Source organism: Eurosta solidaginis, chromosome 1 (assembly GCF_040869045.1).
Source record: "Eurosta solidaginis isolate ZX-2024a chromosome 1, ASM4086904v1, whole genome shotgun sequence".
Classification (NCBI taxonomy): domain Eukaryota; kingdom Metazoa; phylum Arthropoda; class Insecta; order Diptera; family Tephritidae; genus Eurosta; species Eurosta solidaginis.
The window spans coordinates 154,312,191-154,373,138 of NC_090319.1; the positions used below are offsets into that span (position 1 = coordinate 154,312,191).

The following is a 60,948-nucleotide window of genomic DNA, read 5'->3' on the forward strand; positions in this document are numbered from 1 at the left end:
TTTGGCAGGGAGCTAAAACGTTAGCACTAGCTGTTAATTTTATTGCTCCTTTAGCTTATAGGTAGGTACCCTCAGCCCCTATTCACCTGGCCATACAGAAAAACATTGGAACAGTTTGTTCAAAGTTGGCCACGTAACCCTGGCTGCAGCTACAGCAGCATAAAAGCTCTAGAGCTGAGAAGCCGTGGCTTCACAGAGGCACAGAAGTATGTTTCTATCTGCTGTGATGAAATGTCCCTGGAAGTGCATGTCCAATTTGAAAGGAATGGGGATTTAGTTATGGGACTGGAGGACTATGGCGATGAAAATCGCACATCCAGGGTAGCTACAAGCGTTTTAGCTGTCCTTGTCCAAGGCATCGGTGGGGAGGCTTGGACCCATCCTTTGGCATACTTTTTTGTGCGCAAAACGTGCCCAGGATCTGTTTTAAAACAATATGTGTTTGAAGTTATAACTCAGCTTCAGAGTATTGGACTTCATCCCTGCCAAATAGTAACCGACCAAGGGCCGAATTTTGTAGGGTTTTCAAATATGGTGTGTGTCTCTCGGGAAAGTCCCTTCTTCGAGGTTAACGGTCATAGAATATTTTATTTCTTTGATTCCCCACATCTCATCAAAACTACTAGAAACTCTTTGGAAAATAACAAAAATAGAGTATTTTTTCAAGACCGCCCTGTAGATTGGATGGATATTGTACATCTTTATAAACAAGGGTCTCAGTATGATATTTCATGTATACATAAATTAACCGAAAAACATGTAAGACCGAAAGTGTTCGATAAAATGAGCGTACATTTAGCTACAAAGGTCTTTAGTAATTCTGTGGCAAGTGCAATTTTCGCTATCTACAGCTTCGGGGTTTTTAAATCGTTCCAAATCTCCATCCTTTTTTAACACTGCCGAGTTCGTCCTTTTTTTCGATAAACTTTTTAATATATTTAATAGCAGCTACTTTGGAAAAGTCGGAAATTTTAAAGAGCCATTTCAAAGTACTGCGGACCAATTGAATTTTCTTGACGAGGCAGAGCAGTTCTTAAGCCCAATTAAAGTTTACGAGAAAGAATGTGATATTACCAACACTTATATCTTTTTAAAAGGTTGGCTCTTAAATATAAGTAGTTTGCGTCATTTGTGGCTGTTTAGGCAGGATGCCTAACTTTTCCGCATCTGATTGCGACCCCCCCAATGCAACTCTGCAAATCGATACTCGAATTAATTTATAACCACCCACACCATCACCCTCATGCATGTGCATGCATGTACATGCGCGTGTATGTGTGCTTTTTGTCAGCACTCATGCATATGCATGTCGGGGTTGATGTGTGGGTGCCTTTCCCCTCCAAAACGGAGGATTTTGCGGGTCAACGGTTGTAGCTTGCTATACAACCGGCCTCTTTGATCTCAACAGCCAACCAGCTAACATCTGCCGCCAGCGATCTCCACTGTGTTCCAGCATATTCAGGTAATATTGTAACAAGTTTATTTTACCTCTACCCAATAAAGTGCATTTTTATAACGAGGAAACTCCTCCCGTGTTCTTCTTCATTTCCTTTTGAGTGCATCATCCATTGAGCGAGATCGACCCTTGTGCGCCTACCCACTGCCGGTTTACGACGCATTCAGGCCGAACATTTGGTCCTTCTCACCAGGAATTAGAACAGAGCGCCTATATACAGTCCACATCCACACAAAATCTTCTATATACACTTTGATGGTAAAATTCTTTTAAGAAGCTGAAATACACGTTTGGTGGTACACTTTGGTGGTAAAATTCTTTTGGTGACATTAAAATCATAGCTGATCGCACACACTTAAAAATTCCTCATAAAAAATTTATCCGGGAAAAAAGTATTATTTTCACATCAGCGTCAATCACTGAGCAATCGACAGCGAGCGGAAGCCACTGCAAGACATCAAGCCATCTTACCACATAAGCACCACTATACAAATCGCCATAAAAAGCCAGAGTAAGTGCAATATTTCTTGCCACATTTTTTTGGTTGGTTAAAAACAATAAATAAAAAGTGCGAAAAATCATTTAAAGTGCCATACGTGATTGCAGTTAACCGCGAAAAGTGTGAAAAAACTGTGTAGTGCCAAAAAAGAAAATAAGTGCAAACGCGTTGCATTAACGTCGGTTAAGATTCCTTGTGACTATCTGGTCTGTCCCCCCACCAGCGGTAAGGCTCTCCAGACACAGCACAGGGAAGAGGTGCACATAACCTCACTACACACAAAAATTTCACGCCATTTGACTGCGGCAAAATTTAATTTCTTTTGCGTCACTAATTTCCTTAATCAATCTTGTTACACAGTTTTTTGTTCTTTGTTGCATAAGATCTATTTCACGATTTCACACTTTTCGTCGAGTTTTATATCAACGCGCGCACTTAATAAAATTAAAGATTGAGTTGGCGAGTGGCCCCCTTTGCCTCACACAGCACACATTGGTGTTACTCCCCCTGCTCTCTGTCTGACAGCACAAATAATCTGCAAATTTATTTACACACACCGATACATACATACTTATATATACGTGCGGGTGGCAATAGGTTACACCATTACCTATCTTCACTTTTGAGAAAATATCAGACAAGTCGGCCAAATCTGAAATAAATAAATAAAAAGCGACTTTTCAAAGCATTGTTTCTTTTTTGTTCAAAGAATTAGTTGGGTTTTAGTTGTAAAATGGAAACATATATCCGATCAGCTGAGTTAATCTCAGAGTTTGAACAGCAGTACAGCCTTATTCCAGAGGAAAGTCATAATAAGCACACTCTTGCGATACAGCAAGAAGAGTTGCGCTCCTTATGGAAGAAGGTTAAGTCTGTGTTTGACTCACTGATGGGATCAGAAGATGTCGACGCAAATGATGTGTTGGCCATCCGGAAAAAACAGATCTCTACCTACGCAATATATATGCGATGCTTATCCACAATATCTGCTGAGGCAGAGAAATTTAAAAAAGTAGAAAATAGTGCTATCTCGGAGCAAGCACCCCCAGCCGCACCTCGCGGGCATAAGATCCGCCTCCCTCCTTGCGACACGGAGATTTTCAAAGGTGACTATTTATCATGGCCAACCTTTCGCGATCTGTTTACGGCCATATACATAAATAATTCTGACCTACAGGGGGTGGAAAAACTGTTCCATCTGAACAACAAGACACAGGGCGAGGCCAAGGATATTGTAAAAAAATGCCCTCTGACAAATGATGGATTCGATATGGCCTGGAAAAACCTGTGCGAAAGGTATGAAAACAAGCGTATATTAGTCAACACGCAATTGCAAATTCTTTTTAATTTAAAGAAGGTAGAGAGTGAGTGTGGGAGCGCGTTAAAGAAACTACATAGCGATATAAACAATTGTCTATCGTCCCTCAAGTGTCACAAAATCGACACATCCAATTGGGATGCAATACTAACATATTTGTGTTCGACAAAGTTACCGGAAAGTACCCTGGCTCTATGGGAACAAAGCATAGACCACAAAATGGACATATCTAAATGGGAAGATATGGACAAATTTCTATCAAATAGGTTTCAGACACTGGAAACAGTGTCTAGCTTCACTGGCACTAACGCCCAAAAGGGACAAAAGCCATCAAATACTCGGCATACAACCGAAACCCCCATAAAAAGACTTGGTGCCTTCCAAACGAAGGTATCAAAACCTACCTCAAAATCAACTTCAAGGGTTTTTTGTAAAATGTGCAAAGCTGAACACAGGTTACGGAATTGTCCCCGATTCTGTGATCTGACCCCAGTGGAGAGAATCAACTTCATCAAATCCACGGGGGGATGCCTGAACTGCTTATCCCCAGGACACACAGTGACGAGGTGCACCAGTTCGTACAACTGTGCCAAATGCCACTCTCGTCACCACACGCTCCTGCATGCGGATACAGTTCAGCAACCTACGAGGCGCAATCCATTCAAAGACGCGGATAATATCCCGTCGACTTCAGCACAAGCACAAAGAAGACAGGAATCGGGGCAACCAAATTCTTCTGCGAACCAGAATGTAAAATCCTGTCATGCTAATTCCAGCACAGGCGTGCTATTAGGAACTGCTCGCGTACACATTCATCATAATGGTACCGACTTCTCCGCGCGGGCATTAATTGATTCAGGGTCTGAATGCTCTTTCATGACAGAAAGACTAAAACGCAGAATCAATTTGCCGGCAAGGAAAATGCATGCCCAAGTTTCAGGCATCACCAACGCAGTATCTGCTCAAGTTAAAGAGGCATCCACCATCGAGCTACGTTCACCAGTGGACCCATGCTTTAGCTTGACTACTCCTGTTCTAATTTTAGCCAAACTAACTGGTAATCTGCCATCCTGCCATGTCGAAACAATGGCGATGCAGGCGTTCCCAGGCTTAGTTTTGGCAGACAAGAGGTTCTACGTCAATGAAGATGTAGACCTCATACTTGGTGGCGATATATATCCCCAAATTATACTAAGCGGTCTAAAAAAGAATGTACTTAATACACTTCTGGCCCAAGAGACAGTGTTCGGTTGGATACTAACCGGTCGTATTGAAGCACCGAATCCAACAAAGAACATTGTGTCGTTTTACAACGAAGTCGCGCTGGACAACCAACTAAAAGCTTTCTGGGAGTTAGAAAATTTGCCAAAAGGCAAAAGCATTAATGCAGATGACGCATATTGCGAACAGCTGTATAAAGAAACAACAAGAAGAAACGAAGATGGGAGGTATATAGTATCCCTCCCATTCAAGCAAGGCTACTCAGAAGAGCTGAGTTTAGGAGGATCCCTTAAGCGCGCATTCTCACAATACTACCGAAACGAGTCCCGGTTAATAAAAAATCCGGACTTAGGGAAAGAATATATTAGGGTACTCTCAGAATACGAGACTCTTGGACATATGAAAAAAATCAGCAGTGTCGTCGCAGCAGATGAAACAAATAATTACTTTCTGCCACACCACGCCGTTGTCAAAGCAGAAAGTATAACGACGAAAGTCCGAGTCGTTTTCAATGCCTCAAGCCCGACGGCCAATGGCAGCAGTCTAAACGACATTCTCCTACCTGGTCCAATACTACAAGCAGATCTCCCAATTCTTATTCTGCGTTGGAGACTCTATCGATATGTCTTCAATAGCGATATAGAGAAAATGTATAGGCAAATTTGGATGGATGCCAACCATACCAAATTTCAGAGGATTGTTTTCCGAAAAGACATTAGTGAACCAATAGGCCTCTACGAGTTAAAGACTGTGACGTTCGGAGTTAACTGCGCTCCATACCTGGCCATCAGAACGCTTCTACAGCTGGCGGACGATGTGGGACATTCCCATCCAACAGCATCGAGCATCCTGCGAGAATGCATGTATGTAGACGACGTATTAGCGGGAGGACACACCATCGCATCGGCCATTAAGGCAAGAGATGAAATACGACAGGCACTACAGTCAGCTGGTTTTCCACTTCGGAAATGGACATCAAACTCGGAGGCAGTTCTAAAAGACATCCCGAAAACTGATCGACTAAGCGAAGACTTTCTGGCGTTCGAAGACACCAGCACCGTGAAGGCATTGGGCATAAGATGGAATGCGCACTCCGATCTCTTTTATTTTAAAGCAGGACCACTGGAGGATCCAGAAAAACTAACTAAGCGAGAAATTTTGTCAGCCATCGCCAAGCTGTTCGACCCATTAGGGTGGCTCGCCCCAATGGTCATAGTGGCGAAAATATTAATGCAGAATATTTGGTTAGAAGGCACCGGATGGGATGAGCCTGTCTCACCAAATACATTAGAACGGTGGAAAACCTTCACCCAACACTATGGCGAAATAGATAACATACGGATACCGCGGTGGGTAAATTTTTCACCGGAAGGCGAAATAGAAATCCACGGTTTCTGTGACGCTTCCGAGAAAGCATATGCTGCAGCGATATATATGCGCGTAAAAAGAGACGATCAGGTTTTCATACACTTACTCTTAGCAAAAACCAGAGTAGCTCCAGTGAAAACCATCTCGCTACCACGTTTAGAACTCTGCGGCGCCGTGCTTCTCGCAGAAATGATGGAATCAATATTCCGAAATATTCATTTGGGACCAGTAAAAGTTCGCCTCTGGACGGATTCAACCATCGTACTCGCATGGATACGCAAGCCGCCCTGTACTTGGTCAACCTTCGTCGCACATCGAATCACCAAGATCCTCGATATGATCGGTAATAAGGACTGGCTTCACGTTGACTCGGAATCTAACCCAGCGGACTTAGGGAGCAGAGGACTACAAGCGTCAGATTTAGTCAACAATTCGTTGTGGTGGCAGGGACCTTCTTGGCTGCAAGAAGACAATTCCCACTGGCCAGCACAAGACACCGAATACAACACGTCAATGGAGGAAAAGCGGATAAAGGTTCATGCAGCGTCAGTAAACAACAACCCTAACATCCTTGATAGGTTCTCCGACCTTTCAAGGGCGCTGCGGGTTATATCTTACATTTTTCGATTTGCCCGCCGAACACATCCCAAAACTAGAGTTTCCTTCAATAGGCAGTCTCATACAATCGCACCTGATGAAATCGAAACTACGTCACAACGATTGATAGCTATATGCCAAAGGAAATATTATCAAGCAGAGTATGCCAACTTGAAGTCAGGGAAACCAATTCATGGGAAGAGTGAAATTTTACCCTTAAACCCATTTATCGATTCTGATGGTATAATCAGAACTGGTGGTAGGATTAACGCATCCAAAGATATGCCCTACAACGAACGACACCCAATTATCCTGCCGTACACTTGTCGGCTATCCAGACTCCTAGTTGAGTTTATACACAAGATCTCCCTCCATGGAGAAAACCAGCTGATGCTACGCTTTATTCGCACTCAGTACTGGATACCGCGTGTTAAAACCATGATTAGGTCTGTCATCCACAAATGTAAAGTGTGTACTATTTACAAGAAGCGGGCACAAACTCAACTCATGGGCATCCTTCCCAAGGAGCGCACCACTTTTGCCAGGGCCTTCACAAATACAGGGGTAGATTTCGCCGGACCTTTTGACATAAAGTCCTACCGAGGGAGAGGGTGTCGGACCTCAAAGGGATATGTATGTTTGTTCGTCTGCTTTTCAACGAAAGCTATTCATCTTGAAGCGACAAACGACCTTAGTACCGGGTCCTTCTTGGCTGCCTTTTCCAGATTTGTATCCAGACGAGGATGCCCAAAAAACGTCTACTCCGACAACGGTACAAACTTTGTCGGAGCTTCACGATCCTTGAGATCGGAGTTCAAGACATTTCTTCGGGAAGCGAGGGACGATACCATGAATAAATATAGCTACCAAACTCTCGCATGGCATTTCATACCCCCAGGTGCTCCTCACATGGGAGGCTTGTGGGAGGCAGGGGTAAAAAGTTTTAAAACCCACTATAAAAAAATCGCGTCCGACCATAAATATACCTTCGAGGAGTTTACGACCCTGTTATGCCGAATAGAGGCATGTCTTAACTCTAGACCACTGAGTCCCTCATCAAATGAATCTTCCGACCTGGAGCCGCTTACTCCAGGCCATTTTCTTGTGGGTGGGCATCTGTTAGCTCCACCCGAACTCGACTGTGACGAGAATCCTGCCTCAATAGTCAACAGATGGCAAAAAATGAAGGCCTTGCATCATACTTTCTGCCAAAGATGGAAATCGGAATATCTCACCGAGATCCAGAAACGATATAAGTGGAAACATCCACAATCCAATTTAAAATCCGGAGACCTGGTCGTTATCAAGGAGGATAACCTCCAACCTAACGAGTGGAGAATGGGGAGGATCGTCAACATACACCCAGGCTCTGACAACCGTGTGCGTGTTGTTGACGTCCAGACAACCAAGGGACAAATAACTAGACCAATTTCGAAATTGGTACTCCTTCCGTCCCACGACCAGGAGGAGGAAATGTAAGGGGCAAAATTCCGCCACACAAAACCCCAGAAAACCACAACACTATTTCCCCCGACTACCTACAATTAGAGGCCCACGGTTAGTGATAGCATCGAAAGCATCTTAAGGAACCCACGTCTTCGTGTCTCTCTATCCCTAAGCTTGTGTTTCTCCCGAGCCATATATTATCATCAACCCCCCGGTCTCGTGAGGGTGCAAGTCTACCGGAGGGGAAACCTAAGGCGTACTACGCGATGGCAATGGGGAAAGGGAGCTCGGGACATAAAGACGCGTTCAACCACGCGCCGTGATGCCCCGCTATCCCTAAGCTTGCGTCGCTCCCGAGGCCCTAATTATAATCAACCACCCCGGTCTCGTGATGGTGCGAGTCTACCGGAGGGCGATCCTACATCTTATTTTTATCTTTTTTTCTACCCCCGGTCTCGTCGTGTCGAGTCTGCCGGAGGGAATCCTACACCTGACTACTGTTGGGCAATGGGGAAAGGGAGCGAGATGCACGAGGACGCGGGAGAGCTTACCAAGAGCTCGCAAACAAAAAACATTTTTTTTTTCTGAGTTTTTTTTCAACAAGACTAACCGGGGGCCCCCTGAGCAGAAAACATCCCATTCACTCGTTCTCCCAGAACGAGGACACCAGAAAAAACCTACCGCAGAAGGGCGAACCGATCTGCCACAGAATCTAAGGGCGTTCGGCCCATTATCTATATTTTTTAAAGGAAAGATTCCACAGGTCAACCCAAATTCACTCGCTCCCCGAGCGAGGACACCAGAACCCTAACGCAGAACACGGTCTGCCACAGAATTGCAAATTCACGAAGACTTTTGAGTTAGATATAGGTACGCGATACGTCGCTCTCACCAAAAAGGGTAGTACACGATCTTAAGAATCAGTAAAACGAGGTCAGCAACCCCTGCTGCGATTCCCAATAGGCCTTATACTATTACATAGCCTTGGCTGGCTCTTGAAGAGAAGAGTAACCTGAGTAGACATAAGTCATTTTGCATCAAAATAACATCTTACAAATTCCATAACCCATACTAGCTTTCCATCAAATCATTAATCTTACTTTTCTCTTCGAGACTCCGAGGAAACTGCATTTACATTAAACAAAAGTGAGAGAGACGATGTAATGACCCTTGAGAGCGTAGAAATAAAAGATGGTTACTAAAACTGAGGGTATGCAAAGACTGTTGGTCCTATAATCAAAGAAGTAAGAATGGGGTACTCAACCTTTTAATGTTATTAGCGAGCACGGAAATCTAAGTTACGTTTCCTTTCCTTTTTTATGAAATTCTCAAATTTTTAAGGTTAAGGCACCAATAGCCGATGTCAGTAGATATGGCTAAGAAAAAAAATGGTTACGCCTAAGGCAGTATGACTACTGAACTTAAATTAACATATATCTTAACACCACTAGCTACTCTAGTTGCAAATATCTTCCCAGGTTAAACCCAAAGCGATCGCACTATAACTCCCCAGTAGAAGACATAAACATATCAAGCGTGTATTTAATAAAAGGTTTCCACATACCAATTTGTTTTCTACCACAGATTTTTTGTGCTGCTGCAATCGTCAGTAATCTCTCCTTATCGACAAATCGTTGTTGTTCATCCTTTAAAAGACGCATTATGATCTTTGAAGTGACTGATCTAAAATTTTCGTTGAACATCTAACAATTATTAAGTAAAAATGTTAGAAATAAATATTGGCTTGCTTTTGTTTAAAACAACCTACCGCTCCCTTCATTGCACTAAATGAGCATTTCGCTATCAATTCCAAACAACGTACAGTATTTCTGAAATCCTTTAAATCATCCAAAGTATTTGCAATGAAGATATCCAACCATCATCATGAGCCAAACAAAACAATTTAGTATTAATATAAAATTATACAAATATGTCGGCCATCGATGAATTTGAAACAAAAATTGCTGAAATACATCTCCAGTGGCAGCTGCAAAAGAGCAAAACAAGAGCGGCGAGGGAACGTATTGACAAAATGTCTTCCGAAGTGGTTGACTCTAATCCCTACAGTCGCCTTATGGCACTGCAATGTATGGGTATTGTAAAGGAATATGAACGCATACGCGAAAAAAAACCATCGCTATTGTTGGAGTTGGTGGCGTCGGAAGTGTTACGGCTGATATGTTAACGAGATGTGGAGTTGGGAAACTTATATTATTTGACTATGATAAAGTTGAGTTGGCAAATATGAATCGACTCTTTTTCACACCCGATCAAGCAGGTTTTATCCAAGGTGGAAGCAGCGGCGCGTACATTGAGCTCCATAAACCCTGATGTTAATATCGTAACTCACAACTACAACATAACTACTGTGGAATCATTTGATAAATTCTTAAATACTATAGCCCATGGTGGTATACAATCAAATACGCCGGTCGATCTGGTTTTAAGTTGTGTAGACAATTTTGAAGCACGCATGGCCCATGGTGGTATACAATCAAATACGCCGGTCGATCTGGTTTTAAGTTGTGTAGACAATTTTGAAGCACGCATGGCCATTAATACGGCATGCAATGAGCTCAACTTGAATTGGTTGGATTCCAGTGTATCTGAGAATGCCGTTTCAGGGCATATACAATTTATACGTCCTGGCGAAACTGCTTGCTTCGGTTGTGCACCACCACTTGTTGTAGCAGAACATATTAATGAGCGTACATTGAAACGTGAAGGGGTATGTGACGCTTCTTTACCCACTACAATGGGTATAACAGCTGGGATGTTAGTCAAAAATACTCTTAAATATCTACTAAATTTTGGTGAAGTATCAGACTATTTGGGTTATAATGCAATGAATGGTTTCTTCCCTCGTATGAGTTTAAGACCAAATCCACAATGTGATGATCGACCTTGTCAGGACCGACAGAAAGAATATCAGGCGCGTCCTAAAGCAGTGATTAAAGAGGACGTTGGAGCAGACGATCTGCCCATACATGAAACAAATGAATGGGGTATCGAGCTTGTGGATGACTCGCCTGATGTAGAAGATTCGATTGCTACGGTGTCTGTTGGGGGTAATGTTGCAGATGGCCTGCGTTTAGCTTATGAAGCTCCTGTAAAGACTAGATCCGCAGATGCTGGAGCTGTTTCTGGAAATACGGAGGTAGATTTAGATGAATTATTTGCCCAAATGAAGGCGTTGTAGGGTTAAGTGTTAGTATTCTAAAAGAGATGATACCTAGCATTAATATTAAGTAAACATGCCGGTCGGTATGACCATTACAATATTCATGACATGGTACGCATTCGTGACCCTCCTTTGGATTACCAACATACAGCGGTCTACACTTTTCGCATTGATCACCTTTTGTATTATTATGACATTCTAAGCAGACATCCAAACGATCTGGACCTTCACAATTCGAGTGACCATTAATAAACATTGTATGCTACAATTAGCGCCAACATAACCAAAATCACATGTGCAATTATCAGGCTTAATACATTTGCCTCGTACGCAACCCTGACTACAAACTGGCGAACAGGTGCCATTCTCATCACGATATCCCACACCCCATTGACATGTATAGCCAACTTCTGTATCGATACAGCGTTCCGATATGGGATTACAATTGTGATGACCACTCTCGCATTCACTCTCTGCAGGACACTTAACATAATGCCATGAGACAACATCAGCTGGTGTTAATTGTGTGTCATTACGGCATGAAGTATAAATGAGATCGCAGGTAGAACACGAAGGATCTTCTTGTTTATTCTCCAGAGAGCCTTCCGTGCAAACACCATCACCATTATAACCATCACGCGCACCCCAACCACAATGCGCATGCTCCAAACAGGAAGAACAATGATCGTACCCATTACATGGTTCTGGACAATGTGTAGTCTCATTCGTTTCTAATACGAGGCCACAAACACCACCAGCGCAGAGGTTGTGATTGTGGTGAAATGCAGCTATTCAACATAGTGGACCATTTACAATCTTTAGGATTCTCATCATCGTTCGTCGACAAACAAGTGCTGCAGCTCTTATAAATCTGACATGGCATTGGGCATGGCCCAATTATACGATATTGATTTTGTTCAACCAATTCTTTGTTATGCATTCGATAGTACCCAATTCACGTTGTGCCCATTCACAGTTCTCATTCATTACACAAACTTCACAGTGCAGTATATGACATTGAGGCTGCGGGCAGAGATTCAGCAAACCAACGCTAATTTCTTTACTACACCAAGTGCTATGACGTTCACAATCCACACCTGCCGGCACGCAACGTCCTTTAATGCCCCATTCGTCACACCACTGACAAATAGGTGTAGTCTCGATGTGCGTCGGCCATGAGGCAAGACAAGCGCACCAAGTACTAAAAGTGGAACAATTACGACGCGCCATCCATACATCATCACATGCAGCGCCGTTATTATAAATCAATGTACCATTATGATATTCACATACGCCAGCATCACCTTCGCTGTAGCAATACGATGCTGAACTGTATGTGCCTGTGACTGTGCAAAAGCTACAACCCTTATGATGCCGGCACAAATATTTGCTAGCGCCCCACACTTGACAAATATCATCGGGTAAATAAATGCGTGTGACATGGGATTGTGCGGCGCTACCATTTCAACCGCCTATTATATAAATTACGTTGCTCTCGTGACCGATCGAAATTGCTTCAGCGTACGTGGAATGCGGCAGCCTACCAACAACATGTACATCCTCTGTTAGACGTATTCATTGATTTCAATCATATATATAAGCTACAAGTACATCGCTAGCTTCATAAGGTTGCGTTCGTCCACCATAGACAATCATATATTTCTCGGGTGTGGCGGCCGAATGAAAATAACGTGCGCGTGGCCGCATTGCATCAGGACGCATGAGTTCTTTGAATGTCGGCAGTTCTGTCCAAGTCATTTTTTGTAAATTAAGCGCATACAGTTTATTCTGTGGCTCTACTGCCGAGTAACACCAAACACATAGAGTATATGCGCATCTGCTTGATACACCGTGCTATGACCATAGAGCACTGGCATGCGCATACCCAATGCAAGCAGCTGCTCCCAACCCGTTACCAGACGTGGAATATTCTTGCATACAATCGCTTCACAGTACATAGTACCTGCCATCACCAATACCTGAAACGAGAAAAGACAAAAGTAAAGAAGTTAGAAAATGTACAAAACACTAAAAAACGGAACGATACCGGCATACTTACCCATCCACTGTTCTGGACCTCCACCACCAGTCACCTGAAAAAGAAAAGAAAATGTATTAAAAATCTGAAATAACATAAAATATAGTTATTGAAATAAAATTATTGCAAAATATTTTACCACTTACCTTCTTGTCCAGCAATGCGTAAAATTCCACATGAATTGAAGCAAAAACGGTAAAATAAATCTTTCGATTCATTTTTGTTTTTGCTTCATTCTCTATACTGGAATGTTCAACCAACGTATGTACATATGTATGTATGTATTTCTACTTGGCTCGGCATATCATATTAGTGCTGCATTAAGTGACGCACACTGGTACCGAAAACCCGCAAAAGAAACAAAATCGGGATCGGCTTTTTTTGACCTGGGCAGTCCCAAAACATGCTTACGCACAAAAATACAGGCAAACACCTCCTTAAAAAATTAATTGCTCTCATTTACAAACAAAAAAAAAAAAAAAAATTTTTTTTCTCTTTGATTTTTTGATTTTTTTTGCCGTCGGCACTGCCTGCCTTTTGGCGGGGGGCAGGACTTGTTGTTTTTCAGCAACAAACATCACAAACAGTCATTATAAGGGCTCGGTACAAAACAATCCGAGTCCCGAAATAAAACAATCCCGACACGACAAAATCCCGAAATGGGAAAAGTTTACTGTTTCTACCGGCCTAGTGTGCTACTGCCCCAGTGACCTAGTTTTTTTTTTCAAGGGCAAGCAAATACATATATGTATATATATATACTCGCACACCACAAATTCACCATACCAGCTGTCAGCTAACCAAGAAATACACGACAGAGTTGCATGGTACATTTAGCATAATGGTACGTGCAGATAGAACGCGTCGTGAAGAACGCATCGCCAATCCGGATGCAAGCACCGGCAGTTGGTACACTTTCAAGTTTAATTACGATTTTCGCTATTCATCATGTGCTGTCGCACAAAATTAAATTCATACCTTCGTGAGCCTCTCCGCTTCGATTTAAACTCGGTTTATTCCCCTATTTTAACGTACGTTTGTTAATAAAATAACACGCGTATCACGAAAACAGGTAATTTTGCGCGGGTGGCTTGGAATCACGTCCGCTCCAATCTCCCACACACCGCAATCTTGCTGGTTATGTTGAAATATATAAGCTGCTCGAAATCACAGCACTAACTACTTTGCAAAAACGCTCTCGTCACTCCACGTTATTTGACTAGTCATTTTACGGTGACAGGTTATATTCGTAGTCACATTTGCATGGGCGTGGGTAGGTGTGACCAGGTGTTTTGTAGGGTAATAATATAATACACAACTGACGAAATACATGCGCTGCAGTGAAAAAGCGCATCACCCAACCAACCTCACGGCCACTCGCCCTGGCACATCCATAAAATGCCACAGTCGCCCTGAGAGCGACACGATACTTTAGACGCTGGAACGGAGACCTCGGCCTCTTCGTCCAGTCCCGAAAAACCTAAACCAAAATAATGCGAGTCTGGAACGGAGACTTCGGCCTCTTCGTCCAACCAACAAAAAAACCGCAAATCTGGAATGGAGACCTCGGCCTCTCCATCCGGAACGACAAAAACCACAGAATAACAAAAAATGGTGCCAATCTGGAACGGAGACCTCGGCCTCTTCGTCCAGCCTTACTGGCCATCGACTATACACCTATTACATTCTGAATTTCTATATTTAAGAATTATGTATAATTCAATGGCAAGAAATATTCACTTACATCTGTTCATCACCATTAACTTTTATCATCCTAGCTTAGGTGGCATGCTAAGCAAGTCGGAAAGGATTCCCGGCCATTTTGCGTCGCAGACGAACTCCTCATTTAGATTAAGTTTAGTGTGTAAGTCTTATAATAATTTTTCTCGTTTCAGCGGAGGTCATTGGCGAAAAACGATGTTGCGTATCGCAAGGGGGGCCGGCATGTTTAGGCAGGATGCCTAACTTTTCCGCATCTGATTGCGACCCCCCCAATGCAACTCTGCAAATCGATACTCGAATTAATTTATAACCACCCACACCATCACCCTCATGCATGTGCATGCATGTACATGCGCGTGTATGTGTGCTTTTTGTCAGCACTCATGCATATGCATGTCGGGGTTGATGTGTGGGTGCCTTTCCCCTCCAAAACGGAGGATTTTGCGGGTCAACGGTTGTAGCTTGCTATACAACCGGCCTCTTTGATCTCAACAGCCAACCAGCTAACATCTGCCGCCAGCGATCTCCACTGTGTTCCAGCATATTCAGGTAATATTGTAACAAGTTTATTTTACCTCTACCCAATAAAGTGCATTTTTATAACGAGGAAACTCCTCCCGTGTTCTTCTTCATTTCCTTTTGAGTGCATCATCCATTGAGCGAGATCGACCCTTGTGCGCCTACCCACTGCCGGTTTACGACGCATTCAGGCCGAACAGTGGCAATTCTTGTCAAATAATGGCTTTGCATTTTTACTCACACGTAAACTATTTTGGTCATATTCGTAGAGGTGGGTCATTTGATACGAGGATAACTCCACAGAGATTCTCGTATCTCTTTAGGAAGGCTGGGGCATAAGTTATATTAAATGCGTCGACAAGGGGAACTACGAACTCTTGCCTGAGGATAAATGGAAGAATTTTCTAACAGCACCCTAATAGCAGCCTGCAACGACGCCTTAGTTAGAGATACATTTTGGCAGCTTTTTCAAGTCTTACCTGGGCCTAGACCACGCTCATTTCAAGATGTCCAAATCGATATATCGGTTGATATTGATGAAAGTAGTTTCCTCCATAGAAGCGCTTTTGTGTATTTTTCGGGATATATGTATTTTAAATATTCCAAGCATCATGTCTGTATAAAACCATTGCCAAGATTTGAAAATGAAATGACTGAAAGCGATTTCTTTTTTACCAAGGATAAGCAATTTACCAATTGCCAACTTGTGTGCCCTCCAACCGAATTTGTAGAATTTATGTTGTAATTAAAGAAAATCTACACAGATTTTTCACAAACGTCAAGCTGTGTAGTTGATTTTTTACCTGTGCTCTTGTGTTTTCAATTAATATAGTGTTTAATATTACTAAATATAGTTTTATTGTTCACATAGTTGGTGAAGTGCTATAATTTGTGTATGCTGAATCATGAAATGAAATTTAAACTCAATTGCATTTACTTAAAGTTTTAATATTAAAAATTAAAATTTTCATCAATTTTGCATATACACATATGTACATATTTATTTGCAGTTGAATTTCCGAGTATTTTTCCATTGTGTTGTTGCTGTTGATATGCTTCAGTTTTTAATAGTGTATTTTGTTTTTGTTTTTGATTTTTTGCGTGCACATTCTTTCCTCAGTGTCACAGCTATTTGCGCGGTTTGTTCAGTGTTATTACAGTGCATCTTAAACTGCTTAGTAAAAAGTGAATCACATCCCTTCGTGGCATGCTGGTTTTGCGATGAGCTTGCCCATATGAAGTGCGCCGGTTTATCAGCACGAGTGGTTGATGAACTTAACGATAGCGATAAGGGAGTACGTTGGGCTTGTTTGAAATGTAGGCCTACCGAAATTGGTCTTTTCAAGGTCTTCGAACAGGCCCAAGATGGATTTTCTGAAATAGGCAGAGAGATTTCTGCTTTATCCGAGAAGTTTAAGCATTATGAAAGCTTATTTAAGTCTTTCGAACATTCAAATGTAAACATTCCGTATAATAATCGTAGGTCTATCGATGTTTCCCTTCCAGCTCCGACTGTGGATGCTGATACCAAAGTTCCTTCACCTCCAGATCTTCCACTCCAACTATTGAGTTGATAAATCTGTCCCCTGCGAATCCCTTAGCAGTTCAACCATCGACATCGAAGGCTCATTCAGCTGTATCTACCGTACCCTCCACAAAAAGGAACCAGGTTCCCCAAAACCCCTCTGCGGAATGTGAACCGCCGGCTAGTAGATTGATTACTGTCCCGATTAAAAAGTCAATTTTCGTGTCCAGATTCGAAAGAGACACTACAGAAGAGGACCTGAAGTCGTACATCATAAGTCAACTTAAATTTGAAAATGTGACTATTCGTAAATTTAATTTTAATTATCCTAGAGACATTTCGTCATTTAGGATTGACGTGTCAGCGCAACATTTTGAAACAGTTTTGAATAATTAATTTTGGCCACCCGGAGCCTTTGTGCATAGATGCAACGTTAATATTCGTAATCTTGCTACCGTTCCTTATAACAATAATGCTGCAAAAAACTAAATATTAAATCTGTCTTTAATATATTTTATCAAAATGTAAGAGGCCTAAACACGAAACTAACTGAACTATACTTGAGATCATTTAACTGTAATTACAATATCATCGCTTTTACTGAAACTTGGTTAAAGCCTCATATTTTTAATTCCGAGATTCTTTGCAATGATTACCAAAAATATAGAAATGACCGGTTGAACAGAGTTGGAGGTGGAGTTTTGCTCGCGGTACATTCTTCTATACCTTCCGCTGAGTTAAATTTACCTGTTATTGAAGCTACGGAATTTAAGTGCATTAGAACCCAGCTGGGAATTTGTTGTACCTATATTGCCATTTGCTATATCCCAGCATCGTCAGATCCCTCGGTGTACATGAACCATATTTCGTTACTGAAAGATATCAGTTCAATGTTGAGGCCTATTGACTCGATAATTGTCTTGGGTGACTTTAATCTTCCGTACGTATCATTGACGACATCCGACCATGGTATTGTACCGGTTTCTTCAAAATTGTCCAGCATCAACTTTTTAGCTGAAATAACTGAACTTTGCCTAAGACAGATAAATATAGTTCCAAATATGTCCGGGAGGGTACTTGATCTGGTATATGTTGATGATACATCAAAATCCATTCTTAGGAGGGGTGAACCTCTTACTGTACCTGAGGACCCTTACCCTTCGCTGGAAATCGTTTACGAATTGGAAGAAAGTTCTTGGAGTTGCACTACCACAGAAAACGACTCTAGTTTTAAATTCGAATTCGCGAAGGCTAATTTTAATAAACTCAACCAAATTTTATCTACAATAGTTTGGCCCAAATACGGTGCATATATTGACAGAAACGTTTCTGACTTCATTGCCATCATTCACGCTATTCTGGAAAGACATGTACCTAAGCGTAAACATGTTTCCACTGAACTAGTCCAAATATGGTACACCAAAGAACTGAAATCTTTAAAAAACAAAAAATCGCGTTCCTTCAAGGTGTACAAGAAGACGGGTTAACACTCCGACTACTTGAAGTACTCTATATTGCGTCATAAATATTTTGAATTAAATAAAAAGTGTTACAATACCTATCTCTGTGCGATAAAAAAGAAAATAACTTGCAATCCGAAAACTTTCTATGATTTCGTGAACTTTAAACGTATGGTTAAAGGCTTTCCTTCTGGTATGAAATACCGTGATGATTTCTCTAGCGACGATCAAGATATTGCTAACTTATTTGCACAATTTTTTAAATCTAACTATTCCGCTGAATTAATTTCTTTGTCTAGTGAATACCCGTATCAACTTAACTCACTTAACGCAATTAATATTCCATCAATATCTCCAGAAGAGGTTCTTACATATTTAACTTCTTTGAAGGAATCTTATAAATATGGTCCTGACTTTATTCGCACATGTTTTCTCAGAAAATGCGCGGAACACATTTATCAGCCCCTAACTGACTTATTCAATATGTCCCGAAAACATGGAGTTTTTCCTGCTGCTTGGAAGGAATATTTTCTTATACCCCTTCATAAAAACGGCAGTAGGTCATGTGTAGAAAATTATCGAGGAATTGCAAAATTGTCTGCCATCCCAAAGGTATTTGAAGCCATTGTTACCAATCAGCTAACATTTTCCATTTCTGCATTGATTGTAGACTCTCAACATGGATTTTGTAAAGGCAAATCTACCATTACCAACCTACTTCAATTCACAACTCATGTTTCTAATGGATTTAGAAAAAATCTTCACACCGATGTTATTTACACTGATTTCAGTAAAGCATTTGACAAAGTTTCCCATTAATTGCTTATCCACAAACTGAATCGACTTGGCTTCCAACCTGGTTTCACTCAGTGGATATCTTCGTACATCTGCGGTAGAACTCAACAAGTAATTTTTAAAAATACTCTTTCAGATGTCATTAATGTTCCCTCTGGCGTCCCACATGGCAGTCATCTCGGTCCAATTCTGTTCTTGCTATTTATTAATGATATCTGCACCATAATAAAATATTCCAAAATTTTAATGTATGCTGGGGATGTAAAACTTTTTAGAGCCTATGCGTCTATTGAAGAACGTCCCTTGCTTCAAGCGGATTTGAACTCCTTAGTTGCTTGGTGCAACGCGAATTCAATGCCGCTGAACATCAATAAATTTAAGTTCATGTGCCTCTCTCGGACATCTTTGCCAGCAGCCTCTTACGTAATTGATAATTTTTGTGTTGTATCAGTAAATTATTTTGTTGACTTGGGGGTCACGATGGATGCTAAACTTAGTTTCAACCTTCATATTATGACTACTGCCAATAAAGCTACAGGTGTTCTATTATTCGTGAAGAGATGGTCTAAAGAATTTAGTGACCCTTATGTAACCAAAGCCCTTTTTACCGCATTAGTTAGACCGATACTAGAATACGGATCAGTAGTCTGGAATCCACGATATCAAGTTCATGCAGATAGGCTTGAGTCAATACAGAAACAATTTTAACTTTTTTCTTTAAGGAATTTTCATTGGGACTCTGCATATAATCTTCCACCTTATAGTAGTCGGTTAAAGCTTACATGGATTCTGTAAAGGCAAATCTACCATTACCAACCTACTTCAATTCACAACTCATGTTTCTAATGGATTTAGAAAAAATCTTCACACCGATGTTATTTACACTGATTTCAGTAAAGCATTTGACAAAGTTTCCCATTCATTGCTTATCCACAAGCTGAATCGACTTGGCTTCCAACCTGGTCTCACTCAGTGGATATCTTCGTACCTCTGCGGTAGAACTCAACAAGTCATTTTTAAAAATACTCTTTTAGATGTCATTAATGTTCCCTCTGGCGTCCCACGTGGCAGTCATCTCGGTCCAATTCTGTTCTTGCTATTTATTAATGATATCTGTACCATAATAAAATATTCCAAAATTTTAAAGTATGCTGGGGATGTAAAACTTTTTACGTCCTATGCGTCTATTGAAGAACGTCCCTTGCTTCAAGCGGATTTGAACTGCTTAGTTGCTTGGTGCAACGCGAATTCAATGCCGCTGAACATCAATAAATTTAAGTTCATGTGCCTCTCTCGGACATCTTTGCCAGCAGCCTCTTACGTAATTGATAATTTTTGTGTTGTATCAGTAAATTATTTTGTTGACTTGGGGGTCACGATGGATGCTAAACTTAGTTTCAACCTTCATATTATGACTACTGTCAATAGAGGTGTTCTATCATTCGTTAAGAGATGGTCTAAAGAATTTAGTGACCCTTATGTAACCAAAGCCCTTTTTACCGCATTAGTTAGACCGATGCTAGAATACGGATCAGTAGTCTGGAATCCACGATATCAAGTTCATGCAGATAGGCTTGAGTCAATACAGAAACAATTTTAACTTTTTTCTTTAAGGAATTTTCATTGGGACTCTGCATATAATCTTCCACCTTATAGTAGTCGGTTAAAGCTTACATGGATTCTGTAAAGGCAAATCTACCATTACCAACCTACTTCAATTCACAACTCATGTTTCTAATGGATTTAGAAAAAATCTTCACACCGATGTTATTTACACTGATTTCAGTAAAGCATTTGACAAAGTTTCCCATTCATTGCTTATCCACAAGCTGAATCGACTTGGCTTCCAACCTGGTCTCACTCAGTGGATATCTTCGTACCTCTGCGGTAGGACTCAACAAGTAATTTTTAAAAATACTCTTTTAGATGTCATTAATGTTCCCTCTGGCGTCCCACGTGGCAGTCATCTCGGTCCAATTCTGTTCTTGCTATTTATTAATGATATCTGTACCATAATAAAATATTCCAAAATTTTAAAGTATGCTGAGGATGTAAAACTTTTTACGTCCTATGCGTCTATTGAAGAACGTCCCTTGCTTCAAGCGGATTTGAACTGCTTAGTTGCTTGGTGCAACGCGAATTCAATGCCGCTGAACATCAATAAATTTAAGTTCATGTGCCTCTCTCGGACATCTTTGCCAGCAGCCTCTTACGTAATTGATAATTTTTGTGTTGTATCAGTAAATTATTTTGTTGACTTGGGGGTCACGATGGATGCTAAACTTAGTTTCAACCTTCATATTATGACTACTGCCAATAGAGGTGTTCTATCATTCGTTAAGAGATGGTCTAAAGAATTTAGTGACCCTTATGTAACCAAAGCCCTTTTTACCGCATTAGTTAGACCGATACTAGAATACGGATCAGTAGTCTGGAATACGCGATATCAAGTTCATGCAGATAGGCTTTAGTCAATACAGAAACAATTTTAACTTTTTTCTTTAAGGAATTTTCATTGGGACTCTGCATATAATCTTCCACCTTATAGTAGTCGGTTAAAGCTTATCAATTTTCCAACTCTCGGTAGTCGTAGAGAAATGCTAGGCGTATTATTTATGGCTAAACTACTGAATGGACTAATTTCTAGCCCCTTTCTTTTGAACGAAGTAAACTTCAATGTCCCATCACGAGCGTCAAGACATTAAAAACCTCTTCTTTTGAGGCAGTTCAGAACTAATTTCGAATTAAATGAACTTTTCCGGTGTTTGTGTAATGATTTTAACCCTCATTCGAATTCATTTGATATAACGGATTCACTTTTTACTATAAGGAAATCTGTCCTATCCTATCTTAACTCGTAACCAAATAAAAATAAAAATCTGTATATGCTATATCGTTAACTTATTTAACAATTTACTATATGTATAATTTTCAACTGTTATGTATATAATACTCAGCTGATGATTTTTATTCTGTAGCTGAGCAGTTTTAAATCTCGACGCTTAACAAACCTCCGCCTATCAACAACTCGGCAAAAACAAAACAAATCCGTGTGTTCCGTATGAACCCACCTTCATAGGAAGTAATGTGCTTATTGACATTGATCTGGCAATGATGAGTCTATAGGGATTGATCTGGCAACGATGTGCGGTGAACGCTGGATACATACAATAGGGGGACTCATGAAAGCATATAAACTCATAAGGTGTAAAATTATATCCATTTACACACGCTGTTATATGAACGCACCTAGAAATGCTCTTGATAAACTTGATTGTTTATCAGCTGTATTATTGCCAAACAAACATTTTTTGATTGTTATACAAATTAAAAAATACCAAGATTAAGTTAAAAATCAAAACTAAAACGCCTTTACTTGTTGATGTTGGAGATTTTTGATGAAAATGCCGTCTGTAATGTCTGCAAGGTTGCATTCCTTTGAGTTTACCGCGTTTACACAATGAAATGTGCGCGTAAATTTATACAAATTGTGTAAATGATTTTTCATACAAAATTTGACAGCTCGTGCGTAAACTAGATAAATTTATACGTTTACACACTTTATAAGGCATTTATACGGTTACATGAGTCCCCCTAATGATTGCTAGTCGTGCGAGAAGTGTTGCACTGTGCTAGTCGTGCTATTGGTGCTAAAAAATAGTTAATTGGAGCTAGTCGTGATAAGTGGAATTATGACCAAAATAAAGTTGGTTTTTGCTCAATGTTTTCCAACTAAAATAAAGTGTGTTTATTTTGGGCTTGGGAATTATTGGGACTTATATATTGGGCCTTGTAGAGACGGATAGGAGTTGGCGCAGTCGTTTCTCGTCTTTTATACTTCGCAAAAGTGCTGTGCAAGACAAAGAGCTATGAATACATACATATGTATGTACATATAAACTAGTTGAGTTAGTTTATCATGAGCGGAAAGGAGCTAGAAACACATGTGTTGAACTAGAAGAAAATGGAGCTTTGAGAGAGCTAGAGTGCAATAGAATATGCGAAGTTCGTGAAATCGAACCAGTCAGAGCTTGAAAAATATACGGGTGCAAATTGTGTTCTTGCGAATGGTGCAAAAGATGAAAAAGGTAAGAGCTATGTGTTTCAATAATAATGGAACAATCTAGAGAGCTTGCGTGCATGCTACTAAAAGAGCATTTCTTATTACCGGTAAGCGCTTGTATACAGTCTACATAAATAGAGCACAGAAAAACTGAGCGATTGCAATTAAAGACAAAAACTTGTCATTGGATGTGCTAGTGACTTAAAGATCAACGAAGTGCACAGATATTTGTTCACTGTGCTAGTAGCTTGGTAAAGACGTGCATGTGCGAGCATGTTAAGATATGGTTGTTCTGCTGAAACGTGCCAATGTGCCTGTGCCAATTTGTTTATATTGGCCAAAGTCGAGCTAGAGTGTGCTTAAAATTTCTGCTTTTTCAAATTTGTGTGCTAATGGCAAATAATTACCAAATTGTTTTCAGGTTCATAAAGGTGAAATCACAAAATGGCGAAATTTGAGATGTTGTCAGCATGTGTTTGGGCAATTTAGCGAGCAGCGCTTTATGTGGAGAGCGAGGAGTTTGACTCGATTACCTATCATCGTGCTAGTGCGCGTTTACAAGCGTTGGACGGCAGGTGGAAACAGTGCATTGCCATGCATGATGAGCTAGTAATTAATATGAAAGAGGGCGAAGATACTAAAGAATACGATGAAGAGCTAGTAAAGGCCGAGCAAGGTTATTTTGCAGCCAATGCTGCCCTGAAGGAAAAAGTAAATGAGCTAGGTCCAGCACCAGTGCGAGTAAATACACCAGCCAACATTCAAGTAGATCTTCAATATCCACAACGGCAAATGGACTTGAACGAAGTGGAAAGGTTTCCATGACCGGTTCATAGCTGCCATGCATGAGAATGAGCTAGTAGCGCCAGCTTTCAAGTTCACTTATTTACCAAAATCACTAGTGGGCAAGGCAGCGCGTACTTTGAGCGAGTGGCAATTATCAGATGAAAATTATCACGGAGCATGGGAGCGCTTGAAGCAGCTGTACCATACCTGCCGCGAATATTTACATCAATTATATTGATTGCCTTTCTTGGAGCGTGCATCGTCTGATGGGCTGCAGCGTACGGCGAAGGTCACCGATGAGACATTGCGTCAGCTGCGGGGCAGGGGTTACCTGTTGAAAGTTGGGTCATGATCGTTGTTCATAATTTACATGAGCGTTTAGATGAAGACATTAGTAAGGCATGGGAGCTTCAGCGACAATCAGAAACGCCAACTGTAACTGAGATGCTCTCATTTCTAGACAAGCAAGCTGCAGCATCATCACATCAAATAGACAATAGGCGTGCGCGAGAGGCGAGTGTGGCATCGACTGCACGTAGTAGCCAACCCAAGAGGGGTCAGCAGGGAGCTAGTCATGGAGCGAGTCACAACAGAGTTAGTATTGGGCATCAGAGCAACGAGCGCGAGAAAAAAACATACCTATGCAAAGGGGATCATGGGCTCCATAAATGCCCAGATTTCTTGAGCTTGAATTTGAAATCACGCAGTCATACATAGAGCTACATAAATTATGCCCAAATTGCTTAAAGCAGGGGCATGCCGTGCAGGATTGCTACTCCGGACCGTGTCATCGTTGTCCAGGCAAAATGCTCCATAACAGCGTTTTGTGTCCAACCAGGGATGTCAACAAGCATCTATTGGTATTGCAAGATAAAGGTGAATCTCAGCGAGCTGGTACTCAATCAAAGGCGGCAACCAAGCGCAAAGCGGATAGAGGTAACTCGACATTCTGACAACCAGGTAAGCGGAGCAAGACGCAGTCGAATGTAGAAGAGCTTTCAGAGCTATATGAGCCTAATAAGAAAAATAAACAGGTAGATGTGCCTACCTCATCGTATAGCTGTGCGTTTAATTTGACGGATAGTCAAGATGAGCTAGGGCAAGATTTCAGAAATCAGTCCTCAGGGTATGATATAGGAGCTAGACAAAGCAGATCGCTTTTACCCACCGCGCTTGTTAGGTTGGAGATTGGTGGGATCAAAATTGGGCCTTTTTATGCGTTGTTAGATTCGGGAGCGCAACCGAATCTCATCGCACATAAAATTTTCAAAGCATACCAATTGCCTGCAGCTAATGGCTACGGTCATATGGTAGAGATAGAAGGGCAACCATTTGTGGTCAAGCGGAAGATAAGTGCTAAGGTCATACCATGGTATCAATCCAATCGAATCAATATGTCGAAGCGGAATTTTGGATACTGCCACGATATGGTGGGCTAGAGCTTGTAGTGCCATCTAGCCAGTCCAGCTTGGTTAGATTAAATAATCCAGTGAATGTGCCGTTTGCTAATCCACATTATTGGGAATCCAACGAGATTCAGATCATGCTAGGAGTGCAAGTGTTTGCGAAATATTTAATTGGCTTGGTAGCCAGGCACCCTGACCATATTGCCATGATAGAAACTATCTTTGGGATAGTAGTGCTTGGCGCATATATCGATCAAATGGATTATGGAACCGGGGCAGATACACCCAACATTGGTTCTGTCAGTTATGAAGAGCTAGACAAGAATGTGGAAAGATTGTGGGAAATGGATCCCATCAGTGATTCACCGCTCCGAACAAAGGAGCAAGAGCTAGTTGAGCAAATATTTGTAGATACGAATTTTCGAGATGACACTGGGCGATTTGTAGTTACGATTCCAATGAAAGAGGCCAGGAGATTGGGCAGCTCTCGTGAAACTGCATTAAAACAGTTCTTCTATTTGGAGAAAAAATTAGCTAGAAATCCTCAAATTGCAAACAAATACATAGATTTTATGCGAGAGTACGCGAGGCTTTGGCATATGGAAGAAGCTCTGAGCGATCCAATGCCTGGTGAGCTAGTCTATTATATTCCACACCACTGTGTGCTCAAGAAATTTCGTATGGTATTCAATGCAAGCTGTAAAACAGTCACAGGAGTATCTTTGAATGAGGTGCAAATGCTTGGAGAAAAGTTACAAAGAGATTTAGCTGATATCATAATGCGATTTAGGCGACATAGGATTGGCATAAGCTGTGACGTGAAAATGATGTTTAGACAAGTGCGAATAGTAGAGAGCCAGTATGACCTACAGCGAATATTTTGGCGCGAGAGTTCCAAGGAAAAGTTGCGCCAGTACTGTTTGACAGTCGTTACATATGGGATGACTGCATCGGCCCACTTGGCGGTGCGTTGCTTAATCCAAGCAGCCACAGATGAGCTTAAGCATTTCCCATCAGCAGCTAGAGCGATTATCAATGATTTGTATATGGATGATGGTATCACTGGAGTAAGCAATGCCGATGAGGCGATCAAATTAGGTAGGGAAATGAAATTCGTGCTAGGTAGTGCAGGCATGGAATTGTGCAAGTGGCATTCCAATAGTAAGCGGTTTGCAAGTGTTTTCCAATCAGAAGAATCAAATACAGTGTTGATGGCTGACAACACTGATACATCCGTGCTAGACCTGAAATGGCAAATTGATAGTGACAACCTCAAATTTAGAGTAAAGGCGCCGGAGATACCTGTGCTAATTAGCAAGCGTATTGTTTTAAGTTGTGTTGCGCAACTTTATGACCCAAACGGTTACATAACACCGGTTACAAAGTAATATTGCAAGATCTGTGGAGATTGAAAATGGGCTGGGATGAAGAGGTGCCTAAGTATATTAAACTCAGATTTTGCGAATTCTGGGAAGATATTTCAGAGCTATAAAAATTCGAATTGACTCGATTTATCGGTGCTAGTGCTGATGCGACCGTCCAGTTGCACGGGTTCGCAGATGCATCTGAGAAGGGCTTCGGGGCAGCGATTTACGGCCGAGTAGTATCGAGCAAGGGCGAGATAAGATCTGAGTTGCAAGTGTCTAAGGCTAGACTCGCGCCACTGAAAACCATCTCAATTCTTAAACTTGAGCTTGCTGCTGCGGAGCTGTCGACATGGTTATACCTAAGCGTTATACGGAGCATGGAATGTGAGTCAGTCGATTATGTCTTATAGTCTGATTCCATGATAGTCCTGCATAAGATACGGAAGCTACCATGTGAAATGAAGGTCTACGTAGAGAATTGGGTGGCTTCTATCCAAGCAAACACAGATATCAGTAAGCGGCGACATGTGAGAACGAGCGATAATCCAGCAGACCTTCTAACTATGGGTATCAGTGCTAGCAAGATTGTGGGCAATCAACTATGGTTGCACGGACCGATATGGCTTGGGCTGCCGAGCGAGGAGTGGCCAAGAAGTGCCTCTGTGCCAGGAAGTATACCAGAAGATACATTGCATGAGCTGAAAGTGCATGTCGCATTCGAAGCAAGACCAATATGGAGTGCTAGGAGCAACACTAATGGGGAAGAAATACCACTGGTGCAGCATGCTAGTTCTTTGGAGTTATGTCACAAGTGCTAAGGTTTGTGCGTCTGTTGAGAGCTAGTGTTAATCAGAGGATCCGGAAATCAAGCCGGGGAGCTCCTCAGGTGGACGTTCCGACCATTGAGGAACGCTCTAGAGCTTTAGATCTAATAATTAAAGAAAGGCAGGGGCTAGTTTACATGAAGGAGATCCGTGCTTTGTCCAAGGAAATGCCGGTGCTTGATGAGAGCAAGATCAAATCATTGAAAACAGTGCTAGATAAAAATGGGCTTTTACGTGCAGGTGGCAGAATCGGAAGGGCAGAATATGATTATGAAATGAAGCGTCCAGCCATCATTCCCCCGGGTTCTAGATTGAGCCAGTTAGTCACGAGTAAAGCGCATCAAGCCACCAAACATGGAGGAATCCAGGTTAGGATGCAATATATCCGACAACGTTTTTGGATACCGCGACTGCGAAGTGAGCTTAGGAAATTTATCCATCAGTGCGTCATCTGTGCTAGATATGCCAAAAGATTAAGCGAGCAGCTAATGGCTGAATAGCAGCCACCGTGGTGTGATGGTAGCGTGCTCCGCCTACCACACCATATGCCCTGGGTTCACACCCTGGGCAAAGCAACATCAAAATTTTAGAAATAAGGTTTTTCAATTAGAAGAAAATTTGTCTAAGCGGGGTCACCCCTCGGCAGTGTTTGGCAAGCGCTCCGTATGTATTTCTGCCATGAAAAGCTCTCAGTGAAAACTCATCTGCCTTGCAGATGCCGTTCGGAGTCGGCATAAAATATGCAGGTCCCGTCCGGCCAATTTGTAGGGAAAATCAAGAGGAGCACGAAGCAAATTGGAAGAGAAGCTCGACCTTAGATCTCTTCGGAGGTTATCGCGCCTTACATTTATTTTTTTTTTTATTTAATGGCTGATTTGCCGGCTGATCGAGTGCAAGTCGGGAGACCATTCCTACACTCTGTAGTGGATTATGCAGGTCCCTCTGAGATCAGACAACTGGATAAGGATGAGCGTTGTGTAGTGAAGAGGAAGAGTTGGGTCGCTATATTTGTGTGCCTTAAAACAAGAGCTGTGCACATCGATATGATCACTGACCTAACTGTTAAATCCTGTATAGCTTGCTATGAAAGATTTCCCGTCAGGCTATTAATCCGTTGGGTTTATTATTATTATTATTATAATTTTGATTCAGTTTGTCACAGGGTTGGGTTTTCTCAAATTATGTTTGAGAAAATAATAGACGTAGAGCCGTTCGAATGTTGTGAGAATTGCAACACCAGTATTTTTTAATGTATTTTTATAAGAATTAGAACTTATATTCTACTTAATAGCTTCAATAAAAAATCGGCCCATGAACAACTTAAAAATATAAGTTTTTTGCGTGTGCAAAACAAACCGCCGATTTTAGATACTAGTGCTCATCCGCAAAGTTCGAATCAACCTTAAGGATAAGGTTTTTATCGATTTGTGTATCTAAAAATGAGTTTCCAAATAGTAAGGTTGTACGCTCATTCCCTTGTTCAACGTTTTATGTATCCCTCTATTTTACTGGGGAGGGATCTTTTTTTACAGTAAATTTGTATAAGGTAATTTTCTTTGCAGTTGTCTGGTGTTACATATTATTATAATTACGTTTAGCTAAGCGTGGGGCAGTTGAGGGCGAGCAGTTTAATATGAGTTATAAGGGAGTAATTTGATGCGCTTTTAGGCGTATGAGTCGTGGCATAGTGGATGACGTACCCGACTCACACGTTTGGGGTTGCGGGTTCAAAAGCCCACTGCAAGCAAGCATTTTTTAAATTTATTATCTTTTTTTTATTTTATAAATTATTATTTTAATGGACTGTATGTTATTTTACTTAGAGAGAGGTCCCAATGTACCTATTACACCTTGTATTTATTCATTGGGGGCGAGCACTGGGGGCTCCAAGGTATTGGCTGCGGGATGAGCCACCTTGTTTTGCTTTGAAAAACCCCTATTACACCTTATATTTATTCATTGGGGGCGAGCACTGGGGGCTCCAAGGTATTGGCTGCGGGATGAACCACCTTGTTTTGCTTTGAAAAACCCCGCTTTGGGATAAAAAATTTAAACTATGTCTTTAGAATATTTCACTAACAAGTTGAGAATTACAAGCACACTCAATGGCTAATGAAACAAACGAAAAAAAAATTATAGTTTGTCTATTTACTACAGAATTCATATTTTTCTGGTCTGTCACAGTACGTAGTTGTAAATATATATATATATATATATATATATATATATATCAGATCATAGATCGAGCGATGTATGTAAAAAATTTTAATACGTACGTGCATTGTGCAATCTTTTATTTTTCTTAAAACTGTTGCTTAGTAATTTTATTGTTAAGTCGATATATTGCTCAGTAGACTTTTAGAAAGCAGATACTTATGTATGGGTGAAAATAGGCCTCCTGGGGAACCGTACACCCTAAAAAAGTCGGTAGCGCGCCTGAATTGCTGCCTCTTGGGTGGTGTGGAAAAGCAATACGAGAAAATTATTGGACAATTCACGTGGTTATCAAATATAAATGTCTTTAGTATACTTTGTTTTGGTTAACTGGGTTAGGTATGTGACCACATAAACTGCCCTACAAGACGGAGGTAAATAGTTCACCCACACATTCAAAGCTTTTTTCGCTCTCCACTAACACATCGACGTTTCATGCTGTCATCGAAATGACAGTTCATTAATTATTCCGGAAAACATTGAAACGAAGAAAAAATATAATTATTAAGATGTTAATAAAACCATGATAGAATTACTATTATTATTATTACATGTGAATAAAATTCTTACAAGCTCTTACTTAACCTGGTGTGTAAAAAGTAAAAATACTTGTGCTTTTAGTTGTGACATATGACGGAAATTAAAAATTTTGTTGCAGAGAACACCTTTTTGCGTTGGCGGCCTTCGCCCAAAATAATATTAAGTTAATTTTAGTTATGACATGTGACGGAAATTAAAAATTTGGTTGCAGAGAACACCTTTTTGCGTTGGCGGCCTTCGCCCAAAATAATATTAAGGGTAACGTTTTACAAGATGGTGCACCACCTAATTTAAAAATTATCAAAATTATGTTTTGACAGAAACAAAAATTTATATTTTCGGATATTTCGGATTCTAAAAACGGAGCTTGAGGCGCGTCTTTTGATTCCACGTTTGATAATTTTTGATAAAAATTAGGAGGTGCACCGTCTTTTAAATCGTTACCATATTAAGTTGTATAGAATCGACGGGATGGCCTAGAAGGTTTCATGTCATACTAAATCGCTCCCGAGATGGTCGGGCTAGTACCTTAATGGTTCCCGGAACGTACCCGATATGCATCCAGCAAAGGACCAACAAAGTCGATAACGGGGAGTATCCTTATCGCTACAACAAAAACAACAATATTTACTTTCTGCTTTTCATTCATACGTACCTATGTGCATTTTTAAATATTAAAAAAAAATTATATTATTCTAATAGATAGCATCTCCGCCGGGGTGCGATTCAGCTCAGAATATGCCAAAACCAGAGGAAACCTACAATTAAATGAAGATTCACCTGTCATTTGCCAAGGATTTGCCGCTAAACAAGGTACTTTACACAACCAACATGCTTTGGAATACGGTACCAAACTGGTTGGATATATTTCCCTAAAAAAGGGTGGAACTACGCATCTTGGTTTGCCAGTATTTGCTTGGGTAATTTATATTGATTTGTATTGATTAAAAATTGCAATAGTAGATAATGTAATGTTAATTAAAATTGAATAGGTAGCCGTAGCAAAAAAGGAAACTGATCCGAATGCAACTGTTATTTATGTGGCCCCACCGGGAGCTGCTGCTGCTATCCTAGAAGCATTAGAAGCAGAAATTTCTTTGATTGTTTGCATCACCAAAGGTGTGCCATAACATGATATGGTTCGCGTTAAGCACGCTCTCTTAAGGCAAAAATTCGCGTCTAGTCAGGTCCGATTGTCCAGGAATCATCGCACCAGAAAGGGTAAGTAAATTGTCTACCATAATAAATGTATAAACAACATGTATGAATTTGTTAGTGATAATTTGTAAGGCTTTTGTTGATAATCAACTGAAGACTGCAAATACGAGAGAGTTCGAAGTGCATGTAAAGACCACGACAATATAAAATTGATACACCTTAAAGTCGTTTAAACAATATATTTATTGTTTTTGTCTTTATTAAAATAAAAAAGCAAAACAATTGTTTCGACACATACGTAGTGTCTTCATCAGTTGCTACAATCAACTAACCAAAACAAAATAAAAGAAATGGTTATAGCTCCAGCATTATATTGCAAATAATTAAAAAGCACCATAACAAAAAGGATCGAAGGGAGAGTAGTTCATCCTTTGACATACTGGGCGTGGATGATAAGAAGACTTGGTGTAGCATGACTTATGATCCAAACAGCTTTAATGACTTACAAAAACTTTATAGGCAAGTAAATGTAATGTTGGCTCGAAAAACAACAACAAAGTTAAAATCACTATTGAAAACAACGAAGGAAAGATGTGAAAATTTGGACAAGTCGGGCTTATATTCAATAACGTGCTCGCAGAAAAACGACGATGGGAATATATGCGGCGCAAAGTACATTGGTCAGTCGTCCCGCACTGTATGAATTCGGTTAAATGAGCATTTAAAATATGTAAAGAATATTGACCCGAGAAGTGGAATCGCTGAACATGCTTTATCGAATAGGCAATGAATAAGCGAAGACGATTGCCAATTAATAAAAGCAGAAAAAATAATAGCAGATTAAATATATTAGAATCTTTACATATATATGTAAACAAAAGTGACAAGGTAAATCGTGATACAGACCCTCTGTATTCGAGTCTGTTCGCAGCTCTTCAGTAATGTTTGATGGTTCCGTTTATTGTTATACATACAGAAATATATAATTACTTTGTTTTTTGTCCTTGTAACTTCCTTTAACTTATTACATTGTATTAGCTTTTTCTAAATTCGTTTGTTTGATCTAGTTAGGCTTACTTTGTTTATTTTTATTTTGTTCTGGTTAGTTGATTGTAGCAACTGATTAAGACACTACGTATGTGTCGAAACAATTGTTTTGCTTTTTTATTTTAATAAAGACAAAAACAATAAATATATTGTTTAAACGACTTTACGGTGTACCAATTTTATATTGTCGTGTGTGTGAGTCGTTTACCGCTCTAAACTAACTATTTAATTATGTAAATACCAATTGATTTTTTTAATTAGCGTTTGGAGAGCAAAATACATATGTATGTATGCATAGCACTGCATAGAAGGGGAGGAATTAATTAATTATTATCAGTAGAATTACAAGATTTTTGTCATTTTCCCTGCGTCGCCGTTGCCATTACATTGCGATAAGAGAGGACATCAACACCTTATTACACACAGCTAGTTAAAATTTTAGTAAATTTGGCTCTTTTCATTACTGACTCAATACGTGGAAAGTTATATATATAGCATTCCATGGAGAGTGGTAAATTTTAGCAGACTTTCGCATTGCGGTCATTATTAATATTCAATCCCTAGAAGGTTCAATGTAGTCAAATCAATAGCTCCCGAGATGGTCGGGTTAGTACCTCAATGTTGCTTGTTACCGGAGCGTAGATAGATAGATAATTTATTGAGGATTGCACAGTGACTTGCACATCTCTTTCACAGCACCTCATCCTAGCCGACTTCTTTGATGAACCCTAGCAGAGCTCTTGGATTGATGGATTAAATGTGGGAATGCACTGGCCATGGTGAGCCCATAAACTTAGCCCTACGTTTTGAGATTGCGAAGTATTCTAGGAGGATATGGTCCGCCGTCTGCTGATCGATCACAAAATCGACATGTGTTATTAGATAGTATGCCCAGTTTCTGCATACGGCTATTCAGTCTATAATGCCCTGTAAGAATAGCTCTTGGGATTCTTAGGTTATCTTTCGAGAGGTCTATTATTGCCCTGTAGCGGCTTGTGCTATAACCTCCTAACAGTAATTTAGATTGTCTCAAACCTGGCGTATTGCTCCAGTGTTCTTCTCTCTTTTCCCTCCCTTCTACTAATAAATGCCCCTGTGAGCCAACTGGCAGGAACGACTCGGGATCGATGGGTCATTCAGTTCCTGCTTCTCTTTCCGGGTTGTCCGCCTGCTGTTGTTGTTGCAGCAGTACTTCGCCCCATCCAATAGGTGCGACCGATCACAAATTGTCATCAATGTCCTCTAACGGGAGTCCAAGGCAACATAAAGTTTCAACAGGGGTGGACCATAATGAGAGGAGTGTTAGAGGCGTTGGTTCCACAATACAGTTAAAGAGATGGTTGGTGTCATGTGGGGACACATTACAAGCAGGACAATGTTTTGTATGTCGGGGTTGTTTCTGGATAGGTAAGAGTTTAACCTGTTACGGTATCCAGATAGAAGTTGAGCTAGAGTGACTACTCGCGTTTCCCTAGGTATAACGCGTTCCTCCTCTGCTAGTTTTGTTCTTTGAGTACAGGAATCACCGGCATAGAGGTCCGACGCCTGTTTGTGGAGTTCACTGAAGACATGCTTGTATTTTTTAGCTTCATACGGCTGTGTTCTCAGGTGCCGTATTTCCTCATAATATAATGAGGGCGTGAACAACAAGAGCCACAAAAGATTTATAAAAGTTACGAGGACGCTGGATTTTGGGATCTAGCCCAGAGCCACATGTCCAATGCAACCATCCCTTGCACGTGAAACACTAACAAGAGTATTTATTTTTTTAATTCAATTTATTTATTATTACGGCTATTTAGACCTACAATTTAAACTACTAAGTACAATTCATTGTTATAATCACTATTTAAGGAAGGTTGGAAAGGACGCGTTTCCAATCCTCCAGTGCTCCCAGCTTAAGGCAACAAAATTTGGAACTTATATTTTTCAATTATATTTGCTGTCGGAATGTATTAGTCTCCGATCAACACAGCTAAACATGTCTTTGGATGTTGGAAATTGAAAATAATCCCCCTGCTCCAACTTTTGTTTGGCCTTATTTACGTTATTTTTGTTACACATTATATAATTTTGTTGTTATATTAATATGTCTAGAGTTTAAAGAAATGTCGGTTGAAGAGTTAACTCGGATAGTTAACCGATTTCAAAATAAAATTGCTGGAAAAAACCTTCTTTCTGAAGGAGTTATTAAAGATTCTGTACTCTATATAGGACATTTCTATGCCGAAGTTGTAAATAAATCCCTCAGAGCTGGAATAGTGCCTGAATCAAAGAGGATAAATATAATAAGAGCCGTCACTCGTTATTTTTTAGGCATTTACTCGATGTAAACTGTGAGGTAGTCGCTACTTTTTTTTGGGCGAGATGTTTATAAATGTCTTCTATACATTTTCATGGGGTATATGTGTTTATTTTTCCGACTGTATTTAATTAATTATTTAATTCTCTTTCCAAAAAACACGTTTGCATAAAGTGACAACACCGCATGGATAAATGGAAGGCAATTCAAAAATGTCCCTCATAAAACAAAAGTAGCGACTACCTCACGGTTTACATCGAGTAAATGCCTGAAAAATTCCGAGTGACGGCTCTTATTATATTTATCCTCTTTGCCTGAATCATGGAAAATATCAACAATGATACCTATTCGGAAGGTAAAAAATTCAGTTCTAGCGGAAGATCTGAGACCGATTAACACATTACCAAATTTAGAAAAAAAATTTAGAGTTTACCGTAAAAAGGCAACTTGTTAGCTACCTTGAAAATAATAAAATACTTATGTAAGAACAATCTGGTTTCAGATAAAGGCACTCCTGTGAAACTGCGTTAAATTTTGTCATATCGAACTGGAAAGAAGAACTAATTTCAAAGAAAAGTACAGTCGCAGTGTTCATTGATTTAAAAGAGCTTTTGAAACAACAAGGGATATTGAGCTGAACTGGTTTAAGAGTTTTTTTAACAAACCGGAAACAAAGAACGGCTATAGAATCGGTGGTGTCGGTATTGGCCCCAGTCCTATTTAACATTTATATTAATGATATATCCTTAGCATTGAAATACAGCAAAATTGTGTTGTTTGCGGATGATGCTCTACTAGAATTAAGTGAATCGGACTTAACGTTAGCTAAGAGTAAAATGCAAGAAAATCTTAGTTCACTATGCTTTGCAGTAATAAACTAAAACTAAATATTAACAAAAAAAGTTTTGTGCTCATATCCAGAACGTTTAATAAAGATTCGCCGAAAATTTATCTAGAAAATATGAATACAAAAATAGAGGAAGTTCAAATATTTAAATATTTAGGGGTACAGATTGACAAAAAGTTAAAGTTTAATGATCACATTGAATATATAGTTGCTAAAATTGCCAAGAAAATAGGGTTCTGGAAGAGATCATGTAAATATATAAGTAAAAAATATAAATATAAATTCTACAGATCCATAATTGAGCTGCACTTTATATACTGTCCAACAATATTTTTTATTGCTAGCGATGTACAAGGAGATAAGCTACAGGTTATGCAAAATAAAGCTATGAGATTTAACCTTAAGCTGTTATACGAAACTCCAATAAAAACTATGATCGAAACACTTAATTGGCTCAGTATAAGACAGCTCATATTTTATCACAGTATGAAATTTTTGTTTAGTATGTAGATTGGATGTTGCCTAAGTACTTGAGTGATAAACTTATTTATGTTAATGAAACCCACTCATACTTAGTCAGAGAAAACAACAATTTCAGACTTCCTCTCTACAAAACAGAACTGGACAAGCAAAATATATTTTATAAAGGCTTAAAAAGTTTTAACGAACTTCCTAATCATATAAAAAATAGTAATGATTTAAAAACATTCAATGAAAAATTGCTAGAGCACTGTAAAACTCTCACGCTAAGGTAAACAAGTTTTAATTGTCCTTATTTTTTGATTTTTCATGTACGGACACATGATGTAGAATGCACAACCAGCTAAGCTTGAAATTAAGAAAATTTATGAGGCACAACGTGCTTTCAGCGTAACTCGGGACAGGATTGGAAACACGTTCTCTCCAACTTTCCAACAGACATTACTCATCACTTTGAGATACCAATAATAAAATAAAATAAGGCCAAACAAAAGTTGGAACGGGGGGGATTAGAAACACTTCCTTTTCAACCTCCCATTACATGTTGAGCTGTGCTTATCGGAATCTTCCCTGCAAAAATTGTTGGATTACGTGTTCCATTTTCTTCATGTTGGAGTACTCTAACAATACTCCTTTGTAATCCGTTTGCGGACCATCATCAGCCGATCATTGCTCATTTTTTAACGACCGTGATCACAACACGATGACGATCGAACAGAGTTGCCAAAAGTAAAATATTGCATAGAAATAACTGATAACAAAATTTTACTATGGCAACTCTAATAAAATGCAACCGCGCCCTGGTTTTATGTATATATACTATAGTATAGAGAAATATTAGTTTCTTTATTCACGCAAATGCTAAATAACATAAGAATATTCGTAGTGAAAAATATAAAAGTTGCTTTGCCCCTCCTCATTTACTTTCATTTTAAATTAAATTCACTCCGATAATTATTTCCGACACAATTCCTCTTTAGTACTTTGGCATATGATCCTCTGTGGATGCTCCATGCAGTACTACAGTGCAAGTACTTTGGAAAGTACCTTCACGTATGTACTCTATGGCATACTCACAAACAAAGCGAGAGTGGGATCACCTACTCCTCTCCTAGGACATCGCAATGTTAATTGGAGCACATTTTTTGTATGAATACAGTTTAGTTTTGGAACACTCCTATACTCCCAAAGGAGTATTCCTTACATTATTTATGGGTACTCGCGTTTTTGAAGGGTTCTTGCATTCTCACATAAATGAAAATACCCAGCAAAAACTGTACCCGTAAATTGGTTAGTAAAATGACTAAAATCTGTGTCGATGGAAAACGTAAATCGTTCAGTAGCATATGTACAGGGCGCCGGTAACTTTTGTGACCAGTCCATTCCGTCATACCTATTTATGTGATTGTCCATACTGCTCACACATATACGGTATTAGGTTTTCGAAATGTAAGCAAACTATAGCGCTGTACTGTTCTTACATTCACGTTAACTGTCAAATGGCCGTCATTTTTTAAGTTATATACCTGTAACTTTACGAGTATTTTTACAGTATTTTTACGTTAATATGACCGCCTTTAGACTTGTATTACGACCGTTTTTTTACTTGGATTATATCTGAAATTGCTGTATAAATAAAACAATTCTTTAATTCAAATCCATTAACATTTCTTTTAGTCAACATTTTTATAATATATTAGATTGTTTAGAATAGTTGTAAATTATTAACTATAAGTCATAAGGAAGGAATAGTTTTTCAGTCTTGTTGGTGAGCCATAAATACAAATTTTATTGTATGCCATTGTATGCATACAAAGTTAAGGGAAACTTAAACTAATTAATTAATGATATAGAAAACAAAAGAGAAGAACTAACAGAACTATTGGTTGCAGTAAACCATCAAATCGCGAGTAGGCAATTCACAATTTGAGTAAGTTGACTTGTAATTCGCCAATTTTAATACTATACCTTTTTTATTTTAGTTCAGAAAGCTGCAATTGAGGTTCGAAAGTTACAATTGAAGTTCAAAAATTTCAATTCAAGTTCAGAAAATTTATATTCAAGCTCAGAATTTCTATTTGTAGTTGAGAAAATTAAAATTGAAGTTCAGAATTTCTGTTTGTAGTTCAGAAAATTATAATTGAACTTAAATTGCAATTTTCTGAACTTCAGTTGTAATTTTCTGAACTGCAGGTGAAATTCCTGAGCTTCAATTTTAATTTACTGAACTTCTGTTGAAAATTCTGAACATCAATGGTAATTTTTTGAACTTCAATTGAAATTCCCGAGCTTTCAGAACTTCAAATGCAACTTTCAAAATTTTTTACATAAAATGAAAAATTTAACATTTTTTCTGACAGTTAAAGTGGTGAATTGCCTACCAGTGGTTTGAAACCACTTGAATTCGTGTTGCGCTTCTCTATATCATTAATATAACAATATCTTTTTAATAATTTAATTAATAGACAAATATAAATTTGTTTCCTTTATATTTTAGAACTGTGTACAAAAATGTGTAATTTTACATATCGCAACCTAAACCAAAAAGTATTGTAACTCATAATCAGAGTAACTTTGTGTTGAATGTTGATTTATACCACAAAAATAATAAAATTCTTAACAAAACCAGGCCAAACGATAACGTTAACTACCAAAAAAACATAAGTTATTTCACGATGCTTTCATGGATCGATTTACACTTAAATACCGATTTAAAATTTTTTTAAGTTTTGAAATTTTTTAGTTTAGAATGCGATATATGCATTCAGTGGAATAATTTTACATTGAGGGTACTTTATGCAATTTTCTGTTTTCCGTGATTTTGCAATAATAAACGTAGGTACACATAGTAATTTTTTTTTTTTAATTATGTGATTACGATATTTATAAGGACCATTTAGTTGTTGGTATTGGTACTGTCAGTTAAATTCATCAGCAAATATTTATATTCAAAATATTTGTTTTATACATCTAGTTTATAACGTTTGGTTAAAAATTATTGACAAATTCGTTGCAATTGAATTGCTTTAAAAATCTTTGCAAACTTTATGCAATTGTTGAATATTTTTTTAATTAGATAATTTTTAATCAAAATTATTTCAGTGTGTGTTGTTCGTTTGTTGTACAAATTCGTTGCATATTAATTTTAAGATCAAAAATACTCAAAGGTGTCGTGGATCGTCTTGTTGGTCAATCGCGCGCCGCAATATCCATTGGTGGGAATTAACTGTGTTGGCAAAAGATATGCTGAACTGTAGAGGAAGAAACATTTTCTAAAATTTAATAAAATCAAAAATGAGAGTTGTGCTAATTAAAGTAAAGTATGTATGTTAAAGTGTAGCAAAGTCTCAGCAGCCTTGTCCTGGTGAAAATTGAGTTTGAATAGGTCTCATTCTTCATTCTCAGAAACATGTACGAAGGTACCTCGTAAGATATTAAAAATCCTCAACGCTTTTTTTGCAATAAATTCAAAAAAACTCATATACAAACCGGTGTCCTATCCCTAATTCTGTTTAATTTCTACATATCAATAGCTATCTTCACCACCAGAAGGAGTCACTATTGTTCAGGATCTACATTTTGGTGAGCATGCAGCCGCACTTGTACCGAAAATCGGGAGCCGTAATAAAATCCTCAAATCTCTTGCTGGCAGTACTTGGAGTAAAGATAAATAAACGCTCATTACCACTTATAAAGCAATTGGCTAGTCGATTACATGCTATGCGTCCCCGATATGGTCGCCAATCCTAAAAACTACTCACTGGAAGAAGATACAGGCCTGCCAAAATACTGCTCTCAGAACCGCCACGGGTTGTCTTCTTATGTCCCCACAACACCATCTACATTACACTGAACGAGTCCACGGTGACGTTACTGATCAGTTTACCGCTTTACAGGTAGTTGGCAAAAGAAACGACATATACGATCAGAAGGCATTGGAAGACGATGCCTCAAAACTAGCAACCAAAAGCAATAATTATCATTTCACTGACACAATCTTTTTATAATATTACTTAGCAATTTAAGATTAGATATTTTTTTCAATTTGTATTTTGACTTACCAGCAATAACAGAATCATGTTTAATTGTACGCCGCACAATCATTATACCATCATGTAACGAAGCTCAGTTTCTTCCGAAAATTGTTCGGCACTACCACGTAAAATCAATGTACATGTTCTAGCATTAACGCAACCTTTAAATAATTATAAACTATGAAAATAAAATTTAATTGAAAACCACTCTCAAACCTTGGAAAATGTTGGAACGTTCACCACCAACTTGACGTTCTTCAAAGTAATCGCACTGACCCAAAACACTTGAATTTATATCATTAGATGTAGTCCTAACAGCACCACCACAAGCTTTCATTGTACGTTTCCAATATTCTTCTGGTACACGAACAGCACAGAACATATCATGATCTGCAAAATACTGTGTAGCAACATCACCAATTGGTAGTTTAGATAACACAACATTGGCGCCTTACTTAGCTAGTTTATTGAACAGAATACGCCATTCAGCATCAACAATTTTCTGATACTCTTGAACATTATCAACACGTTCTTCAGCATTATCACGCTCAGCTCTGAATTCCAATTCTATATTTAATAATGCGAATTTATATTTTTTGCATTACGTTTGGGTCCATCAAAGGAAAGTACAGCGTCCACAACCATTTTTGAAAGGAAATCTTTTTGTTGATGAATAAGTTTGGAGGACATTGCTGTGGCAGAGGATTTTTCCAATAAAGCACGTTGTTGTTCCTTTGATTGGCGCTTCGACATGTACAGCCATGTCATATTTCATCATGCATAATTGTAATGCTTTACGTATAGCTTTAATGATGATACGTGCATGGACGCCTTCCTCAACATACGGCTTAACTTGTTTTAAGATTTCACCTGCTTAAAGTACTATTGAAGTGGTGTCATCGCCGACCTGATAAGAGAAACATTTTTCTTCTACACATTCTAATATAACAAAGAACCTACCTCAGCATCTTGAGATTTGGCGATGTCGACTAGAATTTTACGGCTAGATGCACAATATCCAATAGTTTCATAATGGTTGCACCATCATTTGAAATTGTGGCCTTACCACTGGAATCAACAATATGCTTGCCCCATACTACATGGACCCAATGTAGTGTGTACAGCGTCCACAATTGATTGCGAGGCATTGATGTTGGATATGACTTGAGGTTTACCTTTAGAGCTATCGGTACCCAAACAAAAACGCATGTACCCAATACAAGTTCAGGACGTTCATATTTATCGATACGCTGTCCGGTGTGGCCCAAATGTTTTAAATATTCAGTTGGCACTGTTGAGAAAAAATATGGATCAATGAACACAAGTAAAAGTGAAAGATTTTTTTTTACCATCTGTTGTTACTTTAAACATTAGACACTGGAAACGACGACCAGCATCTACAAATTGCATTTTAGCCTTGCAAACGATTACATCTTATTGGACCCAATTCACCAAAATTTACAATGGGTGGCTCATATTCACCCTCAACCGTGCGTGCCATTGGTGAGATGGTAAGTGTAAAGAACAAAGCTGTTGTTTTTAATAAATCAGCTGTTGCAGGTATGCAATACAAAAAGACCTGCAAACGAGAAAGATCAATGTAATTGCCAAACAAAAAATTAATTTCGAATATCAATACCTAACGTAATGTGGCGAGGAGTTACCCTGATCTTGTACCACATATTTTGTGGTCACCAATGGTGGCAATAAACCTTGTTCATTAGTATTAAAACCGCCACCAGCGGAGATTTACGGGGCCCGGGACTAAAATGAATATGGGGCCCACTAAAGGGGAGGAAAATATGATCATTTTTTTAAATAAATAAAAACTGTTATAATTATTTTTATAATTTATTCTCGCAAATATTTTTTTTTTGGTACCTATATATTAAAAACTATGAATTATTATACTATTAAAAATATTTTGTTCTTGAATTTGCTCTGGCAAAGTCACTTATCAAATCATCAAAATCAATCGATCGAAGTAAATCAACTTCAATGCTTAACCTCATCAATGCGGACAACCGTTCTTCTAACATAGTTGACCAACACATATTTTTTATTCTTTTTAAAACCGAGAATGCCCTTTCAGATTCGCAGTTTACTATTGGAATCGTAACCAAAATCCTGTAAACGATGTAGATATTCGGAAATACTTCGATCATGTTCCTATTTACAATCCAATTAAGAACTTGCAAAGGGCACAGAATTTGTTCTGTTTCGTTATATAATTTTTCTGATCTATTATTACAATGAGTATATGTCATGATATACTTACTCCGAACTATGAACGTGCTAGCTTATATTATCTTATTCTTAACGAGTGCGTGTATTCTTTTCCATATTACTATTGTATATAATATTTTAGGTGCAAAATTAAATTATGTGTACGTAAATATGTAATATGATATTATTTATTCGAGCTCGCGGGGCCCTACCGATGCTGGGGCCCGGGGCTATAGCCCCTGCTAGCCCCTCCTTTAATCCGCCCCTGCCAGCGCTGATTTTCAATGATAAAGCTTATCGGATTTGGCATCTGATCGGGATCTAAACGGCGTTGGGCTGGATCATACTGTTGCGCCTGTTGATATATACCAGTACCAGGTGCAGGTGGTTGCTAAAGAAACTAATACAAAAATAATCATCAGCAATATTTGAAATATATTAGTTGTATTAGCATACATTAAAACCAGGACCTGTGGGTATTGGGGTTGACCCGACATAGGTGGCTGACTGGGCATTGGCGCCTGTTCTGGTTGTGTCGGTGGCATCATTTGACCCATGTAACCAGCTGGTGCACCTGGTTGTTGTAGAGGATAACCTGGCTGTTGAGGTTGTGGAGGACAACCAGGTGGACAAGGTTGTTGTGGATATCCCGACTGTTGTGGAATTGGCAGATAGGTTGTTGCTGCTGCTGTCGTGGCATTGCATTACCCGGTTGCTGTTGTTGTTGCTGTTGTGGTATATACCTTGGCATAACTGGATGTGGTGTTATTGCCCCACCTGGTCCAGTAGATGCGGGCGGCATACCTGGAGGACCACGTTGCTCATGGCCACCAAATGGCTGGTGCAATTACCAGACTATCGTGGCATTGGACCCAGTTGCGTTGGCATTTGCTGTTCACCTGTTTGCTGGTATGGAGATGTAACACCGCCTGCAATTGATGTTGGTGGTGTAGCTGACCAGTTTGAGGAGGAACAGTCTAGAAAAATAACAAAATTTATTAGACAGAAAATTATTTAAAAGTAAATGTTTGCGTACACTGTTTGTTTTGGTGGTGGCATAAGAGGCAAGTCAGGTATAATTGTGCTATTTACAGTCATCTGATTGCGGCCACCAGGTACAGATTGCCCTGGCGGTGTCGTTTCTGGAGGCGCTGGCGAATACATGGAAGTTGGCGCATTGGATCGAGGCTTTTATATGGATTTGCGAAAAATATGTGCAATTATCACACCTATTCAGATTTGCATGAACGTTTTATATTTACCTGCAAAAGTTTTATATATTCCACAATATTTAATGCTCCAAAATTAGCACAGGTCTGCAGCTAAATTCCCGGAAAAAGTTTTAGGCCAGGGAATGTACACGATATACACTCAAAGTTTAGCTAATGAATGCCAACCACAACAGCACAATAATTTGTAATTGTATCACAATCGCACAATATAAATTAAATTATATCTCTTAACAAAAATTGTTCACCGCCGATATGGAACGCTAAATTAGAAATGAAGGATTCGCAGAAATTTTTTTTTACGTATTTGAGGATACATACCATGTAAGAAAAGGCAAGCATATACGAATCGGACATTGCGGTTGGGCCATCTAATTTTTTATACTAACAGTTGTGGAACAATGGGGAATTTTTTGTTGTTGGTCACCATTCTCGGTCACTAGATTTTTGCTGGGTATATGTTCAAAATTTTGTTGCCTTATGCTGGGAGCACTGGAGGATTGGAAACGCGTCCTTTCTAACCTCCCTTAAAACAGTGTCTCCCAGGCTCGTCCGTTTGTCATGCTAATAAATATGCTGGTCGGAATCACATGGAATTCCGACAGCATATTCAATAGAACTAAGTAATTTTAATTAATGAATTGTATTTAGTAATTTAAGTTTTAGGCCTAAACAGCCGTAATAATAAATAAATTAAATTAAACTAAATTTATTGTCCTGTTGAATATATATATTATTTTATACTAAGCTATGTATATTTGGAATTACACATGCATACTAATAAATGCAACCGTTCTATGTAAATGACATCTTGAATATTAAATGTCAATAAAATACTTACTTCCGTTTTTTCTAACCATACAGAAAACACGCGTTTTCTTACAACTATAACTTTTAAATATAATCTGCGCAACAGGTTATGGGCCGACACTTAGTTGTATTAAATTAAGAATTCGTTTTTGTTATTGCGCTTAGCAAATAATAATTTGTCATCGTTGCTGAATAATTGGACTTTAGCTGGTAAAATGAGCCACAGTACATTAACATTCCCATTCGAAAAACTTCGTGGTAGAGAGAATTTTGACTTGTGGAAGCAACAGGCCAAGTCATACCTGGTCATTAAGGGACTATGGAAAACAATTGACCCTGGACTGAGAGCGAATGCGACTGCAGCTGAGAAAGATGCTGATTGTCGTGCATCTGCGGAAATTTATCTGATGCTAGATCCAAGCAACTTTGGAATTATTGCTCAAAAGAGCACTGCAAAAGACGCATGGGATAGTTTAATGGAAGCATATGAAGATAAAGGTCTTACTAGGAAGGTTGAACTGTTAAAGCAACTGGTTCAATTAAAGTTATCAGATTTTCCATCCATGCAAGAGTACATCAATGCTATGGTACTCACATCAATACAAGTGAAAACAGCTGGACTCGAACTTGATGATGAGTTAATTGCATCGCTGTTATTAGCCGGGTTACCTAATGAATTTAAGTCACTAGTATTAGCTGTTGAAAATTCCAAAGAAGTGCTGACAGTTGACTCAATAAAATCGCTTTTACTTCAAGATGTAAAATTTTATACACAAATCAATGAAGAAAAAGCTCTATACTCAGGTATCAAAAACAACAGGCATAAAGCAAAAAAATATTTCTGCCATGCATGCAAGCAGCCTGGTCATTTCGCTAAGAACTGTCGGAACAAAACAAAAAAACGAAATGATCAAGTTCTACTGGCCTCGCTGTGTACAAACACAAAAAACGCAACTGACTGGCACATTGACTCAGGCGCGACCAACCATATGACTTGCAGTGAAAAAAATCTTCACAACAGAAGACCTACACCAAACAAAGCAATAACAATTGCAGACAACAACAAGTTAAACTTCGAATGTGTTGGTGATTTAGAATTTTCGGTAATGACAAACAACGAAAATAGAATACTTACTGTGAAAAATGTTGAATATGTGCCGAATTTATGCACTAATCTCCTTTCAGTTAGCCAAATGGCGTTAAATGGAAAAAAAAATTGTTTTCGAAGGTAATTTCTGCAAAATATTTAATAAAAACAACACAGTTGTCGCTTCTGCAAAATTGATTGATGGGCTTTATAAATTAAATTGTCAACAAGTTGAGAATAGAAACAAGTGTGCATTTGTTGCTGTGGATTACAATTTATGGCACAGAAGACTTGGGCATGTAAGCAACAAACTGAAGTCTGCTACAGGCGTAATGAATGGTGTGACATTTAATTCGGCTGATAATCATAAGTGTATCGTGTGTATTAAAGGCAAACAAGCCAAATCGTCATTCAATCTTAGCGAGAGTTATGCGACTAACGTTTTGGAAGTTGTCCATACAGACATCATGGGTCCATTTCAAGTACCATCACATGCTGGTGCACGTTATTTACTAACATTTGTTGACGACTACAAACACGCAAAGTGTTTGCTATTCCAATCAAATCGAAATCCGATGTGTATGAAGAATTTATAAAATTCAAGAACTTCGTTGAAAATCAATGTGGCAAAAGCATTAAGATATTACGTTCAGACAACGGGGCCGAGTATGTGAACGGCCCGTTCAAGAAATATACTGCGAAATGTGGAATTTTGCATCAAACAACAACACCGTACACGCCTGAACAGAATGGCGTGGCAGAGCGAATGAACCGCACACTAATGGAGCGGATTCGATGTATGCTTTTAGATGCTGGCCTTGAAGACAAGTTTTGGGCTGAAGCAGCGAATACGGCAGCATATATATTAAACCGTATAGCTCGTAACTCAAAAAATGCTAGCCCTGAAGAACTTTGGTCAGGCAAGAAACCAAATATAAAACATTTGCGAGTATTTGGGTGCAAAGCGTTAGCACTCATACCAAAACAAAAAAGGGGAAGCAAGTTGGCCCCGAAATCTATTGAAAGCACATTTGTAGGTTACAGTGAAACTGCTAAAGCGAATAGGCTGTTTAACCCACTAACAAAAACAATTATCATCAGTCGCGATGTTACGTTCCTTGAGAATGAAAAACAAATCTCTTTAGCGCTGCCTAAAAATAACTACAGTTATGATCTAAGAGAAAATTCGAACGAAACTGTTGCCGATTCAGAGGGAAGTGCTGAAAATATTGAATCGTCATCAGCAAGTTATTCAGAAGAAGAAGGTGCCACAACACAAAGTAGTAATGCTGATGCAAGTGGCATTTTAGAATCCATTGATGAGAGCAGCTATGAGGAAGATGCCAACGACAAAACATATGTGCCGGAAGCTAACATCTCTTTAGCTGATATGGAGGTACGTAGATCTGAACGACTTAATAGTAAGTCATTTACTTCCAATAATTTTTGTGCATTGAGTTTTGTTCTTAAAGAGCCGCAAACAGTTGAAGAAGCTTTATCGCTAGAAAATGCAAACGAATGGAAGTCAGCTATGGAAGATGAAATGGCTTCGCACATGGCTAACCAGACTTGGGATCTTTCCACGCTACCTCCAGGAAAGACAGCCATAAAAAGTAAATGGGTTTTTAAAACCAAAGTGAATGCTGATGGCGAAGCAGTTTGACACAAGGCGAGACTTGTCGTAAAGGGATATAGTCAAAAAAAGGGAATCGACTACGAAGAAACCTATGCGCCGGTCGTACGGTATACATCGCTTAGATTCCTTTTAGCTTTATCGGCCAAGTTCAATTTGATTATACACCAAATGGATACTGTCACCGCATTTTTAAATGCAAATTTAAAAGAGGATATATATATGACACAACCTATTGGTTTTGATGACAATTCCGGAAGGATCTGCAAGCTTCGCAAGTCAATATATGGCTTAAAACAATCAAGTCGAGTTTGGAACGAAAAACTCAACCGCGTACTACTGAGCTTTGGGCTTCACAGAAGTGAAGTGGATCAATGCATCTACTATGCCAATCGGAAAGATGAATTATTCTTTGTGGCTATATATGTAGATGATGTACTGATATTCACCAACTAAATTGATAAGATCATGAAACTAAAAGAGAGTCTAATGAAGTCGTTTCAAATGAAAGACATTGGCGAAGCTAAGTCAGTTTTAGGCATGAGAGTTACACGCGACAATAGCGGCATAAAGATTGATCAGTCGGCATATATCGCCGATGTTTTAAAGCGTTTTGGCATGGACACATGTAATCCAATATCTACACCGATCGATACAAATCAAAAAAAGGGACATCTGAAATGTGTCCGAAGTCTGACACCGAACGAAAGGCGATGGCTAACGTGCCGTACATGCAGGCGGTAGGGTGTCTCTTATACGCCGCACAGATTACTAGACCGGACATCTGCTATGCAGTGAATATTTTAAGTCGCTTCACCTCTAACCCCGGTCAGGCACATTGGACTGCACTGAAACGAATAATGCGTTACCTGCAAGGCACTATAAACAAGGAACAAAAAACACAAGAAAGCTAGACGTCGAAAAGCTTCAATCACAACAGACTGCCAACGATTTCGCAACTCGACTCTCACACCTGGAGCAGTGGGAGCATATCTCCAAAGCACTTCGTACCGCCGCCGAGGAAAAAATTGGTTACCGGCGGCCACGAATGATGAAGAATGCCGCGTTGCAACCGAAAGAAAAGACGCTGCCTACAGGGCTACGTTAAAAACGAGCGCGACAAGGGGAGTGTGTGAACGCTATCGTGAGTTGAAAAGGGAAGCGAGACGCCTTTTCAGGAAGAAAAAAGCAGAAGCAGAAAGGCGTGAGTGCGAGGAGCTTGAGCTGCTAGCCACCAGGAATAATGCCCGAAAATTCTACCAAAAAATACGGCGACAGACGGAAGGTTTTAAGACCGGGGCAAACTCCTGTAGGAATGAAAACGGCGACCTTGTAACTGATGTCCAGAGAGTGCTTAGATTATGGAGGGAACACTTCTCTGCTCTCCTAAATGGAGGCAGCAATTCAATGAAGAACCCGATCCCGCAATCGATGATGATGGAATATATGTCCCCCCGCCCCATTATGACGAAGTTAGAATAGTAATAACCAGATTGAAAAACAACAAGGCCGTGGGCGCTGATGGATTGCCGGCGGAGCTATTCAAGTTCGGCGGCGAGGAGTTTGTAAGGCGCATGCAGCAGCTTCTTAGCAAAATATGGGCGGACGAAAGCATGCCCGACGGTTGGAATCTAAGTGTTCTTGCCCAGTCCACAAGAAGGGGGATACTGCAAAATGCACCAACTATCGTGGAATCAGCCTTCTTAATATCGCATATAAGGTCCTTTCAAGTGTATTGTGCGATAGATTGAAGCCCACCGTGAACCGGCTGATTGGACCTTATCAGTGCGGCTTCAGACCTGGTAAATCTACCATCGACCAGATTTTCACAATGCGCCAAATCTTGGAAAAAACCCGTGAAAAGAGAATCGACACACATCACCTCTTCGTCGACTTTAAAGCCGCCTTCGACAGCATGAAAAGGAGCTGCCTATATGCCGCTATGTCTGAATTTGGTTTCCCCGCAAAACTTATACGGCTGTGCAAAATGACGTTGAGCAACACCATCAGCTCAGTCAGAATTGGGAAGGACCTCTCCGAGCCGTTCGAAACTAAACGAGGTTTCAGACAGGGTGACCCCCTAGCGTGCGATTTCTTTAATTTGATGCTGGAGAAAATTATACTAGCTGCAGAACTTAACCGCACTGGAACAATATACTATAAAAGCGTGCAATTACTGGCATATGCTGATGACATTGATATCATCGTCCTAAACACCCGCGCTGTTAGTTCTGCTTACTCCAAGCTGGAAAAAGAAGCGGTAAAGATGGGTTTGATGGTGAATGAGGACAAAACGAAGTACCTGCTGTCATCGAGCAAAGAGTCAGCGCATATGCGCCTTGGCAACCACGCTACTGTTGGCAGCCATAATTTCGAAATAGTAAAAGACTTCGTTTATTTGGGAACCAGCATCAACACTAGCAACAACATCAGCACTGAAATCCAGCGAAGAATCAATCTTGCCAATAAATGCTACTTTGGACTAGGTAGGCAATTGAAAAGTAAAGTCCTCTCTCGGCGAACGAAAATCGTACTCTACAAGTCACTTATCGTACCCGTCCTGCTATATGGGGCAGAAGCATGGACCATGACAACAGCAGATGAAGCGGCTTTGGGAGTGTTCGAGAGAAAAGTTCTTCGAAAGATTTATGGACCTCTACGCGTTGGCGATGGCGAGTACCGAAGAAGATTTAATGATGAGCTGTACGAGCTATACGCAGACATCAACATAGTCCAGCGAATTAAAGCGCAGCGGCTGCGCTGGCTAGGCCATGTTATGCGAATGAAAGATGATGCTCCGGCCAAGAAAGTGTTTCTATCGGAACCCGCCTATGGAAGCAGAGGTAGAGGGCGGCCCCCACTCCGTTGGAAGGACCAGGTGGAAAACGATTTAAACTCCCTTGGTGTGACCAATTGGCGCCGGTTGGCGGAGCGAAGGAGCGACTGGCGCGCCTTGTTGGACGGCCATAACCGTTTAGACGGTTAAGCGCCAATTAAGTAAGTAAGTAAGCAAGGCACTATAACCAAGTTTTTATTATACAGAAAAGACTCTGAAGAAATTACTGGCTTCTGTGATGCAGATTGGGCTGGTGACATCGACAGCAGACGATCCACTTCTGGGTACATCTTTATGTATCAAGGTGGCGCAATCTCCTGGTCAACAAAGCGTCAACAAACTGTGGCACTTTCAACCACAGAAGCAGAATTGATGTCAATGGTCTGTGCTATTCAAGAATCTATATGGCTTAAGCGATTACAAAACGAACTAGTTCAAAGCGAACCGGAGACCATGGTGGTTTTTTGTGACAACAAAAGCAACTAACAATTCACTTTCTGCGCGCACAAAACATGTACATATTAAAGCAAAGTTCATCCAAGAAAAAATTGAAAGCGGTGAAATTAAACTTGAATATATTACTTCTGAGAGTATGTTGGCGGATACTTTAACGAAGGCCGTAACTGCAACCAAAATTAAGTTTTTCTTAAACGAAGTTGGTTTAAAGTAATTTTACACCCATTTGTATAAAATATATATTCCGGAAGGGTGTTGAATAAATATATTATTTTATACTAAGCTATGTATATTTGGAATTACACATGCATACTAATAAATGCAACCGTTCTATGTAAATGACATCTTGAATATTAAATGTCAATAAAATACTTACTTCCGTTTTTTCTAACCATACAGAAAACACGCGTTTTCTTACAACTATAACTTTTTAATATAATCTGCGCAACATGTCCTCATTCACATCTCGTTTAACCTTCCCTGCAAGACTCGGCTTCGCAACTATAGCAACAGTGACGTTATTTATTACTGCTAATATGCGTTCAAATATATCTAGAGAGAATCAGAGGAAATATATATTCAACTCTTTCCTGCGATATTTTAAGTGGCTGTTGCAATTTTAATTTTTACAGGAAAAAAATCGGATTGACTGAAAAATTTGCAATATACGGGCGTCCTGAAAATCACAAAAATATCATCTGGAACTCTAGGAAACTCTTTGTTTATGAGAAAAAAAAAACTTTTAAATTCCGAAATTTGGTAATATTACAACTTGGGTTTTGCACCTGAAACTCGCATCGAACTTGTCGGAAGTGGTACCCAAAGACGGGTATTTTCGTCAAGATTCAGAATCCGTGATTGACCAAAAAGCACTTTTGTATTTAGTTTGTGTTTACATTCAAAATGAACAAGGGGTTGGATTTTATATAAGGTGCCACGAATTTCAAACTGTTGTTGATTTGTAAGGGTAGGGGGTCCTGAAAATAACAAAAATATCATCTTAGTTTATGAAAAAAAAAACTTTTAAATTCCGAGATTTGGTAATATTACAATTTAACGTCGTGGTACCCAAATACGCGTATATTCGTCAAGATTCAGGATCCAAAAGCAGAAATCATATTTTTTCACTCGCTTAAAAGTTATTCGCAAAAAACCGGTCAGTACTATCGGCGCTTTTTTCGTTGTTGCAATTAAACAAACGAAAACATGAAGGTGGTGAATGGTGTTGCCAGCTCCGCAACAATAAAAGTTACTTGTGGTTTAAATAAGTAAGCGTCAAATGAAAAAACCCAAAACTTTTGATTTTCATCAACGTGTAGCTGACAACAAATACGTGTGTGACGAAGCCACGCGACTCCACTAACATACACTAAATTCAGTAAAGGCAGTGACATAATGACATTTTTCATATAGATGCGTTTAACACGAGCTTATGCGTGACAGTAAGAGCGCCACAATCAATGATGCAAGTTGGCGTATTTGTAAACAAAAGTCAGCTGATATTTATTTTCGCCAAATGTGTAAATTTGTTTATCTACAAAAAGTGTAACGCTTTTGCGGTGCGAGCAGTCAACAATTTTCACCGAACAACGAAATACTCCGTAAAGGCTTTACCTGTTTCTTAGAATATAACAAAATATATTTATACCCTTGCGCGCAATGGAGTAATTTTTGAATTAACTTTCTTAATATTTTCATTTTACACCTCTTGGCAAAATAATGAATTTCTTACTTGTTAAAATTATACTTCTTTCATATATATGTATATATTATCATTATATATAAGCTTCCATCAACTTCAAAAAGGGAAATGGGAAGATTACAAAACTTTCACAGACAATCGCTTCGCTGCCCTCCCAATCCCGAATGATGCCCATCAAGCTGAACGTGCATTCCGCAAGGTCTTCGAATCCGCATCGACTCGTTTTATACCCACCGGAAGAATCCAGCGGATGCCGAAACTCTAGTGAGAGAACATGGGCTTATAAGATAGCACAACTCTGGCGGCCCCTAAATAAGGGATATTAAACAACGCATCAGACAGCTTGCGTATAAACACAAGCGGGCGAAATGGGAGGAGCACCTAAAGAACTTTATCCTCTCTGCGGATGTGGGTAAGCTATGGTCTACCGTAAGGTCCCTATTGAACCCAACTAAGCACAACGACAAAATATCCATCGCATTCGGCGATAAAGTGCTGTTAGTTTCGGAAAAATGCGCGAGCGCTTTCTGACGACAATAAGTAATGCATTCTATGGTTGAAAAAGACAGACGGCGAGCCAACAGACGCATACACAAGCATAAACCCAGGTTGTCCCCAATTACCATCACAGCCAAAGAGGTTGAAGACGCCATCGTTTATGCTATACCATCTAAAGAAGTAAGCCTCGACGGCATACGGCCTGGGAAACCAGCTAACATAGGATATTCTTATCATCCGATATCTCTCCTATCGCCATTAGCCAAGACACTTGAAGCCATTTTGCCCCCCACCCCCCGTTTCACTGTAAACTTGCGTCTTGCCAATCATCAGCATGGTTTTCGAAAACTACATAGCACAACCACCGTGCTAAAAGCCATCAGCACGCAGATGAATTGCGGATTGAATCAAAAACACCACCATAGAACCATGCTCATAGCGCTAGACTTATGAAAAGCTTTTGATACAGTCAACCATGGCACGTTACTTCAAGACTTGGAAGGGTCCCCCTTTCTTCATGTCTCAAAAGGTGGACCATAAATTATATGTCTTCACCATCAGAAAGAGTCACCATAGTATTCTACGCCGATGACTGCGCGATAATGGCCACCTGTCCTGGCCCACCCATCAATGAGCTATGTAATAAAATAATCAACTAAATCCCTGATCTCTTCAGTTTTATAGCCTCGCGAAACCTGACATCGTCACCCACCAAATCAACGGCGACCTTATTTACAACATGGATGCGGCAAATGTCGACGATATTGAACATCCACGTCGATGGCATAACGCGTCCGTCTTACAACCGAAAATACTGGATGTGACGTTCGATCAGAATCTGCATTTAGGCGAACACGCAATTGTACCTAAAATCCATAGCCGTAATAAAATTCTCTAATCTCTTGCCCGCAGCACTTTGGGTGAAATCATAGAAACGCTCATTACCACTTACAAAGCGATTGGCCGGCAGATTGCATTCTATGCGTCCCCGATATGGTCGCCAAGCCTAAAGGTTACTCACTGGAAGAAAATACAGGCCTGCCAAAATACTTCCATCAGAAACACTACGTCCCCAGAACACCACGTAGCACTGCTGCAACAACGACAACAACCAGATTGAACCTTCTACTCCTTAGGTGCCAATAATATAGGTCATAATTTTTGAGGGAATTTTTCAGATTAGAACAAACGTTTTTAACACAATTGACACCATCACCTAAACCAGACCTAATGGTGAGTCATTAAATTTAAGACAGTTTCTGTAAAAAACTTCATTTTACTCAATATTTTTTATTTACATAAGTTTAGGACCTCTTTTATACATATTTTTATTCGCCCAATTCATTAAGTAATTATCAGTATAGTAGTGTGAAAAAGCTGCCTTCTAATTCAAAATCATTTTCGCCATTAGGTGCCGACACCTTATCTTTGAATTCATTGAAAAATTTATCATCCGATTCTCATTCCAAGTGATCGCATCTGATGATTTATTAACTTGCACCCCGTCATATTTTAGTTGAGGCTATATACACTTAGCATATTCCAAGGGACTACTATGCGATTCTGTGTGGCGCTTTAAGTCATAACGTTCCTCAAAAATTTTAAATATTTGTTGATTGCTCGTAAAATTGTTGAACTCCAAGCGCAGCTTCTTTTTATATGACTGCTCCACATAAATGTAAGATGGTGCTGAAAATATTAAATATGTATGCGATCACCAGCACGTGTGGCAATATACAACCATTGCTGCACACATTCCATCGATGTTTGGGCTTCCTCGCAGTGTTCGTTAAAAAGTGTAGGATTTGAAAATAAACCTTGTGCGGCCATTGCACCATCAGCCTGTGTTTGTGCATGCAAATGTTTAGCGTCTTTCCAGATGCGAACATTGACATTAACAATAAGTGGTTTTTGGATGGATTTCTTTACTTCGGACATAGCGCTAATATTAAGAGGATCTGATACCTTCTGCCACATGTTTCGTCCATGTAATGTCAATAATGTGGCACCACATTTTTCTAGTTCATGTGCCAGTTCCACTGTAGATCGTACTAATTGCTCTCCACTGCCATTTAATCAGCGTATTTTTACCGATAGCATTACCGACGCATTGTAATTTGTACATTATCTTTCATCAGTTCTGGATGTTTCAGCAGACCACAGCCATATGCTTTAGAAATTGCCCATGATTGCGCAGAGTCACAATTCAAATCCATGCCATCAACATACGAATATATTAACTGGGCTGCTAACGAGAATCCATGCGCATCGCACGCAGCGACTTGTGATATACAAGGAATGTCTTCTAAACTTGTGGTAAATTCATTATCATGCGCCTTTTTACTATTTATAAATAAATCAGCAATGATCACTGGTGTCAATGCCAATTTCACACCATGTTGACGAAGAAGCCGCCTGAATGCCAATTTGCTTTATTCCACCATTGGCGCACTGACTTTGTAAATCCATGTGATGTAATATTTTCAGTGTTAAAAACATTTAAAATATCTATAGTTGGCCTTTGTTCATATTATTGCAATTTAAGTTCGTAGATAATTACATTTATTCATATTTTCCAATTTTGGTTATGTTCTGTATTTCAACGCTCAACTTGTAAACAAATGTCAAATTCTTCTTCTTATGATTTGTTTGTAACAAAATTTGAGAGTTGGCTACTTTTCACAATATCAGATGGCGCCAGTGCCGCTCACTATACCGTTCTCCTTAAAAATACGTGCAATCTACTCATAATGCATAAGCTTGTGTTAAAATCATCTATATGAAAACTGCATATGTGACGGAGCTATAAAGGCCGTGACATAATGAAATTTTTCATATAATGTTATGGTCCACTTGCAGGATGCACGCTTTGCATGCTCTGCTGACTGGTGGTAGTTGGTTAGTTAAGAGGGAAAGGGTTGGGATTCACCCTCACTCATGTCCGCCTGGGGTGGTTAAAACAAATTGTCTTTAATTTCGCGCGGGTGGCATCGCCAAAGATTCCAATGGTGTGGGAAATTTCCCAATAACGGCAACCACCATGGCGTAACTATACAAGGTGACAGCTGACTGTAGTTTTTATATGATTTGGCACATCAACTTTCAGCGCAGTGCGATTTTGACATTAGTCCATCGTTTCACAAAAACAAAGTACATGGAGCGTTTAAATATGGATGCAGGGATGTCACCGTGGCTAGCACATTGTGTGGTTCCACCATGGGCAACCAAAGTTAAATCATGCGATTTAACAGAGCCGTTCCACTGCGTAGTCGCAGTAATGGAATGGAAGTTTTCTAGACGTGGTTGGCCATTTTGGGCAAGAAATCAGAAAGGTAGTTTGCAGCGTCCTGATCAGTAGTATCTTTGCGAAGTAATATCTTCTTGGTGTGAATCTCCCAATTAAAGTTTAAAAGCGTATTAATTAAAAAAAAACGTTCAACTGCTTTAAAGAGTGCGATTAGAAGCAGCATAAGCGGAAAACTAGCGTAAAAACAAAATGAATGGAGTAATTATGCTACAAATTTAGTTATGTGAAGAAGACACTAAAAAGTGGTTGTACAGTGGAAATTATGGTGTTCAACCCGTGCTAACAAATAGATATAAATTCCTTGAGTGATTCCGCATTGGAGAGAAAAGTGGCTAGTAAGCAGCACGAGTAAGCAGCACGCTGCCGCTATAAATTGGATTTCTAGACCACATATTTCATCACCAAAAGAACATTATGAGTGAGCCAAAAATTGTGCTTAAAATACCTTGCTATTTCTTTTGCAAAATTGTGACGTGCTAAATAGTAATCCCTTGCAGAGATGGAGTAAAATCAAAAGTATATCAACGATAGAAGGCAAACGCGGGTGTGGCCAAAATTTCCAAATACAAAAACAGATCAGCAGGCAAAAATCCAAAGCGGAGCCAAAGGGTTACCAAAAAAATTAAAATTTGTTTAACTAAAATGATCAACTATTAAAAGTTTCCGCCTGGTCGTTTTATCGGTGTTTTGTTTTAATGGTGGCGAAATGTAGGAATTCATCTGCCTATCAAAACCAAAATGCAATAATCTGTATGCTAGAGATTGTGCAAATCCTCTCTTAAAGGCTTGCGTGGGGTAAAAGGGGATAAACTGGGAAAATTGGTTATGGCTAATTAATGCAGCATAATTAACTTGGAGTATCTATCGGCCCTCCGTCTGAACTGGGTATATATTAATGTTCGCATTACAAATTGTTCGCACTACACCTACGCCAATTTCAAGGTACACCACCAATTGCTAGTAAAATTTGGCTTAGCCTATATCCAAAATTTGACTGTGTTCCGGAATAACTGAAATTTCAAAGACGCAACTTTTTCGTCCACATTGGGTTTGCTACAACAACATGAAGGAAAATCTCGAATAAAATTATAAGTAAACGACCCCATAATACAACATTTAAATCAGTAGTAACACCGACCAAGTGGCGCCTCTGCATAGACACTATAAACGGTGCCTCCAACTGCGCACATCAAACCGCATATCCACAATACGCTCCTCAGTCTCAGCCACAGGCGGTGTTAGCTCAGGTTGTCCGGCTAGTAAAAGTACGACAATTGCTGAATTAAAACGTGCCATAATCGTGGACCCAAACAGCGCACTTAAACCACCAACCGTGCCAACAACCGCGCACAACCATTATCAATAGCGCAACCACCAACCGCACCAACAACCGTGCGTTAACACCACCAGCGCGCAACCACCACTGGCAGCGCCAACCAAACGTGCACCAAGCACCACTGGCAGAGCCAACCACGAGCTCTATGACTGCTCCACATAAATGTAAGATGGTGCTGAAAATATCAAATATGTATGCGATTACCAGCACGTGTGGCAATATCCAACCATTGCTGCACACACTCCATCAATGTTTGGGCTTCCCCGCAGTGTTCGTTAAAAAATGTAGGATTTGAAAGTAAACCTTGTGCGGCCATTGCACCATCAGCCTGTGTTTGTGCATGCAAATTTTTAGCGTCTTTCCAGGTGCGAACATTGACATTAACAATAAGTGGTTTTTGGATGGATTTCTTTACTTAAGACATAGCGTTAATATTAAAAGGATCTGATACCTGCTGCCACATATTTCGTCCATGTAATGTCAAAAATGTGGCACCACATTTTTCTAGTTGATGTGCCAGTTCCACTGTAGATCGTACTGATTGCTCTCCACTGCCATTTAATCAGCGTAATTTTACCGATAGCATTACCGACGCATTGTAATTTGTACAATATCTTTCATCAGTTCTGGATGTTTCAGCAGACCACAGCCATATGCTTTAGAAATTGCCCATGATTGCGCAGAGTCACAATTCAAATCCATGCCATCAACCTGCGGATATATTAACTGGACTGCTAACGAGAATCCATGCGCATCGCACGCAGCGACTTGTGATATACAAGGAATGTCTTCTAAACTTGTGGTAAATTCATTATCACGCGCCTTTTTACTATTTATAAATAAATCAGCAATGATCATTGGTGTCAATGCCAATTTCACACCATGTTGACGAAGAAGCCGCCTGAATGCCAATTTGCTTTACCGCACCATTGGCGCATTGACTTTGTAAATCCATGTGATGTAATAATTTCAGTGTTAAAAACATTTAAAATATCTATAGTTGGCCTTTGTTCATATTATTGCAATTTAAATTCGCAGATAATTACATTTATTTACATTTTCCAATTTTGGTTATGTTCTTTATTTCAACGCTCAACTTGTAAACAAATGTCAAATTCTTCTTCTTATGATTTGTTTGTAACAAAATTTGAGAGTTGGCTACTTTTCACAATATCAGATGGCGCCAGTGCCGCTCACTATACCGTTCTCCTTAAAAATACGTGCAATCTACTCATAATGCATAAGCTTGTGTTAAAATCATCTATATGAAAACTGCATATGTGACGGAGCTATAAAGGCCGTGACATAATGAAATTTTTCATATAATGTTATGGTCCACTTGCAGGATGCACGCTTTGCATGCTCTGCTGACTGGTGGTAGTTGGTTAGTTAAGAGGGAAAGGGTTGGGATTCACCCTCACTCATGTCCGCCTGGGGTGGTTAAAACAAATTGTTTTCAATTTCGCGCGGGTGGCATCGCCAAAGATTCCAATGGTGTGGGAAAATTCCCAATAACGGCAACCACCATGGCGTAACTATACAACGTGGCAGCTGACTGTAGTTTTTATAGGATTTGACACATCAACTTTCAGCGCAGTGCGATTTTGACATTAGTCCATCGTTTCACAAAAACAAAGTACATGGAGCGTTTAAATATGGCTGCAGGGATGTCACCGTGGCTACCACATTGTGTGGTTCCACCATGGGCAACCGAAGTTAAATCATGCGATTTAACAGAGCCGTTCCACTGCGTAGTCGCAGTAATGGAATGGAAGTTTTCTAGACGTGGTTGGCCATTTTGGGCAAGAAATCAGAAAGGTAGTTTGCAGCGTCCTGATCAGTAGTATCTTTGCGAAGTAATATCTTCTTGGTGTGAATCTCCCAATTAAAGTTTAAAAGCGTATTAATTGAAAAAAACGTTCAACTGCGTTAAAGAGTGCGATTAGAAGCAGCATAAGCGGAAAAACTAGCGTAAAAACAAAATGAATGGAGTAATTATGCTACAAATTTAGTTATGTGAAGAAGACATTAAAAAGTGGTTGTACAGTTGAAATTATGGTGTTCAACCCGTGCTAACAAATAGATATAAATTCCTTGAGTGATTCCGCATTGGAGAGAAAAGTGGCTAAGTATCGTCGGTGGTGGTCGCGAGTAAGCAGCACGCTGCCGCTATAAAGTGGATTTCTAGACCACATATTTCATCACCAAAAGAACATTATGAGTGAGCCAAAAATTGTGCTTAAAATACCTTGCTATTTCTTTTGCAAAATTGTGACGTGCTAAATAGTAATCCCTTGCAGAGATGGAGTAAAATCAAAAGTATATCAACGATAGAAGGCAAACGCGGGTGTGGCCAAAATTTCCAAATACAAAAACAGATCAGCAGGCAAAAATCCAAAGCGGAGCCAAAGGGTTACCAAAAAAATTAAAATTTGTTTAACTAAAATGATCAACTATTAAAAGTTTCCGCCTGGTCGTTTTATCGGCGTTTTGTTTTAATGGTGGCGAAATGTAGGAATTCATCAGCGTTTCAAAACCAAAATGCAATAATCTGTATGCTGGAGATTGTGCAAATCCTCTCTTAAAGGCCTGCGTGTGGTAAAAGGGAATAAACTGGGAAAATTGGTTATGGCTAATTAATGCAGTATAATCCTCTTGGAGTATCCATCGGCCCTCCGTCTAAACTGGATCTATATTAATGTTCGCATTACAAATTGTTCGCACTACATCTACGCCAATTTCAAGGTACACCACCAATTGCTAGTAAAATTTGGCTCAGCCTATATCCAAAATTTGACTGTGTTCCGGAATAACTGAATTTCAAAGACGCAACTTTTTCGTCCACATTGGGTTTGCTACAACAACATGAATTATAAGTAAACGACCCCGTAATACAACATTTAAATCAGTAATAATAACGACCAAGTGGCGCCTCTGCATAGACACTATAAACGGTGCCTCCAACTCCGCACATCAAACCGTATATCCACAATACGCTCCTCAGCCTCAGCCACAGGCGGTGTTAGCTCAGGGTGTCCGGCTAGTAAAATTACGACAATTGCTGTATTAAAACTTGCCATAACCGTGACCCCAAACAGCGCACTTAAACCACCAACCGTGCCAACAACCGCGCACAACCTTTATCAATAGCGCAACCACTAACCGCACCAACAATCGTGCGTTAACACCACCAGCGCGCAACCACCACTGGCAGCGCCAACCAAACGTGCACCAATCACCACTGGCAAAGCCAACCACGAGCTCTATGACTGCTCCACATAAATGTAAGATGGTGCTGAAAATATCAAATATGTATGCGATCACCAGCACGTGTGGCAATATCCAACCATTGCTGCACACATTCCATTAATGTTTGGGCTTCCCCGCAGTGTTCGTTAAAAAAATGTAGGATTTGAAAGTAAACCTTGTGCGGCCATTGCACCATCAGCCTGTGTTTGTGCATGCAAATTTTTAGCGTCTTTCCAGGTGCGAACATTGACATTAACAATAAGTGGTTTTGGGATGGATTTCTGTACTTCAGACATAGCGTTAATATTAAGAGGATCTGATACCTTCTGCCACATGTTTTGTCCATGTAATGTCAAAAATGTGACA

The 60,948-nt window shown here is 39.6% G+C and overlaps 3 pseudogenes; 1 reads left to right on the top strand and 2 right to left on the bottom strand.

Annotated features, from left to right (window-relative positions):
• Nucleotides 1–9,835: 9,835 nt before the first annotated feature.
• On the top strand, nt 9,836–11,154 carry LOC137239153 (ubiquitin-like modifier-activating enzyme 5; annotated as a pseudogene).
• Nucleotides 11,155–40,135: 28,981 nt separating this feature from the next.
• On the bottom strand, nt 40,136–41,422 carry LOC137238227 (T-complex protein 1 subunit eta-like; annotated as a pseudogene).
• A 12,790-nt stretch (nt 41,423–54,212) lies between these two features.
• On the bottom strand, nt 54,213–57,293 carry LOC137238232 (tRNA-dihydrouridine(20a/20b) synthase [NAD(P)+]-like; annotated as a pseudogene).
• Between the last annotated feature and the right edge of the window lie 3,655 nt (nt 57,294–60,948).